Source organism: Periplaneta americana, chromosome 16, assembly GCF_040183065.1.
Source record: "Periplaneta americana isolate PAMFEO1 chromosome 16, P.americana_PAMFEO1_priV1, whole genome shotgun sequence".
Taxonomy (NCBI): domain Eukaryota; kingdom Metazoa; phylum Arthropoda; class Insecta; order Blattodea; family Blattidae; genus Periplaneta; species Periplaneta americana.
The window spans coordinates 188955518-189027606 of record NC_091132.1 but is presented as its reverse complement, the minus strand read 5'-3'; the positions used below and the strand labels follow the sequence as shown (position 1 = coordinate 189027606).

Here is a 72089-nt window from a genome sequence, read left to right as displayed (position 1 = left end):
ATAGAGATTAAGGGTGTTTGAGAATAAGTTTCTTAGGAAAATATTTGGGGCTAAGAGGGATGAAGTTACAAGAGAATGGAGAAAGTTACACAACACAGAAGTGCACGCATTGTATTCTTCACCTGACATAATTAGGAACATTAAATCCAGACGTTTGAGATGGGCAGGGCATGTAGCACGTATGGGCGAATCCAGAAATGCATATAGAGTGTTAGTTGGGAGACCAGAGGGAAAAAGACCTTTAGGGAGGCCGAGACGTAGATGGGAAGATAATATTAAAATGGATTTGAGGGAGGTGGGGTATGATGATAGAGACTGGATTAATCTTGCACAGGATAGGGACCGCTGGCGGGCTTGTGTGAGGGCGGCAATGAGCCTTCGGGTTCCTTAAAAGCCATTTGTAAGTAATTAAGTATCAAAGAAACTATCTAAATAGACGGGTCATTATTTAAAAACGATTCTTGTTAAATAGTGTATGAACTAGATGTAACTAATGCTCTTAAAATAACTGTTAGCATTAGAATGAACAGGGATTTTAGTGTGGAAACGCACATGAATGGTGGACGTCTACCGAAAGAAGTTTTAATATGGACAGCCTCTAACTGTAGAAATTCTTTGCTCAGCTTCCGTCTTTAATAGATTTTTGTGATTGTTACGTTTCATCACATACCAATAACAAAAACACTCTTGTATCCCAAATTACTGCCTCGTTACAAAGTTTGAAATTGTTGTTGAAAACGATGGGAACTGTGATGAAAGCAGCTTAAAAAAGTTTGATCTTTTATGTAATAAGTTTGATCTTATACTTACGAAAAAATCTAAGTACGATGTAAATTGAATTATGTTTTATTTAACGACACTCGCAACTGCCGAGGTTATATCAGCGTCGCGATGTGCCGGAATTTTGTTCCGTAGGAGTTCTTTTACATGGCAGTAAATCTACTGACATGGGCCTGTCTTATTTAAGCACGCTTAAATGCCATCACCTGGGCCGGGATCGAACCCGCAACCTCGGGGACAGAAGGCCAGTACTATACCGATTGCACCACCCAGGGCGACAGTACGATCTATGCTCAATAGTTGTAAACTCTTTTTTAATTCATATCCAGAATGCCAAGTGTTACGATATGACTAGACTCAAGAACATCTTGTCATTACCGCACCCTCGATAGCCTATCTAAGAAAACTTTCCTCGTTTTTTCAATATCTGAGAATAGACAGCTCTTGAAACATGTTAGGCAGTAATCAGAGGGCGAAAAAATTGTGAAAATTCAAGTAGATGAAATTCAAGTAAAAGGAACTTAGACTACAAAAATGGACGATTGTTTGGGGTTGCTGCAAATGAAACAGAATATGATCTCGCGTAAAGTGTTGTATCGGTAACTTTTTTTAATCATAGCTGCATTTTGGTAATTTTAAAAAGGTGGTAAGACTTGTTGCGGTTAAACAACTTACAGGTCCAGGTGCAGCATAAGCATGTAATAGTAATATACGTTACAAGAGCGGTATGTTGACGTTTTCATGTTCGAGGAAAAGATTGAAAAAGCGAAACGTAGTTGAGCTTTTTTAATTTCCGAGAACATGAAAACAAACATACCGCTCGTGTATCGTACATTATTTTGTGCGAAGATCGTTTATTACATACCTGAAAGACGAATTCCTAATTAGTTGCAATGAAATCTCCATGTTGGTTTCTGTTTAATGACGGCAACTTCGGAAAACCAAAATATCTGTCTTCAACATTGTTGCTGTAAAATGTTTTCTGTGTTTACTATACTCCAGCATGCCGTGATATACGTCTGTCTTTTTTTCCCCCAGTCTATAAATGCGAACTTAAAACAAACGGTAAGGTTATGTAATGATTTATTTTTCATTTTAATATTTTAACAATATTATTTATATAACATATTGCAGTAATAACATCGGCATCTGGAATCTTGTTGATTCTTTCACGGCTTCCTTAATGTTACTTGTATCAGGAATGCAATAAGTTTCGTGGAGTAGTAGACTTTACTTGATTTTTGCAAATATTTAAAAACAATAATTAACATTGCAATTTAGGTGAAATTGCAGTGGTAAGTTTCCAATTTATAATTATTACTATGTTAAACGTCTCTAAAAATAATATGTTAAAAGCCTAAAGCAGTAAAATGAATGTCGCGCTTAAGCGGTAAGAAGAGGGAAATTGTTATGTGTGTTACGTTGGGAATACTGAATGTGGTATTTCACACTTACCGCGTATTGGTTCTGTGCGGAAAACAAGCAAATACGCACGATCTCGCACAAAGATATCTTACAACAAATCCAAGTGTGTGGATTGCAAAACATTGTGTATCATAACTGACAATAATAGGGTGAAACACATAATGTTTAGTGAACTCCTTTGAAATAGAAGGACGATGTAGCTTGTGCTTTTCTCGCATTTAACAGCTATGCAGCAGGATAGGAAGGCATCTAACGTGCCATCCGACGTTGCCACGTAGTGTGGGCCGGGCCATGAGTACAGAGAGCTATGCTAGTACAGTATTATTCGTAGAATACAGTGCAACTTGAGATACACCAGAGTACTGCTAGTTGCATATGCAATAGGCGATATCTATAAATGAAATTTATTAATTGATTTATAAGCTTCAATATTATCATTCTAGCGTCCAAGTGAAATGAAGTTGATATTAATTAATTCATTGATAGTTTTCTGTTCAAAGGCAGGTCTTTCACTGCAAACCCAGTATTGTCCAATCTTTCATATTTTCCGCCTTCCTCTTAGTCTCCTCATATATAATCCATGTATGTACTTATTTTTTTAATAAATCACTAATATGAAGGGTTCAGAGACAGAGTGGGCCAAGCGCCATATACTAAAAACGGAGAAATCAAAGTTTAAATGAACTGAGTACCATAATTCAATCAAAATTAGCAAGTAGGCCCTAATACGAAGAATGTGCATTGAAACTAAATGATATGTAAATCTTCATTAAACTATGGTATTCACTTAAATTAACTCTTGGTTTCTCCGTTTTAATAAATGGCGCTTGGCCCACCAACCCTTCATATTAGGTAGACAATGTACTGTATTGGTACGTTATGTGCCCATTGTGATCTTATTTTCTACTAGTATAATTCATCTCTTTCTTTTGCATTTGCGCTTTTTGTATTTGTATCTGTAATTTTACTTCCATCTCTTATTTGCTTCTTCTCCCTGCATTTGCTTCTTGTATGTCTGTTTGTATTCTGGTGGTGTAGTAGGAGGCTTGATGCCTTAATTGCGTCAGATTAAATAAATAAACAAACAAACAAACGAGTAAGTGAGTAAATATATATATATATATACACCATTAAATAAATAAATAAATAAACTAACTCGCTAGAACATGAACTCCTTAAACAAGACGGAAATCCCCTAGCATGTATCATTGTATAAAGTAAAGAAAGAGTAGCAACTCACTTTAGGCTACCAACTTCACGATATCAGTGTTACGGGATTGATGTTTGGAGCAAGAGGAACGATACCTAACTTCTCTTGTCAATTCTATAAGACCCTAGGACTGCACAAATCATTTCTGAATGAACTGGCCCTCCTCATAATTAGAGAGTCAGTCAAACTTTTACGAAACCACCTATATGGACTCTAATTCAGTGTACTGAAAAAATTAACGTAACATTATCTTTTTTCTTTCTCTTATTAGCTTTCATTGCTTCTTTATTTGTAACTTTTTTTTATTCTGTAAATTGCCATTGTTTGTTTCTTTGTGTATTTGTTTACTTTTTTCCTTACTCTGTAATCTTTCATCATCTGTTTGTTCTTGTTTTGTTTTGTATGCTTTGTCTAATGGCAGCCTCTAATTTAAGGAAGATCAATAAAATAAAATAAAATAAAAAATAGGCAGATTGAATTCTAATATATATTATTCAATTTCTATGTGTTTGTATACTAGTCTAGATATAAAATAGCACGTCTAATCACCATTTCTAAATATAAATGTAGGGAATAATAATATCTCGAAGACAGAAGATGTGAAAACGATCGCATCTTTTATTGTATCGGTATTTCAACGTATGAGCACGCTTGGGTATTGTCGTGTCGACGTCATCAACAATGGCCGACAGACACGACAAGAAGGATCGTTGCCTTGGAAACACTATGGTTTGTGAATTTCTTGACATGAAGAAGGGAATGTATCAAACTGCGAATAATTTAGTGCTCCGAGGCTCTGCCCTTCTGGCAGGGGCCAGGGGCTGCAACCCTGCGTTGGCCGCAGGACCTCGGCTAGGACGTGGGTTCCTGGCAGGCGCTGGGGGCCGAGGCCCAGCGCATCCTGCAGGACCCAGGAAGGGAGGACCTGCGGTTGTGGAAGGCGCATCGCGGTTTTCGTTGGGGAGGCCAGATTTGGTGCGAATTGTGGGGTTCGTTGGGGCAGTGGGGTTGGGGGGCTACTACCTGTGGAGTAGCAGTAGTCCAGCGGAGAGAAATGATGCCTCCACGCCCCCTGAACCTGTCGCTCCGCCTTCATCACCTACTCAGTCATCCACATCTCACTCCCAGTATTGCACAAGATTTAAATACTTTTACGCGCCCCCCTCCACAGCAATACGCCCACAACCAGTGACACGACAGTCACCCCCCTCACAGCCACCGCCATCTTCATCCATACCGCCACCACCCCCGCCTCCCCCCCGTAGTATTCTCAAAAAGGGTACACGGAAAGAACAGGGGGCCGACCGTCCGCGCCCGAGGGTGACGTTTGACCTTCCTCCTGAGGACCCTCAGGGGGAAGCGAAGGCGTCACCTTCTACAGCGGGCGGCCAAGGCACAGACACTGCCCCCCCACAGAGTACAGACGATAGTCCTCCCCAGTCGAGTCGGCGTCGGCAGCGGAAGTCCAGGACGGACAGACTCGACAGCCAGCAGGGTGCGGGTGCGGGGAGGGCTCCCTCGGAGGGCGCCTCGCAGCCTGCTGGACGGTCCAGTACGGACAGAGACGACTCTGACTTAGGCCTGACGCCGGAGCAACAGCGACTGTTTGATCTGTACAAAATTTGGGAATCCGACAAGACATGGACAAATTACAATAGGTACATGAGGCAAGCTAGAAAACTGGGGGTGTTGCCTGGACAAGGGGGCGGTCGGAAGTAGGGGAACACCTTCCACGGCTGCGGTCCTCGTAGAGTTTGTCGCCAAAATGTAGAAGGTAAGACTGAAATCTGCTTCATTATTATTTTATTATGTATTATATTACTAGTTTATTTTCATTTTTACTCATAGTTAAATTCTTAGTTATAACAAAATTTTTAGTGACAGCTTTTCTCCACCTTATAAAATCTTTAGTAATCAACCTATATGCCAGTGATGTCAAAGCAAGCGCATTTTTCTGACCTTGACGTCGTGCGCGGGCAGCAAGCGCAAAGCATGGAAAGAGGAAGGGTTGTGTATATGAATAAGCAGCCTGTTGGATTAAGAAAACAGTGGTGCAAAAACTTCAAACGGAACGTGAAATTTTATGTCGTTATTTTTATATGGCTGCTGGCCATCCCTGAATATAGCTCGACCAAGCGGCATATACTACCTCTTTCGTCTGTCTCTTTCCTTTCCGCTGTAAAGCGCTCAGGCTCCCCGAGCTCTAAAGCGCGCGCTTGCTCCTATGGGCATCAATTGACATGCCTGCTATATGGTAACAGTTACTATGAAACGAGCGGTCCCGGGTCCAAACCCTCATTGGGACAAGTTACCTGGACCTTGTTGATGTGATTTTGATAAACCTATTAAACATTATATAGACTACTAAATAATATATAGACTCTAAAGTTTTCCTGATATCTATATGAATGTATTAATTTAAACGACATATTATAGGTAGCTACGTGTCTGTAAACAAAGAACAATACTCAATACTTGCGTTCAGGAATCGTGATACGGTAAGGTCAGGCAGTTTCATAACACGAGGAAATGAATGAAATAAAATAATTTCCCAGTAAATCGATAACAAGAAAGTCACAGCTATCGAAGTCAGTCTTGTGACTTTTCTTCAGTTACTATGAGGTGTACAAATTCAGAATAGCATGAAAACTAGCAATCAAATATGGAGAAACATAAATAACGTTAGTGTATAGATACATGCTATCACTGACTAGTAGGAGATAACTAGTCATTTACAGCGTTGCCAAGCTTCCTCGCAAATAGAAAAATCAAGTTTGATAGGTCGATTTACTGACTGAAAAATGCAATATGAAAAAAAAAAAAAAGGCCAAATAACGCCACAGGTTCTAATATCGCCTATCTCAGCCTTATATCGCAAATACTGACATGAGCAACTTCCCCCAGTGGAAGTATCGTACCACAAGGTTCCTAGCTCAAACAGAAACAAAACACAGACAAGGATCAAGAGTACAAGCAGGGAAATGATTGACCGGGGTTCGTTACACAATCTACGACTCCATACGCCTACTCAAATATCTGGTGTAATCCAGTGTACTGAGTCCAGAGATGATGAATACAGTTACTAGCTACGCATACCTTACACTGAGGTCGTTAATACACTTAATGAAACTAGATAAAGATGATAACATCGATAGTCATAATTGTGGAGTAAAATACCATCTCACTGATTAAATGTAATGGTTAAAAAAGCCGAAGTGGCGTTGATAAAAGGTGGCCCTTAATATTCATGTTAAATGGTGAAATGAACACTTTGACAATGAAATACATCTACAAAAAGTTACAATAAAATTAAACAGAGCAGTTGCTGACAAAAAATGTTAACAAAAATTTGTTTATACTACGTATGTTATAGTATGTGGGTAGGAAGGAAATGAATCTAAAACAATTTGCAATTAAAGAAAGTGGTGGCTGACACATTTATCAGAAAATATGACCATATATCATGTTGTTAAAATAGACACAAATAGAATGCTGTACAGGCCTCAACTTCAACTTCGCTTTCATGCACAGATAAGTAAGAACGATATGCAAGTTGATGACAATAAAACAAATTAGAATAGAATGATTAGACGCATTGAGGGTGGAGGTGATGATAATGAATATGACTATTATTATTATCATTGTAACATTGTTTAGTTCATATAACAGAACGACTTCCATCTGTTGGGCCAACACGCTAATGTGCCGGGTTCAACCTAGGCTTACTGCGCCCACACACAGAATATTTGCGGAAGGAGAAATGAAAAGGGTGATGTAAACAAAGCCCGCGCGGAAACATATTTCCCATGCCTGTCCTTCCACTTTTGGACTAACGTGATAGTACAAATATCTTACGTAAAGAAGCTACGTAGTTATAGAGAAACATCATCGTCGCAATACCAGAAAGGACAACGAACTGATTAAATCAGAGATGGGCATCGTGCCTCACTTGAGAATTAGTGTCTCACTGAACTTCACAGAGCTTGTCGCTCTGAGTGACATCATCTTCACAGCCCCCGTTCCTCCCTCACGTAGCTCCTAGGCGTGGGCAGGTTCTATATCAGTTTCATAAGCAATATCAGTGGTGGCATAATGGCATTATTAAAGCAGTGTGTACGCGTTAGAAAATGATTATTTCATGAGAAATGGAAGAGTTTTTTCGCTGTTTAGAAGGGGAGAACATACAATGTATGTTATGCTCGAAAATCCTATTAGGCATTAATACATTTAATAGGCTATACAACGACATTACTCCTTATGTCATAAAGAACATGCTGAATTACAAGGTAAGACAAATTAAATGTTATTTTTCGTACTAACTTATTTCGAAGAAAATTTATGATCTTAACATTTGCATAGTATACTAAATACGACATTATACCTTAAACACGCTGCACTAAAATGTAGTAGGAATTAAATGTTTGTACGTATTATTTTCAAAAAATATATATATAAATATAAAAATATCAAAATGTGCGTAGAAAACGAAATATGATGTTCTGAAATTATTTTAGGTCGAGAACGTGCAAATCTATTAAGTAATCTTGATAAACGCCAGAATATTCAAGAAAATAAACGTAGACAACATGATGGAATATTATTGGCTAGTTACGCAATTTCTCGCCTGCGATTTAAATCAAATCAATGATGGAGAAATAGTAAAGAGGCTTATGATTAAAGCTGCCGAATTAATTTGCCAAATTGAATAAAAGTTTTCGAGTCTCTCACGTTAACCAAGCGCTTTCCTAATAATTCGTCACTGACCGCCTTAGCGATTACGATAAGGTGACGCAGGTCACAGCAGTTTATATTTCCCATCCTACTCTGCAGTCTCCTATCCTAGTAAACAAATTATTTCAAATCGAGTACCTCACATAACCTAAAATTGTGCCCATGTATGGGTTAAATTATTGACACGGAAAGAAGAGAAACACATGCCTTCGACGTCAACAGTTCCAAGCAATCAAGAATCAGTCGCAAATTTGATCAGTTAGTGCAGAGATGTAGATAAGAAAATAAAGCCTAACGTACTATAAAATAACTAATAAAAGAGATCTAGTTGTACATTATGTACTGTAAACGCACTGAGATTACAATTATACAATTTTCAGAAACGTGACCAGCAAGTCAACAAACAACAAACGCACATGTGTTTACTGTAGTGACTAGAAAAATATTTCCTGTTGTGTTTTCTTAGTAGTAATTTCAGCGTAAGCACTCTGGCTCACCGAGACCAAGAATTGAAAGTTGTAGTAAAATTCCTTCATCTAAAGAGCAAAGGAAACCCAATAATAAGTAAGAGGGTGTGTAGTGCAGCAATTTAATAATAATAATAATAATAATAATAATAATAATAATAATAATAATAATAATAATAATAATAATACTAATAATAATAATAATAGCTTTATTTTCCCTGCCTGAGTTAAGGCCATTGGCCTTCTCTTGCACTCATCGAGGATCAAAGCACATTCAGAAAAACCGATATACTAGTACTAACTTAAAAAAAAAAATAAAAAAAAAATAATAATAATAAATAAGTCATATTACAGGTTCTTCTGCATGGTTGTGAAACTTGGATTCTCACTTTAAAAGAGGAACAGATATTAAGGCTGTTTGAGAATTAGGTTCTTTGGAAATTATTTTTGGGTTAAGAGGGATGAAGTTACAGGAGAATGGAGAAAGTTACACAACACAGAACTGCACGCATTGTATTCATCTGACGTAATTAGGAACATTAAATCCAGGCGTTTGAGATGGGCAGGGCATGTAGCACGTATGGGCGAATAGAGAAATGCATATAGAGTGTTAATTGGGAGACTGGAGAGGAAAAGACCTTTGGGAAGGCCGAGACGTAGATGGGAGGATAATATTGAAATGGATTCGAGGGAGGTGGGATATGATGATAGAGACTGGATTAATCTTGCTCAAGATAGGGACCGTTGGCGGGCTTATGTGAGGGCGGCAATGAACCTCCGTGTTCCTTAAAAGCCATTTATAGCCCCAAGTAAATAAAAAATAAGTGAAATAAAAAAGAGAGACTGAATAGATATAAATATAATCACAAACAGGAAAATACATTCTGGTAGACAAGTATTAACTTAAAAGAAAAGAATTACTACGTATGAATATAATAACACAACTAAAAGAATAGTACAGTTTAAAGGGTAAGCTTAACGCATTACTTGAAAAAAGGCGACAAAAACAGACCTTAGAGGAGTGGAGTGATAAACCAAGCCTTGCACATTATTATAAAGCAAACATGTAAAAACCGTGTATTTTCACAAAATGACAATTTCTTCACCTTAGCCTCCCTTTAAGGAATTATAAAAGCTTGTCTCAGTTACTAATTGAGACATAGCTAAGCTTATATTTTATTAGCATTTCTGAACTTATATAATGTAAATGCTACTTTTAAACTTGTTTAAAGGAAATGTCACTCTTTGCTACTGTTATGTTTGTAAAAATATATCGCAAGTGTTAAAATTCATATAAGAACTGAACTGAATAATACTTCATTCCATTTCTCCTTCCACAGATTTGTCATAATCTCTGCCCTTGCACAGGGTCAGGCAATGCGTCTGACACAACATTCAGTAATGGTTCATACTCCTCACAAAAGTGAGGGAAGGGAGACAGATATAAGAAGTTCAAAACCTCGACTAACACTGTGACTACGAAGACCATTAATAATGGTTTCTTGAGTTCTTGTTATTCCCAAAACACGATCAAATAAATATGGCTTAAATGTTACACTTTCAACGCCACTTCACAAGATCATGTAAATAAAGAATACAGAGGGCGATATTAAGAACCGTCTAGTCAATGACCATTATAAATAGAATACTTGAGTGGAGACTTTACTGTTTTGCAAGCCTAGTAAAATTAATATCACATACAAACGACGACAATGAATTTTAAATATTTAATGTGAAGTTAATAAAAGGAAAAACAAGGAACGAAAATCAATTTAAAACATATTAAATAGAAACAAACTGAAATATAAAAATATATATAGAAAAATGCGATTAACACTATGGCTTAATTCTGTGACAATGTGCGGGTGTATGTATGTTTTTGGATGAAATGTAATTGGTTGCACGTGAAATGGCCATGGTGAAGGAGATCTTGTCAGATTCCTGTCACTTAGTAAACACTTGGATTCACAAATAGCTCCACTTAACGTCGAACATGCATGTACTGGCTACACGAGTGTACAAGAAAGGGCATAGCTGCTGAATGCCAACACTGTGCTTTGTGTTAAGACACAGGCAACCCTACGTCCTCGCCTTAGAAGGCGCTGGTACAGCACCATACAGCCCGCACATGTCAAAGGCTCCCTCAAGTTAACAACTTATGGTCATATTGGCGTTATTTGGCGACTCGTGTTATGGGACTTATTTTTTATGAAGTACAGTTACTTAATTAGTTGGCTGCAGGCAATATACTGACCATACCGTTTCTTTCTTTTCATGGTGGTGGTGCACCGCACCAGGTGCACCACCGCGGCGGGAGGAACATCTGCCGCACTTCCCGAACTACTGGATCGGCGTCGCCGCAGAAGATGGAGGTGCAACTCCTTGCACAGGAGTGGCAAAAAAAAAAACCGGACCGACCCTTGTAGCTGACTTCAGAGCCTTGGTCACTCCAGAGCACGATAGACTGGTAACTAAGACTTTCGTGGTTCGAATCCTGCCTGGGAAGGCAACTTTTTTTGTGCCTTATTCAAATTTATTCCCAATACTTTTCGATTGCAGAGATATTTTACTACTTAATTAACTTATTATTCCCAGAATATGAATTTTACCAGCTTATTTTCTAATGGTTTTCGAAATGGGCTACGTCAGCAGTCTAAACTACAACAATTTCAGTAGATTACTCGCTATCTTGTGAATGCGGGCGTGGCATGCGCAGTGGCTCATTTCGGGGACTTTGATTATTCCGTCGGTCCGGTTGTTTGCCACTACTGTACATATTAAGGGGACTGGGGTGGGATTGTGGGGTCCGGGGGGTGGGATGGGGACAGGAGTGGGTGGGGTGGGGATGGGGTATGGAATGGGAGGTTGAGTGGGGAATCGGGTTTGGGGTGGAGACTAGGGTGTTTGGTGGGGATTATTATCGACGCTGTATCAACTACCAAGATATTTAGCGTCGATTGAATTGATGATAGTGCGATGGATTTTGGTGAAATAAGACGGAGGATTCGTCATAGATCAGCGGTCATCAGCACAGTGCACCCTCGGGCTAGCGTCTATTACCCGCGGATAAGAGTCTACATTATGCTGCATCCGTGTCTGCTGGCGGGTTTGCTCTCTCCCTCTTCCTGCTGTACGACGGGGCATATTACGAGGCAATGCTTACCCATTACCCACTTCAGCGAGTGCTGACGACCACTATTACAGATTATCTCAAATTCGTCATATGGTTGGGGAAAACCTCGGAAAAAACCCATCCAATTAACCAGCCCAAGCGGGAATCGAACCCATGCCCGACCGCAACTTCTGGTCAGCAGGAAAACAAGCTACCACCTGAGCTACGCCAGTGGCACTGCCGGTGGTGTGGAGACTGGGGGTGAGTAGCGGTGTGCCTGAAGTAGGGAAAGTTGGTCGTTGTGGTCGGGATTTGTTTAGCAGAAAAAATCTAAATTTTAATTCTCTTCGCATTGCCGGGGTTCGGTTTAGTTGCTTCTTAAAACTTCGTAAATTCAGAGCTGTACAGTACATAGAAACGGTATGGTTTATGTACAGTTAATAAAACTTCGAATTGATCGAAGGCAATTCAGGATTATTACTGGAAGCATAGAGCCCCGGCAACAACCAGAATGAAACAGGATTTCTGTCTTAGTTACCGGAAGACATTTAACTAAAAATCTTGCACCCCACGATAGAGGAAGAGGTTACGAAATTAAATTGTAACGAGATACATTTAAATATGTTATAATTCGTAATTAAATCTACAGAAAATTAAATCAAGCAATAAACTTCAAAAAGGAAATGTGACAATCACATCACATCCGTTTATTTCCAAAGTCAACGCAGTCATATTAAGTACAGTTGTAGCTACTATCTTCAATATAATCCGTTATGGAAACTGAAGTAAATTGAACTATTAAGAACAGCTCAAACCTGACTAATATCAGTTGGTAGGGCAACTGACTGGAAGGTGGGTTGAGATCAGTTCCCTCCGAGATGAGGAGAGGAATTAACTTTCCCACAAAAAGAAGAACGGCTGTGGGTCGTTCAGCCATGTTTCAATGGTTGCCGGGTGTTTCTACCCGAGAAGTGGATAAATGGAGCGAGATAATAAATTATGGCTGAATCTCGCTCCAGAGAGTACAGAAAGCATAGATCCCTACATCTATGCTTTGTGTAAACATTATTTTTGGTGGTACATACGCACCAAAGTAAGTAAGAATACATCGGTGTCAAAATTCCAAAATAACAGTGATTGCAAAGGCAAAGACAATCACATATTACATCTTTGTCAATAATTTCATCGATTTATTTTACTATATGAACAAAAATCAGCATACAAAATACAATGCAGTGTAAACTGCGCACAACAAAACCATTACTAACAGATCACACCTGGTTGATGCCAGTTGGTAGGGCAACTGACTGAAAGGCGGCTGAGTTCATTTCCCTCCGAGATAAGGAGAGAAATTAACCCTGCTACAAAATACAGACAGTCTCTATGCCTCTGACTCGTCTGAATGCCACCAGGTGTCTCTACCCGAGGACTGGACATGCGCAACGAGATGATAAAGCATGGTTCAGTCTCTCTTGGAACAATACAGAAAGCATGGAGCCCTACCTCTGTGCTTTCTGTAAAAACTGCTGTTGGTGGTACATAGGCTCCAGAAGCAAGGAAACCGAAATGCTGTATTACAAATTGTAATGCAAGCAATGTATTATAAAATAACATATAGAAATAATTCAGAAATTTAAAAAGAAATTTCAACCAACACATGAAAAGAAAATTCAGCTTCCAAAAAAAAAAAAAAAAAAAAAAAAAACACACACATCGCCACCATATGAAAAAAAAATTCATCTCCATAAAAAATCACATCACCACCATGTGAAAAAAAATTCATCTCCATAAAAAATCATATCGCCACCATGTGAAAAAAATTCATCTCCATAAAAAATCACATCACCACCATGTGAAAAAAAAATCATATCCACAATAAAATCGTAACACCACCACATGAAAAAAAAATCATCTCCATAAGAAAATCACATCACCACTACGAAAAAAAGAACACATCTCTGAATTATAAAATGTCTTTACATTTCTCTTGAATAAAAATATCCTGGTCTCAACTCCAATACTTCATTTGAAGTAACATTTTTATACAAGAAAACTTTATTCATCTGCAAAATAACAACGAACTTCTCAAATCGCCACACTTCTTCCAATGAAAAGAAATCCAAACCTCTTAAAAGATGACCATACCTTCTACAATTACTAATCGCTAAAACCAAGGAAACAAATCACATCTTCTTCTCTCATGAGAAACGAACACACTTTATCACTAACTACTCCTACTTCAAGCAATCCTCCTCCTCCATCAATCAAGAACAAATCAGCTTGTAATGATCATCTATTCCGCATAGAAGAATATTATGTGAAGATAGCATCGAATGAAGAATGAGGTTATTCATAAAATGTCAAAACTTCTGCAAAGAATCTTCCAAGATCAACAAATGTTCATTCTAATAAGAAAATGATTACATCATTTTAACACACAAAAATAGACACAAAATGTTAAACATAATTTCAGTGAAGAAATTATAAACTTTTACAATTACAACCTAGAAGAATATGAACACAAAATACCAGCAGTAATGTCGTCTGAAATGAAGATTGGAGCTGTACTACATCACAAGACAGCGAGTTGCTGGATGACATCTCAAGAACTACTGCATCACATCGCAGAGATTTGTGGGTGACACCACACAGAGTTGCTGGGTGACATCTTGAGAAATACTGCATCACTACAGGGGCGTATATTGCGGATGTTCAAGGTGTGCGCTGGACAACCTCTAAATTCGGTAATCTCATTTTTTATTTTAAGTTGTTTTATATAATGCAACAATAATTTTAATTTATTACAATTTAAATGTGTGGTAATCTCATTGGAAGTTAACGTATATAGTTCAAGACTAATTTTAATTCATTACCATTTAAATATTTTAAATGTCTGCTGGTTGAATGTGCACACCATCCCCAGAACGGCTTTTGTTTTATAACGTACGCTCTGCCTGACGAAGTGGGATGAGGTCTGGACTGGTTGTCCTGTCCGTACAAAAGAACATCCCCTGCTGAAAGTTACAGCTATAATTCTCTGCGTGCAAGGTGGCGTGGTGGGGATACTCGCTTCTCTCAAGCTCGCAGGTCGTCCTGTATACAGGCAGCTCAACTTGTCAATTGTAGCGTTACAAAATATTGTGTTTGACGTGTGTGTTTACTGTTTGTGTGAGTGAATTTACTGTGTTTAGGTTTTACTAGGGTTCATAGTTGTGTGCCAACGCAGGTGAACAATTTAAATTACTTATTTAGTGATAATAGCACCTGGAAATGTACACTGTAAAAGATCTTTTGCAAAAGCCATTCTCTTCTCGCCCACTAGGAGAGAAATTACTTAAAGTGAATAAGGGAAGACCTACCCCGCCACTTCCGAATTTAGTGCAACAATATAAAACAAAAAGCGAACAATACACTACACATTTTTCTATTTCACAATATGAAAATGTAGAATAGTTAGCGGGTTGTGGAACTTCAAACAGGTTATGCTGGCCATGGTTATTGTTTGATCATAAATAATGCAATTTTGAATAACGTTATTTGTAGTTGCCTCCTTTCTCCGGCATTTGCAGGGCAGTCATTGAAACAATGTGATTAATTTTTAACAAGTTGTGGTGCGAGTACTTTGTCATTTTTCCTTTAGTTTAAGGGCGTTTTAATGATCATTTTAAGTAGATTTTTAGGTCATCAACATAGTTATTAAATATAAACAATACTAAATTATATATTAAGAATGGCAGTTAATGTTGACCCGATATTTCACTTAGGCCTACAATAATTGTGCGAGATAGACCAACTATATATTTTTAACAGAACACCCAAACTCTAGGTTCAGCAAACGCCACTGCATCACAACACAGCAAGTTGCTGGGTGACATCTCGAGAACTACTGCATCACATCGCAGCGAGTTTCTGGTGACCTCACACCGGGTTGCTGGGTGACATCTCGAGAACTACTACATCACATCGCAGTGAGTTTCTGGTGACCTCACACCGGGATGCTGGGTGACACCTCGAGAACTACTACATCACATCATATCACAGCGAGAATGAAATATTTTGTTGTTAGAGATGTCTAATGAAATATAAATAAATGTCAGTCCTGCAGAAATTATCCATGAATTTGTTTGTATATTCTTACACAAATTTTTATTGTCCATTTTGTGTGGAATATCACTAAACAATGAGTGTTATGTAATAGAATCTTATTTTTTAGAATATATATCGATGTGAATCTGGTCACCATACTCCCGTTTCCCCTACCGGTGTTCCGCCATTCTTCTATTAACCGCCATCATCATGCTGTGCTGTGTAGTTCATCTCCCATGATGCATCGAGAGCAACGCATACAGTGACAAAAATAACTACAACTTGGACACATCGCTCGCTTGTCATTGGGTTAAAATATTTTTAGTACACTCTCTCTCAACAATGATTGTTTTGGAGATTAATAAGAGTCCGCGAAAAGGTACTTCAGAGGACTGAATCCTTCATGAAATCTCCATAGCAACACTTTAGCAAACTGTTAAACAAAACACGTCATCATATAACTACAAATATAAGAACACTTGACTTTGTTAAATAGAATTACTTTAACACGTGGAAAATTCATTTCATTTACCTTACTCCATTCTTTAATAGTAATATGCGTTACAAGAACGGTATGTTGAAGTTTTCATGTTCGAGGAAAAGTTTGAAAAAGCGAAACGGAGTTGAGCTTTTTCAATTTCCGAGAATGGAAAGAAAACATACCGCTCGTGTGTCGTACATTATTTTGTGCGAAGATCGTTTATTACATACGTGAAAGAGGAATTTCTAATCAGTTGCAATGAAATCTCCATCTTGGTTTCTGTTCAATGACGGCAAATTTGCAAAACAAAAATATCTTTCTTCAACATTGTTGCTTTAAAATGTTTTCTGTGTTTACTATACTCCAGCATGCCGTGATATACGTCTGTCTTTTTTTTCCCCCAGTCTATAAATGCGAACTTAAAACAAACGGCTTCCTTAATGTTACATGCATCACGAATGCAGTAACTTTAGTGGAGTTGTAAGAGTTTACTTAATTTTTGAAAATATTTAAAAACAATAATTAACAGTGCAATTTAGGTGAAATTGCAGTGGTAAGTTTCCAATTTATAATTATTACTATATTGAACGTCTCTAAAAATAATATGTTAAAAGCCTAAAGCAGTAAAATCAATATGTCACTTAAGCGGTAAGAAGAGGGAAATTGTTATGTGTGTTAGGTTGGGAATACTGAATGTGGAATTTTAGACTTTCCGCGGATTGGTTTTGTGCGGAAACAAGCAAATACGCACGATCTCGCACAAATCTAATATACAGTACCTACTCCTCATATTGATCCCGTGATTTTGTTGGGAGCAACTGAGCTTTAATTATCCCAGTCCTCGCCAAAATTTGTTCCGGAATGTAGTCCATTTTAACTAATTTTATAACCATTTTCTATAAACAACCTCGTTGTCATGTGACGTAACTCTGGAAGCAGGATTACTGCGTGACCGCATAGCAACGAAAATATCTTAATTTTGTTACAATTCTTAACAATTATTATTAATTATAATTATACATTTCTCTTATAATTTAGATTTCTTTTACAAAAAATATTGTATGCAACAGGTACCGGTACGCAAAAAATTTGGCGAACTCCTCTGATATTACGCAATCGACTATGTTTGGTCCGTCAACATTTAGATTCCTGCGCTAATCCTTTGCGTATCCTACTTGTTTTTTTTTCTTGTACGGAGGAGAGAACAGAAGGCTTAACACTGCAGCCTGAGGCTTATTGTGCTTATCACTTCTATTCATGTACAAGGACATCATTTTATTTTTACTAACATTTTTAATATTAACCTGGCTATACCTTTAGAGAACCGGAAACACCGTTCGCTACCCCCTTCCACAACCGGAGTTCGATGATACTGGCGTAAAACACAAACAAATCACTTTACTAGGTATAGGAGGGAAGAAAAGTACTTCATCCATTTACGTAAACTAGGAAATATCGCGATTTTGAGTTCTATAATTTTCATTAGGTTTTTATTGAATCAAAATTCAGTACTGTATTAAGAATAAGTGTTTTTACTCACGAACTGAGTTATCCATGCGAACGTTTTCATTATGCAGTGTATATTATACTGTCTACAGCACATTAGCGTACAATATAGAGAATGAAGTTAAATTGAAAAATAATCATAATATGGATATTTAAACACATTTTTGAAAATGGTAGCCGTTCATTCCGATAGCCTACAGACTTCAGTTCTTTTGTGCATATTACCGCACTATAGACTATTGCATCTAATTACAATTACCAGTTTCGTCCTTCGTACTAGTAACTCATGTTGAAATAATTCTGTACCTACTCTACAAAAGAGTATCTTATGTACTGTAAATTCAATCTTCACTTCTGCCCTACCCGCACAGATAAAATTACTCAGACATGCTATCTACTGTCCGTCCAAGTAGTTATGCCGCAGGATCGTAGAAAGGAGGGAAATCACGTGACAGTTAATTACTTAACGAGGCCCTTTTATTTAAGTTATTTTAAACAGTTGTATAATATTACGTAAACGTCCAATTCCTAACAGAAATTAATGTTTTCTGAAAAGAGCTAAGACAGCCCTGCTTTTACAGAGAGGCGTGCAGAAATAGGTGGGGGAAATCGGGATGCGACGTAGGCAAACGGACAGTACCTGTGCGAAAATATGATTCAATATTGAAAGTTCTTTCGTCACTGGAAAACGCGAAGATATTTCTGGAAAGTACTATACTCAGTAACTCAGTGCTATTTACTATAAGCGGCCTTGATTCTGTCTGGAGAACAGTTGAAACTTCATTAGTAGAAGGGGTGGGAGTGAAGTACATTCAAAAACTGAGGTACAATAAAAATTGAAGTAAAAATAAAATGATGTCCCTGTACAAGTACAGCACGTTGCATCGTGAATTTAACTCGGGCTATTGTCTGGATGATGATAATGATTATGATGATGATGATGATGATGATGATTATGATATATGAATTAATGATGGCGAACTGAGTCCGAGGTCCAACGTCGAAAATTACCCAGCAATTCTGCTTCAATTGGCTGAGGAAACCCCCGGAAAAAAACCCCAACCAGGATTTGAAGCCGGGCCCGCTCGTTTCATAGCCAGATGTGCTGACCATTACTCCACAGGAGTGGACTACTCTATTTGTTACATAAATAACTGTTTTTATTATATAAAATTAATTATAATTACTTAACGAACGTGTTTAAGAACCACTAAGTAACTAAAATTAATCTAAATTATTAGCATTGTAAGTTTACTCGTCATTAAGGCCCGTAACACACTTGAAGAGTTTTCGCTAGCGAGAAATGCGTTGCGAGAAAGAGGCGAAGAGCCTTCCTCCACATACTTGGCGAGTTCTCGCTATCACAGATCACACCTCGCTATGATCATCTATGCACTGCCTTCATGCAGAAAACATTTTTCTGATCGTAAATGACTCGTTGGAGGAAATATTATAGATTATGTACTGTATTTACGTACAGTATATTGTCGTAATTAAATACTGGATGTTCATTTCAAAGTGTGTCATGACGTCACTGTTGTTGGGTCACCGATTTGAAGCGAGTTTCAGCTTATATGTTAGACAAGTTGCCTATTATTTAAGGCGTTCTTCAATCTGAACTTGAGAACGTGTACGGTATAACTTGAACGTCGTAGCAACAGATGTCGGTCTGTACGGTCTGTGTGCTACCATAACCTCTTTCGAACTGTGTTTTGCGCCGGCAAGTCGTACGCAGGGTATTTGTTATCATCGGTTGCGTACGGCAACATTCCACAACACAAATCAAATGCTCCGTGTCCATGTTGACCGTGAAGTTAATGTCAACAAACACGTAAGTAATCGTCTTAACCCTCTCCCCATATCCCTACAGTATGTATTTCCAAACAGTTCACATTCCTGCCACTACCGGCGTTACCGTACGTATCGGTACGTACTCTTCAGAATGAACGCCGTACTTGCTAGGCAACTTCTCTGCCTCATAGGTTATACGCCTCTGCGGAAGTGTAGGAAGATTGAATTCTCTAGGCTCATCGGCTAGCCACCTGACGGCATACAGCGAGCCATGACACACTTTGAACTGAACACCCAGTATATAACCTGTAAGTATATTGTCATACTTTACAAATTACGTACGAACGCTATGTTGAATCTGAGTATTTAGGTGATGAAAGAAAAAGTAGGCCTAAAATTAAAGCCAGAAATATCTGAAAATCACATTGTATCTTACGAAAATAAGGGCGAGTTTTGGACACTGGTTTCGATTTGAATGATGATACGATTAGGCGTTATTTCAGGTTCAATGGACCACAGTTTTTTTTTTTTTTTTTTTTTTTTTTTTTTGCCATTCATGATATGATACAGAATTCTTTGCTATATTCTGATTAAAATTACGTAAACTGTTAAGACTTAGATACATTATTTGAGATGTTTAATCAATACTATTAAATCTCATCAAAATATTTATTTTCAGATAATCTGATATTTGTCTCCAGATTTCTTCTTTAAGTTTCGTGTTTTTATAGTTTTCATCCCGTGTATCATATAAATAGACCTACGGGTGACATCGTACAAGTTCGATAAGTTTCTGACTGCAATTATCAGCCATCTTTCCTCATTTTCAAATAAAAACAATACAATTCATCGCCACCTGTGATAGCTTTTTCTACATTCAATCGTCATAAAGAGTATAAATGTCAAATATCTTTCATAAATGTGTTAAGAAAATTCACTGAGCTACCGATTCCAGTGAGAAACTCGCGCGAGGTTTTTGCCTCGAGCGAGAATCTTTTCCAGTGTGTGGACGTCCATTTGAATACATGTTATCTATTTTTTAATTTTCTCGCAACACATTTCTCGCTGGCGAAAACTCTGCAAGTGTGTTACGGGCCTAAGAACGACCAAGTCGACAAAACTTTTCCATGGCAGCTACAGTATAGAAGATGACGAAGAATTGTCGATTCTTTCACGAAAGTCAACAAAGAATAGAACTACGACAGACAAAAGCGATAGCATTGCGATTGTAACTGTAATGGCTTCAAAAACACAAATAAGTACAGAGTTATGTTCTGGCTCTAGTCTTGTATCATTTAAACAGCTGAAGAAAGAATTGTTATGTTAACTACTGAAGTACAGGTTATCTTATTCCTTTAGAAAAACTGAATTTTGCTAGAATTAAACTACGCTTCTCAGAACCAAGATATTACGAATCTTCATCAATCGTTCTCAGATATTGGTAGCCCTGCAACATTAAAAAAAGATAAGACGAGCGCAAGGCCACGCGACACTTGAATGACGAGTACACATAGAACAGCTGCTCCACGAAAACATGGACCCGGCAGGCGTACCGAGCCTGACCTTCAACAATGGCTACAAAATGCCGATCATAGGACTCGGCACATGGAAGGTGAGTCATTAAGCTTACACTGACGTCACGGTACTACTGTTTGCCTGTAATTGAGTACTTAAATCCCACATGTAGATGCAGACGTTTATTAAATTTTACACCAGATCTTGTGGAATAGCTCTGTTATGTGAAGATGACTGTACAACGTTCACTTTTGTTTGTAAGATACTTAGTACTGTTAGATTAATTATATTTTATTCATTGGTGCTGTCAACAGCTGCCGTTTTTCAGATGAACATTGAGTTTGAAAGTAGGAAACACTTAAAAAAGAAATAGAATGATTGAGGCATTGGTACAAACGCACGTGCTATAGTTATAGTACATACAGTGTAATTATACGCTGTAGCATGGCAGTTAAGGTGTTGTGCTGCAAACCGGGAGTTGCGGGTTCGATTACCGACGGACACATAGATTTCCTCTATTGTTCTAATGCTTCACTCAAGCTCTAACAAGGGAAACTTTTCTTTACACTCCTCCAGAATTTGAACAAATGAAGCTTATTTTATTGCTCTGGGAGACCTGAATCAGAATATAAAATCAAAACATTCCAAAGTTTGATTAAAAGGGCTTAACTTTACAAGAATGATGGAACAGTTGTATGTAAACATATATTGACATGGAGAAAGTTTGAAAAGACATTGAGTTAGCTCAACGAATAACGTGTTCAAATCGAATATACATCGTGTCATTTTTTTTTCTTATAATGTTTTGTTTTCTTGTGTAATCCTTCTTGTTAGTTTCTTTTTGTTCTTTCATTATCTGGATTCTGATGACAAAAAACCGGCGTTATTACCCCAAATCAATACAATGAAAGTGTTCCTTACTCATTTTCTTGCGAACAAAACAACTTAATTCTGCAATGAATGACAGTGAAAGGTTTCATTACTGAACAAATCACACTTGAAACATTTGTACTATTATTATTAAGTGTAATATGTCCTTATACAACTACCCGGCAATAGTGTTGTCTGTCGGGGAACAAAAACACTTCAAAATTTCCAAAATTATTATGCACTAGTTCGCGAAAGCCACGAGCATTCATCTAGCCACCAAACTCGCCTCCAATTCAAGGTCTAATGCACCGTGCGTATAAACAAACTGAAAGATCAAGTAGATGCACAGCTAGAACTTTCTTGCCCGTTCAGCTAGAACCAACTGAGGAGGGATCTGTATATTTCAGTCGGTATTCAGAAGTCCTGCCCTGGCTACGTTTATATTTTTTAAAGAACAAAAAGTAAGAAATAGCCGGGAATCGAACCCTGAACTTATACTCTAAAAGCGCGTCACTAACCGGTTTAGCTAAGCAAACGATTGTACAGGGACATCATTTTATTTTTTATGCTCGACCATGCCGAAATGTACCCTAGTAATTATACACCTGGTAGCAGTCCTTCAATGCATGTCATTAAAGTACACCTACTCATTAAAGTACAGGTGTTCAGCCAATGACAAGTCAGCTTTGTACCGTTATAAAACCTCAGCCAATGACAAGTCAGCTTTGTACCGTTATAAAACCGCAAGTATCGATTATTCTCGGATATGCAATCGAAAGAGAATTAGCGAAAAGTCACGGAGGCTGGAAATCCAATACTGTCGCAGAAGGTTATGTTCTGTTACTATAATAATTAGCGTTAATTGTAAATACTATTCAAATAAATTCAATTTGTCATCTCGTTTTTCAATGTCTAATTTAATTTCAATGTTATATCAAAGTTAATATTTAGTTTACTCTGTAGGTTCTTATGGGCTATCAAGGTCAATGTGGACATTTGTTCCTCGGAAAAAATCAATACTTTCGCGTCTGCGCACTTCTCACAATTTACGAGGTATTGCTCAAGGTCAGTTAGATACAAATAAAATGAATAATTTCAAGTTAGAAATATGGTCGAGCATAAAAAGTCGTATGAAACTCGCCTATAATGGTAATTAAGAAGCTCGTATGAAAATTACGAAACTCGCTTGCGCTCGTTTCATAAACATCCATACTCGCTTCTTAATTACTATCATTATAGGCTCGTTGCATAATGTACTATACAAAAACATATAATATTAACCTGGCTATACCTTTGGATTAAAGATTGAGAACCGGAAACGACGTTTGCTACCCCCTTCCACGACTGGAGTTCGATGTTACTGGCGTAAAATACAAACAAATCACTTGACTAGGTATAGGTGGGAAGAAAAGTAGTTCATCCATTTACGCAAACTAGAAAATATCGGGATTTTCAGTTTGATAATTTTATTACGTTTTCGTTTAATCAAAATACAGTACTGTATTAACAATAAGTGTTTTTACTCACAAATTGAGCTATCCATTCCGACGTATTCATTATGCAGTGTATATTATACTGTCTACAGCACATTAGCGTACTATATAGAGAATGAAGTTAAAATAAAAAATAATCATAATATGGATATTTAAACACATTTTTGAAAATGGTAGCCGTTTATTTCGATACAGGCTTCAATTCTTTTGTGCATATTATCGCACTACAGACTATCGTACCTAATTTCAATTACCAGTTTCGTCCTTCACATTAGTAACTCAAGTTGAAATAATTCTGTACCTACTCTATAAAAGAGTACCTTACGTACTGTAAATTCAATCTTCACTTCTGCCCAATCCGAAAAGATAAAATTACTCAGACATTCTATCTACTGTCCTTCCAAGTGGTTATGTAGCAGGGTCGTAGAAAGGGGGAACTCACGTGACAGTTAATTACTTAACGAGGCACTTTTATTTAAGCTATTTTAAACAGTTGTATAATATTACGTAGACGTCCAATTCCTAACAGAAATTAATGTTCTCAGAAAAGAGCTAAGACTAGACTTTACAGAGGGGTGAACAGAAGCAGGTGGGGGAAACCGGGATGCAACGTAGGCAAACGGAGGACAGTACCTGTGCGAAAATATGATTCAATATTGAAAGCTCTTTCGCCACTGGAAAACGCGAACATACTTCTGGAACGTACTATACTCACTAACTTAGTACTGCTTACTATATGTGGCCTTGGATCTGTGTGGAGGACGGTTGAGCTTCATTAGTAGAAGGGGTGGGAGTGAAGTAAATTCAGAAACTCAGGTACAATAAAAATTGAAGTAAAAATAAAATGATGTCCCTGTACAAGTACCCGGCAATAGTGTTGTCTCTCGGGAAACTCGAACACTTCAAAATTTCCGAAATTGTTATGCACTAGTTTGCAAAAGCCACGAGCTGTATTTAACGGATTCATCTAGCCACCAAACTCGTCTCCAAGTAGATGCACAGCAAGAACTTTCTTGCCCGTTCAGCTAGAACCAACTGAGGAGGGATCTGTAGTCCTGTCCTCGCCACGTTTTTGTTTTTAAAAGAACAAAAAGTGGAAAAATATCCGGAAATCGAACCCTGAACTTCTACTCGAAAGGCGCATCATTAACCGGTTGAGCTACGCAAACGTTGGTATAATGATGAAGTATTGTAGTACGTCTATTGATATGTAGTGACTCTTAACTAGGATTTATGCCCTTTAGAAGCAACTTGGGCATATTTTCAAGGTTGTTTCTTATTCTCGTTTTCATGAGCTTCGAAATAAGCTATATTTCATTAAAATGTGAAAGGGGTGTAATGAGAAAGTTATTTTGCAAGAGAATAACAGTGGTAGGCCTATATCTTAATATCCCTACTGCTACTCATAGTCGAAAGTCTCGTGAGGAGACAATCTTCAATCTTGTCATCCTAAGTGCCTTTCGGGATTCTAATGGGATGCAATTTTCTTTGTCTATATTATTTATTATTTATTTTCTTCCGTGATGCCACATCCCAAGAAGACCCAAGATCTTCAACCGACTGGTGTCTCAGCGTAGCACAGCTAGCATATCAGAGTTGTAACATATTTTAGCCTACGCCTAAAATGGCCACTAGTCGTTGCGGGCTCCGAACTCAAGGTCATGCTCGCATCATAGTAGTATACCCGATCGAACGAGATCACATTTATTTCAATCGTGTATTAGTCATGAAGTTATAGTGTTGGAATGGCTCACCCTGTAAATGTTACATCGCCTTTCCGTCCTGGTACAGTACTCGTGTGTCGATCTGATTTTAAAGATTAAGACCCGGTTTCTTCAACCATTGTTAAATTATAACAGTGTGTTATTCCATTTTAACTGTAAACTTAACAGTTGAAGCATTTCTTCAGCTACTGTTAGTACTAACAGGTTGTTAAAACCTATGTTAATTTAACTGCCCAATTTCATGCAGTTAAATCATTTAACTCTCTGTTAGCATAGAAGTATTCAATATGGCTGGTGCGTTAGATGCTCAACTTATATATCTGGATTATTTATAAAATAATATCCATGAATACATAAACAGAGCGGATGATTTCTGTGATTTGACAGACCAGAAGTTCATGCAAAGGTATCGGCTATTTTCTGCCAAGCCTCACTTTTTGCTTTCAACGTAGATCCGTTTGTTTGTTTATTCACATTAATTGGTTTATACTGCGAAATAATTTCCAGCAGAAGGTTTCTTTCCAACCCAAGAGAAATTAGTCTCACGATTTCTTTTTGTTCCAGTGTTTTCCATTTCATAAAAACAATACCAATACGCCGCTCCACGCTATTGTGATACAGACGAGGAAAGAAGCAGAAATCAAACCTGAGAGAATAGAAAGACTTCTATCCTCTCTGAATCAAACAACGGAAACAAGCGAGAATCGCAATTGTCAGAGTTCAGAAAACAGAAGTGAACCTATACTTGGTTATAGGTTATGGTTAAACTCTAGAATCTCTGGTCCTAACAGAGAGTTAACAAACAGAATGTTAAAATGTGAACTGTAAAGTTAAAGAAATACAATATTTTTAACAGCAATTCATACTTTTAACTTACAGTTAATTAACGCTGTGTTAGGTGCATTTTAACAAAGGTTGAAGAAACTGGGCCTTAATCACGTCAATACGGACAAATTTCTGTGTCCTGGGTAAAATTCGAACCGGCAACCACAGTTTGCACGCGAAGTTAAAACTACGGCCCTAAACTTTCCATATGCCTTGTTCGAAATTATATATTTTTTGTAGTGTCTATATTATAATTAACATTATTATAAACTGGAAATGAGACGTTTCGTCTTGTGTGTAGTGGCCAGGGATAGCTATCATTTGTTTCCTTGACTATCACAGGAATGCACTTGGACTTTGCTTGACACGATAACAAGGAATGCATCGACCCTTGTGACAGACAACTGTCGACATTTGGTGTCGAATGTTAATCCTTGTACAGGGACATCATTTTATTTTTACTAACATTTCTAATATTAACCTGGCTATACCTTTGGATCAACGATTAAGAACCGGAAACACAGATTGATACCCCCTTCCACGACTGGAGTTCGATGGTACTGGCGTAAAATACAAACAAATCGCTTTACTAGGTATAGGAGGGAAGAAAAGTAGTTCATCCATTTACGTAAACTAGGAAATATCGCGATTTTGAGTTTGATCATTTCCATTAGGTTTTTGTTTAATCAAAATACAGTACTGTATTAACAATGAATGTTTTTACTCACGAACTAAGCTTTCCATGCGGACGTATTCATTATGCAGTGTATATTATACTGTCTACAGCACATTAGCGTACAATATAGAGAATGAAGTTAAATTGAAAAATAATCTTAATATGGATATTTAAACACATTTTTGAAAATGATGGCCGTTCATTTCGATATAGGCTTCAGTTCTAATGTGCATAGACTATTATCGAACTATAGACTATTGTACGTAATTCCAATTACCATGTTCGTACTTCGTATCAGTAACTCACGTTGAAATAATTCTGTGCCTACTCTATAAAAGAGACCTTATGTACTGTAAATTCAATCTTCACTTGTGCCCGATCCGAAAAGATAAAATTACTCAGACAAGCTATCTACTGTCCGTTCAAGTGGTTACGTCGCAGTGTCGTAGAAAGGGAGGAAATCACGTGACAGTTAATTACTTAACGAGGCCCTTTTAAGTTATTTTAAACAATTGTATGGGTATAATATTACATAGATATCCAATTCCTAACAGAAATTAATGTTCTCAGAAAAGAGCTAAGACAGCTCGGCCACTAGCATTTACAGAGAGGCGAATAGAAGCAGGTGGAGGAAACCAGGATGCGACGTAGGCAAATGGAAAATGATGCAATATTGAAAGCTCTTTCGCGACTGGAAAACGCGAACATATTTTTGGAACGTACTGTTTACTATGACCGTAAGGCTACTATGACTGTATATGCGGTCTTGGATCTGTGTGCAGGACGGTTGAACTTCATTAGTAGAAGGGGTGGGAGTGAAGTACAGTCAAAAACTCAGGTACAATAAAAATTGAAGTAAAAATAAAATGATGTCCCTGTAGTATATAACTGGAAAAAACTGAGGGGAGGGTGTATTAACAAAATAGCAGACAATAGCAGAACAAGAAAACAGTGAGCAAGATTGTAAGAAAATGGGGGACTAAAAGTAAAAAAGGAAACAAACTACAGAAATTTTACGAAAACGTCCATTTTTCGCTCGGTTTAATTTACCGAAAAATCTGTGAGTTTATTCCACCTAGTGATGTCATTAGGATTCCGATTTAAACAGTTAAATCTTGAAATTCTTAAGTCGTCACGGAGAGGAGAGAGAATTACCGCGTGGAAATATGAATAAATGGGCTATTCAAAATTTAGTGGCAACACCTTTAAGATCAAAATAGTAATATGCGTTACAAGAGCGGTATGTTGACGTTTTCATGTTCGAGGAAAAGATTGAAAAAGCGAAACGTAGTTGAGCTTTTTTAATTTCCGAGAACATGAAAACAAACATACCGCTCGTGTATCGTACATTATTTTGTGCGAAGATCGTTTATTACATACCTGAAAGACGAATTTCTAATTAGTTGCAATGAAATCTCCATCTTGGTTTCTGTTCAATGACGGCAACTTTGGAAAACAAATATATCTATCTTCGACATTGTTCCTATAAAATGTTTTCTGTGTTCACTATACTCCAGCAGGCCGTGATATACGTCTGTCTTTTTTTTTTCCCGCAGTCTATAAATGCGAACTTAAAACAAACGGTAAGGTTATGTAATGATTTATTCTTCATTTTAATATTTTAACAATATTATTTATATAACATATTGCAGTAATAACATCGGCATCTGGAATCTTGTTGATTTTTTCACGGCTTCCTTAATGTTACTTGCATTACAAATGCAGTAACTTTTGTGGTGTTGTAGAGTTTACTTAATTTTTGCAAATATTTAAAAACAATAATTAACAGTGCAATTTAGGTGAAATTGCAGTGGTAAGTTTCTAATTTATAATTATTACTATGTTAAATGTCTCTAAAAATAATATGTTAAAAGCCTAAAGCAGTAAAATGAATGTCGCGCTTAAGCGGTAAGAAGAGGGAAATTGTTATGTGTGTTACGTTGGGAATACTGAATGTGGTATTTCACACTTACCGCGTATTGGTTTTGTGCGGAAAGCAAGCAAACACGCACGATCTCGCACAAACTTATTTATTTACAATTAATATATCTCTTCCAGTATCATTCACCCGTCGTGACACCTGTGGAAGACAACGAATGCCACGACAGCGTCATTTTGCTCTGAGCTTCTAATTGACTGCTCTGCAGCTGTTATAATGACCTGTATATTTATAAAGCGCACCTCTGTTAGTGGTTTTTTCATCTTGGGGAAAAGTCGTAGTTGCAGGAACTCATATCCGGAGAATACAGAGGATTCTCTAGAATTTCCCAGTTCCACCTGTTAAGTAAATTAACTACCTGGGCAGCCACATAACAACGAGCACCATCATGAAGCACAATGGGATGGGTATTCAAGAGATTTCAGCGCTTCCGGCGCATCTGGTCGTAAATGGCATTCAAAAAAGTGCCTGTAATTTACAGCATCCGCGAGCATTCCAATTGGAACAGAGTGAGCGCACCCTTATAATCGTAAACAACAATCATAACTTTGAGTGTGTCCTGCTTGTCTTCTTTTTTCGGACTTAGTACATTGCAGATAAGTCTTATTATTAAAATCACTGCACTTAGAGTATACTCGTAAAAGATAATAATAAATTACCTTATAAATTACAGATAACACATCAGACACCATTCCATCTCATACTACCAGCTTACATTACTCACCGCTAGGGAATCTGAATGCTAACATTGTAGCCACTATGTAATTTTCTAATGACTTACGTATTTTTTAAATTTAACAAGTTTCGCCCGAAAGAATACCGGTTAATTTATTTAGATTAAAGGTACTGCTAGGTTCACAAGAGAAGAACTGGTTGAGATAATGCAATTAGTTTTGTTTCGTTTTAAGCTTGATCATGCGCACTGCCTCCTTCCTGGGACTTACGAAGTATCGGTGCGACATAACTTTTTTCTAAGCCTGTACGTACCTGATGCACGGCGCAGCAGTAAACGAACCTAATCCTACCTCGTCCATCACGTGACGGACTAGATCGGGGCTAAACCTTCGAGCTCCAGTAAATTAAAAGCGACTCCACGTGAATTACAGTGTTTTGCTGCAACATTACTATTTCGTAACTTTTACATCATGGGAACAAGAAGAATGTATCAGAATAAATAATAGGAAAGTGAGGATGCGCTTAGCTTGGTGGAGACTAGGAATATGGAAATTGAAAAACAGGAGGGGTACCATAGAGAAGGACATCTGCACCCTTTGCGGCATGGGAGAAGACGCATTCCATATATTATTATTAGAATGTCAAGAAACAGACAATACAAGGAAAAAATGGATAAATAATACATTTTTAATATGAATAGATATATAGCATATAAGAAAATACGTAGCCTAAGTTAATATAAATAATATAAGAGAGTTAAATAAATTGGGCAAATTTTTAATGAAAGTGAAAATGAAATGGGAAGAGAAAGTTAAAAGTAAAAAGGTAAAGGTAAATGTATCCCCGTAACATGCCATGAAGGCACTTGGGGGGCATGGAGGTAGAGCCCCATGCTTTCCATGACCTCGGCACTAGAATGAGGTGGTGTGGTCGGCACCACGCTCTGACCGCCTTTTACCCCCGGGAAAGACCCGGTACAGAAAGTTAAAAGTAATGGTATATTAAAGTGATCTTGTAGTGTGTATGTTTTTTTTTAAGTTTTGAGACTTGGCATAGGTGATTAAAATTGTAAAGTAAGGCAGATCTGGGTTAATAGGCCTATAGAATTGTAACAGGTCTGTCTTACAGATATATGATAGATGAATAAATATATCATGTCATATCATATCATGTCGTATCATATCATATCATGTCATATCATATCATATATCATATCATATATATCATATCATATATATCATGTCATATCATATCATATATATCATATCATATCATATATATCATATCATATCATGTCATATCATATATATCATATCATATCATATATATCATGTCATATCATATCATATATCATATCATATCATATATATCATATCATATCATATATATCATATCATATCATATATATCATGTCATATCATATATATATATATATATCATATCATATATATCATGTCATATCATATCATATCATGTCATATCATATCATATATATCATATCATATCATGTCATATCATATATATCATATCATATCATATCATATCATATATATCATGTCATATCATATCATATATCATATCATATCATATATATCATGTCATATCATATATATATCATATCATATATATCATATCATATATCATATCATATTATATATATCATATCATATATATCATATCATATATATCATATATCATATATATCATGTCATATCATATCATGTCATATCATATCATGTCATATCATATCATATATATCATATCATATATATCATGTCATATCATATCATATCATGTCATATCATATCATATATATCATATCATATATCATATCATATTATATATATCATATCATATCATATATATCATATCATATCATATATATCATGTCATATCATATCATATATATCATATCATATATATCATGTCATATCATATCATATCATGTCATATCATATCATGTCATATATCACATATATCATATCATATCATATATCATATCATATGTATCATATCATATCATATAGCCTATCATATCATATCATATCATATCATCATATCATATATATCATATAATGTCATATATCATATCATGTCATATCATATCATATATCATATCATATCATACCATATCATATATATCATATCATGTCATATCATATCATATATCATATCATCATATCATATCATATCATATCATACCATATCATATCATCATATCATATCATATCGTACCATATCATATATATCATATCATGTCATATCATGTCATATCATGTCATATATCATATCATATATCATATCATGTCATGTCATGTCATGTCATGTCATGTCATGTCATGTCATATCATGTCATATCATATCATATCATATCATATCATATCATATCATTTCTTAACTTTTCATTCGAACACTGAACAAACAATCGCAGAGAACAACTTCTAGTGTTTATGATTACATAAAGGAACACTCAGTGTTACTTGAGAAACCAATCGTTGAAAATGCTAGGGCTGTGGGTACATCCAAGAAAAATGTGGGTGAAATTGTGCACAGGGGTCCTATAACTCCTAAAAAGTGTGGTAACAGAATGTCCAAGTTACAAAAATCGATAATTTCATATGGGATTTAGTTCGGAGAGAAGTGTTTAAATTTTATAAACGTGGAATTTCGCATACAGTGAGCGAAGTACTGCTAAATCTTCAAGAGAGTCTATTTGCCTTATGAATAAAACACACTCTGCGAACTATTGTTGCAATTTGAGATTCGTTTCTGTTCTGTAGATAAAATGCGGTCAATTATGGAGACTGTTAAAATCATGCAGATATACAATTTTTGTGGTGTTGTGTACCTCAAGGCTGTAAATGTCAAAATGGCTATTTTCCACCCAATGCATTGTCGACAATGATATAAAACAGAGTGACATATTGTATTGTTGCTAATAGATCAGCATTACAGGCATGTTCAATTTGCTTCCTCAGGTCTTGCAATGTCTGTGGTCTTGCGAGTACCTTGCGTTCTTTTTCAGTTCTCCAAAAATAGAAGTCCAGGGGGTTAAGTCCGGAGATCGAGGTGGATACTCCGCAACACTTTCTCTTCGTCTTATCCAACTCTTAGGGAATTTGCAATTGAGAAAATTCTTCGCATTAAATTAGAAGTGAATTAGCACGCCATCCTTTTCAAAGTAATACCCATCGTCATTGTTTTAATTGGTTATTTTACGACGCTTTATCAACTGCTATGATTATCTAGCGTCGGAATGATATGAAGGTGATTATGGCAGCGAAATGAGTCCAGAGTCCAGCGCCGAAAGTTACCTAACATTTGCTCTTAATGGGTTGAGGGAAAACCCCGGAAAAAACCTCAACCTGGTAACTTGTCCCAACCAGGATTTGAACGCGGGTTCGCTCGTTTCACAGTCAGACATGCTAACCGTTATTACACAGCGGTGGACTCATAATTGTTAAAGAGATCATTAAGACAAGGAATGATGGTTTACAACATGCGATGTAAGAGACGGTTGTGACAGGCCCTTCGAAAAGTACGGCCTGATCATCCCTCTGGAAGAAGAACCACATCATATTGATAGTTCCAGGATATTAATCTGCTTGTTTTCAATGATGTGTGGGTTTTTTAGTCGGTTATTTAACGACGTTGTATCAACTACTAGGTTATTTAGCGTCGATGAGATTGGTGATAGCGAGATGGTATTTGGCGAGATGAGGCCGAGGATTCGCCATAGATTACCTGGTATTCACATTACAGTTGGGGAAAATCTCGGAAAAATTCCAACCAGGTAATCAGCCCAAGCGGGAATCGAACCCGCGCCCGCACGCAACTTCAGACCGGCAGACAAGCGCCTTAACCGACTGAGTCACGCCGGTGGGTTGTGTGAGTTGTGGTTAACCCAATACATACAGTTATGTCGCTAATGTTTCATGGAGTTTAAATGTGGATTCATCTCACCAAACAAATCTTGTAAACATTCCCTTGCTCCACGCACGTTAATGAATCATTCACAAAATTGAAGTCGCTAATCTGGATTGACCTCATATGCACGAAGAAGTCTCGGAATGTGAGATTTTCACTTCTGAGTCCGCAAATTCTTTGAACACTGACTTTATTGATACCAGTCTGTCGAGAACATTGTCTCACAGACGTCTTTGAGAATCGTGTGGAAGTTTACATCTCTGCAGCAACACTTTCGTTGTCCATCGAAGTATCATTCTTCCGCCCTGTTCCTTCACACCTTGCACCGTTGCACGACTTCAAACTTGTCATGGATTCTTGTAATTGTTATCCCAGTTGGTGATGTTCCAAAATCAATTCTCCAATGTCGTTGAACCTCAATCACATTCTCTGTTCTCCAGTAACATTTCAGTACTCACTAACGTTGATCGAACGATAACCACACCTCCGCCATTTTGATTACAGTGCCTGCAACAAATGGAAGGGTTGCTAAGTTTCTCACTGCCATATTAATTATTTACCACGAAAGTTGTATATCTTCTGTTTTAATTAATTTATATATATATATATATATATATATATATATATATATATATATATATTGTTTCGAAGAGTACCTGCATAAATTTGAGACATCGTGTAGTTGTTTCTTTGTCTTGCAGTCGAAGCCCGGGGAGGTGACCCAGGCCGTAATGGAAGCAATCGACGCTGGCTACCGCCACTTCGACTGCGCCTACATCTACGGCAATGAGACGGAAGTAGGAGAGGGCCTCCGCATCAAGATGGACGCAGGCGTGGTGAAGAGAGAAGATCTGTTTGTGACCAGCAAGGTGAGTTCGAGCCACGAGTCAGAACTTGTTCTTGATCAGCATGGCGAGTTTGAGAATGCACTGATGAATCTGTAACAATGTAGGATTTGTTTGTGATTGTCAAAATGTTCGTTCATCATCGCACGTCTGGCTTTTGCAGCTCTGGAACACTTTCCACCGCCCCGACCTGGTGGAGCCCGCCCTGAAAGAGTCGTTACAGAAGCTGGGGCTAACATACCTAGACCTCTACCTGATACATTGGCCCTTCGCATTCCAGGTAACCACAAGACTGAGTTTAATTCCCTGATCACCTTTCAGACTTGTATACATGAATTTGATGTTAAAAGGTTTTGACGGTATCTACGCTGCTTTATGGTGCTAGAATTTGAATGGGAAGCAAAACATATTGTATACATCTATTAATTTATGGCTCGAATTTCTGTGATCTAAAAACTCTGGAAATATGCATGCATTTATGCCCTCCCCCCAAAAAAGTAATATAAAACTTAAAAATATGACGCAAAACAAATTAAATGTTGTCAAAAAATTACTTGGAAAACTTCTTTATTCACCATTCTATGCATTTGGTTTTGTGAATATTAACTCGTATTGGTGAGAGCGGACTATTCACCCCATAAAATTGAAGGGGGAAAAGAGGGGTAAAAATGTTCAACATCTGTCCTTTACGTAGCTATTTCTTTTACAGCTATGTTAACAAGGTTACTCACTGTTAATGAATTACTACTTGGCAACAGCGGAGTTGCAATATCTGAGGGATGAATGGGTGAAGGCAAGATCGACCAGCCATATCCCTAACATTCTTTTGTCCTTTGTGTTCTGACAACTTACTGCTGGCGCATCCAGTTACTTTCAAACTTCATTTAACAATAAAATATTTCTAAGGAAAGCAAATTCCAAATATCCAAACAAGATCCTTTGCCATTATTGGCACAAAACGTGTGAATAACACTTGGGTAACTGTAAAGACGATAAATTATGAAATGACCAAAAATATGCTTTTATACCATTTTTGTCAAATATGATTTAATACTAAAATACGCATTTATATGGCCAATAAAATCCGTGTCATTGTGTTCATAAAGTAAGAAGTGTGTTTAATTTAACTTGAGTTTGTAAAAAAGAAACGAGGATAAAAAATATGACGTCATAGAGCCCTAATTATTATTATACGCCACTTCCGCATAGAACCACATCAATTTTGATTGGCTGTAGAATAAATTAGAGGCCTTGTGCCAATTTCGTGTGAGAGTTATTAGGTGGAAAAACTGTCCGAGTTTCTGTCGGAAGCTGATAATTACTCCCTAATGTTCAGGGGATTGTACTGTACTATCATTGTTCAAGTTAAAAATGACAACACAGCAAGAATTTTCACAAAATGTTGCATGATTTTCTAAGTTAAGATCAGTGTTATTAGTACAACGAAATTTCAAACATCTGTACGGGAAGAATTCGCCTGATAAAAACATCTCTAAATCATGTTACAACAAATTTATTGCCGCCAGAAGCGTCAAAGGGAGCATTCATGTGAAAAAAACATAGAGTATCTCATGAGCGAGTTGAGGAAGTTCGGCAAACATTTTCTCAAAGTCCAGGAAAATCCATCAAGAGAAACTACGAATTCACAAAGTGCTACACAAGCGTCTCCATTTATATGCATATAAAATTCAGTTACTTCAAGGCATCAAGCCTGATCACAAAATCAAGCGGAAGTTGTTTGCTATGGATATGCTACATACAGTCGAAGAAAATCTAAATTTTATAGTTTCTTTGCTTTGTCAGACGAAACTAATCTGCATTTATCAGTACATTTAACCGTCACAATGCTCACATTTGAGCTACTGAATATCTCCATGCCTTTATTGAGCATATTGGAGGTGGCTTCCATTTTCACCGGATGTGATTCTCTGAACTTATTTTTATGAGGACACAAATCTTTCTGAGTTTTTGTATCAAATAAACCAAACAGCAATATTCTATAATCATTAATGCCTTTAGAGTGTCAGATCACAATAGGTGAGATTCTACATGGATACGGTGTATACCAGGACCAATTTCACGGCTTGTACGTCCCCAGACAACATTCGCCGGGAAATTGTCGTAGCGGCGAACTAAAATTCTCATCTTAAAGCAGAGACTGGAAATTTCGGTTTTCTTCTCTACACATTCTTTCAAGCATGTGGTCGTGTATAGCGATAGGGTTTGAGATTAATAGACGTGTAGCATTTCGCACAAAACAGGCAGACACACCTCTCTGTTGAACACTAATTTCTTTGACGACTTTCGCGACGAGCGTTAGTTTTGCACCAGTTTCGTCTAATTTACTCCTATTTTTGTAATAGTATGAATGTTACAATACTTCTTGCATAAAATGTTTAATAAAACCAGATGTATTTCAGTGGTCAGTATCTCGAAAACAGATTTTTAGCAGTTGGTTTCTTATTGCTTAACTCCGTCCAATTGTAAATCTGGTCGTACCTTGAGAATGGGTGTGTTAAAAGGATTTGCAAATAGAGAGAAATCATTTTCCATTTGTTTAAAATCACGAAACCTTCTATCTCTAAATTCTGAAAGTAGTCTAATGTTTCCAGGATGTCGCAGTATTTATCTATTTTTGAATCAGAAACATTTGAAAGTGACTTCAGACAAGAAAAATGATGAAGCTCATTTTCTTTCAATTGCACTTTCCAAATATTAATCATCATAGAAAAATATTTCATCGCATCATACATTTTTTTTTTATTTATTTATTTATTTATTTATTTATTTAATAATAACATATACATAAAAACGTTACATTAAAATACCCCGAAAGAGCAAAGCTCGTGTTCGGGGACAGTTCCGTTACATAGATACACATACTTTGTAGACAAAATACTTAAGAAAAAAGCTCACATAAAGATTGTAATAAAATTAGTAAATAATAATACTAATAATAACTGAGTGAAAAAAGAGACGATGTTTAGATTGATGGATTAATATTAAATTATTATTAGTAGTATAATTAGTGCAGGTCATGTTGACATAGTAACCAAGATAAAATAGAAAAATACACTTAGGATAGAAATAAACTTGTTTTACAATACATGGTACATAATATATATACAGGGAAGTCTGTCATATAAATTTTTTAATTCTGGATCTGAAAATTTCATTGCTTAAAGTAGTCAATTCTGGATGAAATTTTATTATCGAATTATATAGCCGTGGACCATAATTTGTACTGTGTAGTAAAGCAGCAGATGTGAAATATTTAGGTTCAACTAATTTAAGAATTTCATTTCGTCTCGTATTATGAGCATGTGGCTGAGCTACAAATTTCGTTCTATTTTTATGATAGAATTTCATTAAAGAGTATTCATAAATTTGGTCAATTCTAAAAACATTCAATTCAGAATGGATCAAATTTGTTGGATAATCCAGTCGCCTTTTCAAACAAATTTTGATTATACGTTTTTGCAACATAATTAGAGGAAAAAGAGCAGTTTTTGTAATGCCTCCCCATCCAATTATACCATATTGGATAACAGATTCAACTAGAGCCAAATAAACCAAACGTAATACGTGAGTAGGCAAGTAATGGCGAAGGTTTACAAATTTGTAAATTGTTTTACGTATTCTGTTACATAAAAAGGTGATTTGTCTATCCCATTTCAAGTGCTGATCAACAATAATTCCCAGGTATTTCACATCTACAGATTCTTTCAGGCAAAGGCATTTACAGGTTGTAGAGAGTTTACAAAATGAGTTGTGGATTATTAATTTTAAATGAGAAAGTGATTTCAATTTGTTCAATCCAGAGACTGTTAAAGAAAATGGCACCAAAGTAGTTTTAGTTATATTTAGAGATAGCAAATTTGCATCAAGCCAGTTTTTGATAAAATTTATACCTACATTGGCATGTTTATAAGTGTCCTCCCAAGTTAAACCACTGAAAATCACCACCGTATCATCAGCGTAAGAATAACAGGAGCCATTATGCACTTTCAAATCAATGTTTAATAAATCATTAATATATATTAAAAATAGAATAGGACCTAAAATTGTTCCCTGAGGGACACCTATATCAATATTTACTATGTTCTGATCACGTCCTTCAAGTCGGCAGTTCAGTTTGTTCAGCTGTTCAGAAATATCTGTTATGAACGTCAAATCACTATTCAGACAGTACTGGATAACAGAATGAGCCATTGCTGACAGTACAGACAACGATAGAGGAAGGAGTCAGCGCAGAGAGGCGTGTTGTCAAATGGAACTTACGTTAGAGTTCAGGCGCTCTTTCACGAAACACAATTTTGCGATGCCTGGTGCAGACTTAAGTCCGGTTCAGACGGTGCTTGTTTCCGTAAGCTTTTCACAGTTCAAATTGGAAAATCATCTGCTGTTTCATCTGTTGCCAACACTCATGGTCAAAAAGAAACTAAACCGTGAGTGAAAAACAACTAAAATCCTACATTAACAGTAGTAAATGTCGTAATAAGGTACTTAAGCCATAAGTGCAAAACAGCTGAAGTCCGATATTTAATTGCTGTTTCTTAGAAACTAAAGAATATAGAAAAAAGAGGTTTAGTTGGAAAACAACGAACATGGCGACATGGTTTCAGTGGTGATACTATATCATCATCTTTGGTTCCAGCCTGCAAACCATCACGAAAAATAGCAAGGAACCTACCCTCGAAATCCAGCAAGCTAGCCATCCAAGGAGCCACCAGAGCGCATTACTTCCAGCTAGTGAGCACGCAGGGCAGCCATCAGCGCAGCCACGTTCGCAAGGGTAGTAGAGGACCTGCCAACTTAGGCGGTATAATAGCAGGTTGTGCACTTCCTTTCCAGGAGGGCGGCGATTTGCTGCCCCCAGGGCCTGACGGGGCCATCATGCTGAGTGACGTGGACTACCTGGATACTTGGAGCGTCCTGGAGCGATGCGTGGACCGGGGCCTGGTGCGCAGTCTGGGGCTGGCCAACTTCAACAGTCAGCAGGTGGATCGCGTGCTGCGGGTGGCCCGCGTCAAGCCGGCGAACCTGCAAATAGAGTGCAACCCCTACCTGCTGCAGAAGGAGCTGGTGCAGTTCTGCAAGGACAGAGGCATCGTGGTGACGGGCTACAGCCCCCTGGGGTCGCCGGACAGCCCCTACTTCGTGTCCGGCACGCCGCGCGTTCTGGACGATCCGGTGCTCAAGCAGATCGCCGCGCGGCACGGCAAGTCGGTGGCGCAGGTGGCGCTGCGCTGGTTGGTGCAGCGGGGCGTGGCGGTCATCCCCAAGTCGGCGAGTGCGGTCCGCATCCGGCAGAACATGGCCGTGTTCGACTTCCAGCTGAGCGAAGAGGAGATGAGCAGCGTGGACGGGCTCGACAAGCACCTGCGCATCTGCCACCGCGACCAGTGAGTATTCTGCGAACTACTGCGAGCTTTTGGCGTTGTTGTAATTTGTTCCAGGAACGAGTTCTCTCCAAGAAGTAATCCTTCAAGGATTATTTCTGAAAGGATAATATACAGGGACATCATTTTATTTTTACTTCAAATTTTATTGTACCTGAGTTTTTGAATGTACTTCACTCCCACCTCTTCTACTAATGAAGTTCAATCGTCCTCCACACAGATCCAAGAACGCATATATAGTCATAGTAGCCTTACTGTCACAGTAAACAGTAGGCCTACGTTCCAAAAATATGTTCGCGTTTTCCAGTGACGAAAGAGCTTTCAATATTGAATCACTTTTGCACAGGTACTGTCGTCCATTTGCCTTCGTCGTTTCCCGGTTTCCCCCACCAGCTTTTATTCGCCAGCTAGTGGCTGGACTGTCTTAGCTCTTTTGTGAGAACATTAATTTCTGTTAGGAATTGGACGTCTACATAATATAATACAACTGTTTAAAATAACTTAAATAAAAGGACTCCTTCCTTTCTACGAGCCTGCAACGGAACTGTTTGGATGGAAAGTAGATAGCATATCTAAGTAATTTTATCTTTCCGGATCGGACAAAAGTGAAGATTGAATTTACAGTACGTCAGGTAAACTTTTATAGATCAAGTACATAATTATTTCCACATGAGTTACTAGTACGAAGGACAAAACTGGTAATTGGAATTAGGTGAAATAGTCTATAGTGCGATAATATGCACAAAAGAACTGAAGCCTGTATCGAAATGAACGGCCACCATTTTAAAAAATGTGTTTAAATATCCATATTATGATTATTTTTCAATTTAACTTCATTCTCTATAGTGTACGCTAATGTGCTGTAGACAGTATAATATACACTGCATAATGAATACGTCCGAATGGATAGCTCAATTCGTGAGTAAAAACACTCATTGTTAATACTGTACTGTATTTTGATTAAACAAAAACCTAATGAAAATGATCAAACTCAAAAGCGCGATATTTCCTAGTTTACGTAAATGGATGAACTACTTTTATTCCCTCCTATACCTAGTAAAGTCATTTGTTTGTATTTTACGCCAGTATCATCGAACTCCAGTAGTGGAAGGGGATAGCAAACGGCGTTGATCCAGAGGTATAGGCAAGTTAATATTAAAAATGTCAGTAAAAATAAAATGATGTCCCTGTATAATATGATATAAGTCTCATCCGTTTGGGTATGAATAATATTAATTCATTATTATAGAGCTATTATCTTAGTAGGAAAAATTTCTTGCTGGTTATACAGGGTGTTTCCGGACTAGTGTTACAAACTTTAGGGATGATGAGGAATGGCACATGTATCAATTTGAGATAAGGAACCCTGGTCCGGAAATAGCTCAGTCGAAAGTTATAAGCAAAAATAGTTGTGTGGAAATGGAATTGTAATTTGGCACCACCTTAACCTTTGGAGTTCACACCAGTGGAGTAACGGTTAGCGCGTCTAGCCGCGAAACCAGGTGGCACGGGTTCGATTCCCGGTCGGGGCAAGTTACCTGGTTGAGGTTTTTACCGGGGTTTTCCCTCAACCCAATATGAGCAAATGCTGGGTATCTTTCGGTGTTGGACCTTGGACTCACTTCACCGATGGTATCACCTTCATCTCATTCAGACGCTAAATAGCCTCAGATGTTGTTAAAGCGTCGTAAAATAACCTACTAAAAATTAACCTTTGGAACAGTCGTGGAAAGATGGTATGAACCGGATGGCTCCTACGTGGGTACTTGCACGATACAATCTGTGATCTTGTCTACTGTTCTCATTGGCTCTTGGGTATTCGAAAGTCAGGTCTGCTTATTCCGCTCTCGTGTACTCCTCCATTTCACTAGAACTGATCGACTGCACACTGCAATTTGTACACATACACTGCTGTCTACAGACGTGCATATCAGGACCGACCATGTCCGTTACACATTACGCTATCTGCATTGCTTTAGTGTAGTTTCCTGTCCCCACCCCTCAGACAGCGCACTGAATGGAATACTGTAAGTAGACAACGTAAACAACGTCAGATGAATACAGTATGTGTAAGATGTACAGGTAAATACACATAAATAAGGTGTAGGCTACAGAGGAAAAAATTATTTCATTTCCACACAACTATGTTTGCTTATAACTTCCGATTTGGTCATTTCCGGACCAGGGTTCCTTATCTCAAATTGATACATGTGCTCTTCCCGCATCATCCCTGAAAGTTTGTAACACTAGCCCGAAAACACCCTGTATTATTAAAAGATGGGAGTTTCCGTATATGGCAATAAACAATGCATAACTGAAAGGACGAATGAAAATCGTAGATGATTAAAATGGCTATTACAAATCAACAGCGGGCACAATGTGTTCTTTGGTATGCTAAATTTGAGAGTGTTAAAAGAGTTCAAAGGAAATTTAGACGTATGGTAATGTACCTAAATACGATTCTATAATGTTTTGGTATCGAACATTTGTAGAACAGCTTCTGTGTTAAAAAAACATGCAGGAGGTCGCAGACGAAACCCAGTACAAAAAGCAGCTATCTCTTCGCTTGGCCCCCAGACTCCCCAGATCTAACCCCTCCTGACTTCTTCGTGTGGGGTTTTGTTAAAGACATTGTTATTCACAGAAACCAAGAAACATAGGTGATTTGCGAGTAAAAATTACTCAAGCTTTTCAACAAATCACCCCTCTTATGTTACAACGGACATGGGCTGAATCGCATCACCGTTATGAGTTGTGCAGGGTGCGCAATGGGGGTCATGTTGAGCTCTGAGGAATCTACCGTCTTTCAGTGTTGTATGCACAAAGTTTCAAGAAATAAAGTTCACTAGTAAATTTTTTACGGTGTTTTTATTTTATCCATACCCAAACGGATCACCCTGTATAATGGTCATTGTAAAAGTGAAATGTTATGTTATATTGTCTGCAACTTGAAAATTTTCATTGCAGCTATAACTATTGAACGTTTTGCGGACAATAATGAGAGTCTGGGGTTGCCAGAAGTGCGGGTTTTTTAAGGAACATTATGGTATTTTTCGTTTTTGTTCCGCGTACGGTATAAAATAAGTATTATACGGCAAATGTTCCTTTATTTTACTATTTTAGTTAATAATGAGGATCGCTTTAAATATTTAAATTGAAAATTAGAAAATAAGTGATCTTCGCATTTTCCACAATAAATTATAATTATGTTATGTTATTATTATGTTTATTATTATGTATTGTGGGTCCCTATCACCACGGCATGGCGCGTCCTCAGGTTACGGATCGAGGGGACGGCCTCCAGATATGGAGGGTAGCTGTGAATATATTGAATAAGCGGTCGTGGACAGCCGATAAGGGGTGGTCCTCCAGCTTGGGGGTTGGGCGAAGGGATAACAACCCATCACCGTAAAAAAGAACAGCTTGTTACGAATCCATACAATAAAAACGCAGAATAAATATGCGAAATCCCTGTTATTATTCGGTTGAGAAGCTTTTATCATCCAGTCTGCTGTCAAAAAAACCTGAAAGTTAGAATTTATAAAACAGTTATATTACCGGTTGTTCTTTATGGTTGTGAAACTTAGACTCTCACTCTGAGAGAGGAACAGAGATTAAGGGTGTTTGAAAATAAGGTTCTTAGGAAAATATTTGGGGCTAAGAGGGATGAAGTTACAGGAGAATGGAGAAAGTTACACAACGCAGAACTGCACGCATTGTATTCTTCACCTGACATAATAAATAATAATACTTGACGCTAAAGCCCGTGAAATATCTAGACCGAACAATCGGCTGCTGGCCTCACGCTCACATGCCGAAGCAGATGTGCACGATCATCCAACCAGAATGGCGGTGTCGTGTGGTTAGCACGATGTTCCTCCCAGCCGTTATAACTGGCTTTCGCAACCGGATTTCGCTATCTATCGTAGCTCCCCAAGTGCACCACAATGCTGGGTGGACACCGGTCCCATACACTGGCCGAAATTCCATGAGAAAGTTTCTTCCCCCATGAGGAGTCGAATCAGCGCGCATTCCGTAACGCGAGTCCTAGGCAGGATGCCTTAGACCACGATGCCATGGCGCTGGACACTTGACATGATTAGGAACATTAACGCGAGTCCTAGGCAGGATGCCTTAGACCACGATGCCATGGCGCTGGACACTTGACATGATTAGGAACATTAAATCCAGACGTTTGAGATGGGCAGGACATGTAGCACGTATGGGCGAATCCAGAAATGCATATAGAGTGTTACTTGGGATACTGGAGGGAAAAAGACCTTTGGGGAGACCGAGACGTAGATGGGAGGATAATATTAAAATGGATTTGAGGGAGGTGGGATATGATGATAGAGAGTGGATTAATCTTGCGCAGGATAGGGATCAATGGCGGGCTTATGTGAGGGCGGCAATGAACCTTCGGTTTCCTTTAAAGCCATTTGTAAGTAAGTACGTTTATGTTGGTAGGTTGAGGTTTTCTAACAGTTTAATTTGCATCGTAATCGTAAAGTTGTTGGTGTTGTTTTCCTTGAAGCGACATAAGTGCTTGCATCTACTCATGTTACTGAAAACGAGTTGGCAATACCGCTTAGCAAATGCTCGTCATTATGCGCGGTTTTTCACTGCTTGTGTACTTAACATCGTGATCACCCACCAAAAGTGACTAGACACCAATTTCGCTACGTGGCCTGATGTCTTCCTTTCTGGCTAGTAGAATTCTATGCTGTGAGTCAGCGAGTCAAAGTTCAAGGTTCATACTGTACTCCAACCACGAGAAAGTCTTTGGGGACTGAGACGAAGCGGGGTGATGCTTTGAACGAATTAATAAGATGTCATAAGGTCACACACGTGGGTACTCGTATCTCTATTGGCTAGCTCTCACAGCACAAACAATAACATTGATACACACATATTTATACTATCCTATTTACAAAATTAGATCACTGTTAATCTCCTGGTCTTTTAATCTATCCATACAGGAAATAACATATGCAGGAGAGCGCATGGTTTTTAAACTGACGTTATAACGATAATATTATCTATCTACTTCGCTCCATAGATGACGCAATAGTAAGCACATTCCTTTCACGGTTGATCTCTTGGTTGGAAAACAGTAGATTATACAGGGACATCACTTTATTTTTACCAACATTTTTAACATTAACCTGGCTATATTCGGAAACACTGTTGCCCCCTTCCATTACAGGAGTTTGGTGTTACTAGTGCAATGTGTAAACAAATCATTTTACTAGGTATAGGAGGAGAGAAAAGTAGTGTATCCATTTATGTTGTAGGGAAATAAGATATTACGATTTTCAGTTTGATCATCACTTTTACGGAATTTATCAAAATACAGTAGAGTAGTAACATTTTTTTTCAAAAACTCAACTTTTCAGGCGGCTATGTTCGTTATATAATGTCTACTTTTTTTAGCATATTAATTGTTGGTGTTAACATACAATATAGAGAGTGCATTTAAATTGAGGGGGGGCATAAGTAAAGGGCTGTAAGTGCACTTAAGTTACTTTTGAGAAAATGGGGTCTACATATTTAAGCTTTCGTAAAATCGGTGAAATTTTTATTTAAATTTTAATGTGTGATGCGATTAAAATATCCCTTTTCCACTAAAATTGTAGATACTTTTGCTTACACTGGATGCACTTAACTCATGTTATTACAAATCTCACTAGCATTCCTTTGCTTCTAGCCACCTCAATTCAAATAAGCTAATCTGAATTTTTAAACAAGTTGCTGAAAATGGTTGCCGTTCATTACAGTGCAGGCTTCAATTCAGTACGCATATTATTAAAAACATTTTGAAGCATATTCTCTGAAATTGAATTTATCGTTTCTTGAATATAATTCTTTAGTACGATATTATTAATATAGGTTCTTTCTTCTATAGAAAACGCAACCATATTTATGAAACACACTATACACTGCAGTGTTTACTTCACTGCTTGAAGACTTCGAATGCAACAGCGGCCGTAAGTTTGTGTGTCTGACGGGAGCAAGGACATTAGTGAAGGGGTGAGAGTGAAGTACATTCAGAAATGCAGGTACAATAAAAATGCAAGTAAAAATAAAATGATATCCCTGTACATGGGGACATTACCGACGTCCGATAACATTTCAATAGCTTGCAGCATAAACAGAGATATAAATCCGACCTACTTGCTGCACTACTCATTCCTCTGCGGAACGAGGGGCACTTCTTGTGGGCCCCAAACTGCTTTCCGTTGACCATCTTTATATTGAGTGTGTTTCCATCCAGTACATTCACTTAAAGAATATTTTGTACAGGGAAGTTCAAATGAAGGAATGACAGAGAAAGGAGTTAAATGAATTTAAAAAAATTATTTGTATAAAGATTATTAATTTTTTGGTCCTACAGAATCATCTGTTATGGTAATTTTTGTTTAATAACATAGAAAAATTGCTCCGGCACCGGTAATTGAACCCAGGACTCCCAGTTCTATGCACTGGATGCTCTACCACTGAGCTACGCCGAGGCTCAATTCACAAGGGCCACAAAAGTGGGGGGAAAAAAAGGATAAGATTCGATCCGGTGCTGTGGGTTGAGTCTCGTCGTAGCTCAGTGGTAGTACATTCAGTGCGTACAACTGGGGATCCTGGGTTCGGTCCCGGCGTCGGAGCGAATTTTTATCCATTATTAACTAATTAAAAACGTGAAATGTCGACTTCTTTAAATTACAACAAATCATGCAGGAAATGTTATTATAGTATTAGTTTTCATTAACAATTTCAATTCATTGCAAGCTGTGATTAGCGCATTTCCATATCTAATTGACAAAAACAATATCTTAAAAGTTTCAGTAATACAAGTTTTGTTCATGTCATAAATTTTAGTGTGGCTTTATTTAAATTAAATATACATTTTCCCAAAGGGTTCCACTATTTTTAGTCACCTTCTCTAGTCTCTACTTCATGGTGGTCATAAGCAAAGCTCGGAACTTGGGGACTTGTGTCTTTGCACGTGGCTATACGACCGGACTTCAATGTCAACAAATTCCCGCTTCCCGCACGGAGGTACTGTCAGGTCTGCTAGAAAAGTGGTCACTGGCTGGAACAACATATTGATAGTATTGTGGTAGTTCGAAACACGTACTTTTATAGCATGTATGATAAAAATAAACATCAGCAATATATCAAATTTACTGTTCTGCTCTGTATATTTTATTACAGTGTAAGACTACGAACATTCGAAGATTTTCGAACCCATAACTTCTTCGCCTGTTAGTTAAACATGATTTGAAACGAGAAAAACTTATTTCCACGTCACATGAAATGATGGGAGCAAACTTAAAATAAATGTCTTAACTGTCACTGTTTTGTTCGATTTTCAGCAGTTGCTAGCTGATCTCATATCTGAGAAAGATAGGCTAAGTATATCCTACATTTTTCTCGAAAATAGTTTTCAATTTGTGTGTCACTACTAGGGTAGGTCCCTCTACGACTTGTTCCATGGCTATGGACAAATTTTCCACCAATTTAAGGGACTGCAATGTCTTTCAATGAATGCCGTTTCCAACCTTTAGTTTGTGTGTGACACAACTTACAAGATATAAGCTCTCCATTCGAAGAAAATAATGTATCTCCTCCGAATTCCTCCACGAAATTCTGTACCTAAAATTAAAAAAATGTATTTTCAAACTTCTATAATACCCATTCGAATAACACGTATTTTCTAATTCCTCTAACAGACCATTTATTTGTAATTCTCTGATTGTCATTGGCTTCAACATGACACAGTTTCCTCGTCCGTAGATGTGACCACTTTCTTAGTACTTAGACTGTCCTTGAGCGCTTACAGGGCGAGCTTTGTGTACGTTGTACCTGTAACCTTACCATGCACACGGCACACAAGTCCCCAAGTTCCCAGCTTTGGTCATAAGTTTGTTCCTTATTTTCAATTTGAGAATCTGGAAACTGTAAGTGTTACATTATACCAATGGCAAAACTATTGATGAGTACTACAGTTATTGTACGTCTGGCAAGGCTACAGAAAGCACGATCTGAATCATAGATCATCTTTTTACAAAATTACCAACTGTGTCTATTAGTGGAATCAGTGGCGTACTCAGAATTTTGTCAAGGGGTTCATTATTAATAATGTTTACAGTTTATATTATCGGAATTTTAAACTTTGTGTAGGCCTATTATTATTATTATTATTATTATTATTATTATTATTATTATTATTACTTACAACTTACTTACTTACTGGCTTTTAAGGAACCTGGAGGTTCGTTACCGCCATTGATCCCTATCCTGAGCAAGATTAATCCAGTCTCTACCATCACATTCCACCTCCCTCAAAACCATTTTAATATTATCCTCCAATCTACGTCTCCGCCTCCCCAAAGGTCTTTTTTACTCTCCGGCCTTCCAACTAACACTCTATATGCATTTCTGCATTTGCCCATACGTGCTACATGCCCTGCCCATCTCAAACGTCTGGATTTAATGTTCCTAATTATGTCAGGTGAAGAATACAATGCGTGCAGTTCTGCGTTGTGCTACTTTTTCAATTCTTCTGTAACTTCATCCCTCTTAGCCCCAAATATTTTCCTAAACACATTATTATTATTATTATTATTATTATTATTATTATTATTAATCTTGCTCAGGATAGGGACCGATGCCGGGCTTATTTGAGGGCGGCAATGAACCTCCGGGTTCCTTAAAAGCAAGTAAGTATTATTATTATTATTATTATTATTATTACTATTATTATTATTATTATTACTTAAAAGTACTTACAAATGGCTTTTAAGGAACCCGCAGGTTCATTGCCGCCCTCACATAAGCCCGCCATCGATCCCTATCGTGAGCAAGATTAATCCATTCTCTACCATCATATCCCACCTCCCTCAAATCCATTTTTATATTATCTTCCCATCTATGTCTCCGCCTCCCCAAAGGTCTTTTTCCCTCCGGCCTCCCAACTAACACTCTATATGCATTTCTGGATTCGCCCACACGTGCTACATGCCCTGCCCATCTCAAACGTCTGGATTTAATGTTCCTAATTATGTCAGGTGAAGAATACAATGCGTGTAGTTCTGTGTTGTGTAACTTTATCCATTCTCCTGTAACTTCATCCCTCTTAGTCCCAAATATTTTTCTAAGCATATTATTATTATTATTATTATTATTATTATTATTATTATTATTATTATTATTAATATTACTACTACTACTACTTACTTACTTACTTACTTACTTACTTACTTACTTACTTACTTACTTACTGGCTTTTAAGGAACCCGGACGTTCATTGCCGCCCACACATAAGCCCGCTATTGGTCCCTATCCTGAGCAAGATTAATCCAGTCTCTACCATCATATCCCACCTCCCTCAAATCCATTTTTATATTATCTTCCCATCTACGTCTCCAAAAGTCTTTTTCAAAAGTCATTTTCCCTCCGGCCTACCAACTAACACTCTATATGCATTTCTGCATTTGCCCATATGTGCTACATGCCCTGCCCATCTCAAACGTCTGGATTTAATGTTCCTAATCATGTCAGGTGAAGAATACAATGGGTGCAGTTCTGCGTTGTGCTACTTTTTCAATTCTTCTGTAACTTCATCCCTCTTAGCCCCAAATATTTTTCTAAGCATATTATTATTATTGTTATTATTATTATTATTATTATTATTATTATAATTAGCTGATTTTTCACAGAGGGATGTCAAATTACTTCCGGAGAATGTTCGCCACAACATCGTTACCCTGCGGCTGCGAAGAAACATCTGCCAATGTAAAATTTTCACTAAGCGACTTTTTGCTAAAAAAAATTGTAAATTGAGCATTGCGGTCGCTTAGACATATGAAAGAATCCGGAATGATAATGTGAAGTTTATATTAAAATATGAACTGTCAAATGCACAAGGGGTTAGGTACAGCTTACAGCAGTAAAATTTTGGAAATATTCAAAATTTTCTCACTCCATTACTGTATCTTGTGCAATAATTAAACTTATTATGTAGAATACACTGTACTTCTGCTATATGAAAAAAAAAAGTATATATTTTTTCGATTAAAAAAAATTTCATTTTTTTTTTTTTTTTCAAAATTCAAAATAGTGGCAGTTCACTGTGCAGTGATGAAACATTTCCCTCATAACTCAAAAACTATCCAACATTCTGTGATGAATTTTTTTGTGTGCTTTTATATATGTCATATATACAATATGATGCAAAATCACTTCTCTACCTTTGATAGATCGTCTGGTAAAAATACATTTACTTACTTACTTACAAATGGTTTTCAGGGAACCCGGAGGTTCATTGCCGCCCTCACATAGCCCGCCATCGGTCCCTATCTTGTTCAAGATTAATCCAGTCTCTATCATCATATCCTATATACAAATACATTTATTAAAAAAAATGGTCAAATATCAGTATTTTCTTTAACACAAAATAAAAAAAAATATTTATTAAAAAATATATAGTTGAAAGAGCATGATATTGTAAACATGAGTTTCAGCAATAAAATAAAAGAGATAGAACATGAAAAAGTTAACAAGTTTATGAGTTATGAGGGAAAAAAAATACATCAGGACTGTCGCTGAACACACGTTTCAGCGTCACATTGTTGACAAGTAACTCCATCTGTTAGCACGATCATAAAGCATCTAATAGATGCTGTAGAGTTACCAACAACGAAAAAAAAAAAAAAAAAAAAAAAACATGATGAAAACGCTTCTTTACTGCTCAGGGAATTTTGAAAAAAAAAAAAAAGAAATATAAATGACAGAAGGACAGTGTTTTACACAGAGACCTACCAATTTTCATTATTGTACAAGATACAGTAATGGGAAAAAATGTTGAATATTTCCAAAACTTTTTTTGGTGTAAGCTGTACCTAACCAATTAAACGAACGTTTCACAATAAAGTCAGAACTCAAACTAACGAACGGGTAAATACCGCTCTTAAAATGAGTTTGAAATCGACAATGCACAATATTTAACATCTGCATTGCAGAACTGTCAAAACAACTTTTTCAATTTGTTTCATAACAAGTTAAATTTCATATTGTATCAGCTTCATTTTATTACAAGGCCGGTACAAGGCGGTAGATCTCTCTATAATAAAGATAGTATTGTTATAATTCGAACGTGCTGCAGCACCAAGCACAGGGATTATAATTGAAGGAGGGGTAGGAGGACTATGCCTTATGTCGATGTAGATTTTGTTACTCTGACAGTGAAAAATTAGAGAAGTGAAAACGATTATGGATAAAAAAATACTCAAATATAGGTATGTACTTTTTTTTTTTTTAAAGTTCAATCCCCTCTTGCGTATGTCCCTGGGTGAAACTAATAGCCTTAGTGGTAAAATCCAAAAATAACTCTTTAAGCTTATCTTTGACATGACAAACCTAGAAAAGTTATCGTTTGTAATCTCTGTGTAATAAATTAATGTACTCTTTCTGCGATAGTGCGTAAAGCTGTATTTTACCCTCTGTTATCAATACGTGAAGTGAACCTTTAAAACACTAATGCGTTAAGAAAGTAAGTAATCACTTTATACAATGCTTTCATTTTACGCATTGCCAAAGAAAATGGAATATTCGATGTACAAACTTCATTCCGTAAGAAATTAATGTATTACCTCGATTTTTTGTGGCGTAAATATTACACGTAAGACAAATAAGTAACACATTTAAAATTCATATTTACATTTTAGTCCGTATTATTCTGAAGCTACATAGTGGGCCTAGCCATTGCAAACAAGATGTACCATTCAACTTTTCCTAACCGCTTTTTTGGTTATGGCCTGTTTAGACGGCCATGAAATCGTGATCATAAATAAAGCAGGCTGTAATTATATGGAAACTTATTTCTTAATGACTCTGAATGTAGACGATCATGAAATTGTGATCATGAATAAAACAGGCTGTAATTCCATGGATACCAATCTCTTAATGACTCTGAGTTTAGACGGCCATGAAATTGTGATCGTGAATAAAACAGGCTGTAATTCCATGGATACCAATCTCTTAATGACTCTGAATTTAGACGGCCATGAAATAGTGATCATGAATAAAACAGGCTGTAATTCCATGGATACCAATCTCTTAATGACTCTGAATTTAGACAGCCATGAAATTGTGATCGTGAATAAAACAGGCTGTAATTCCATGGATACCAATCTCTTAATGACTCTGAATTTAGACGGCCATGAAATAGTGATCATGAATAAAACAGGCTGTAATTCCATGGATACCAATCTCTTAATGACTCTGAATTTAGACGGCCATGAAATAGTGATCATGAATAAAACAGGCTGTAATTCCATGGATACCAATCTCTTAATGACTCTGAGTTTAGACAGCCACGAAATCGTGATCATGAATAAAACGGGCTGTAATTCCATGGGTACCAATCTCTTACTGACTCTGAGTTTAGACGGTCATGAAATCGTGATCATGAATAAAACGGGTTGTAATTCCATCGATACTTATTTCTTAATGACTCTGAGTTTAGACGGCTATGACACAGTGATCTTATAAGTTCTCTGACTTAAAATATTTACTTAATGTAAATTTCTGCTATCGTAGAAAAACATTGAATGAAATACATTCGTAAACCTATCTTTTTGACCCCCGTGTCTTTGTGAAATTCGCTTCGTTTCAAAAATTATACACTCATGCTAACAGGAGAACCTTTACGAGCTTGTATCATAAATAACTATTATGTACACGGTGTATGGTTATACCTGCGACACTTAAACTTTGGTTGATATGTATACCCTGATTTCAAACCCTTTGTTACAGCGCCCGGAACCACCGGCACTACCCTTTCTGAGAACGACTGAAGCTACAGAAGCAACCTGTATTTCTCCTGGAAATGTTCGTGGGATTTTTACCATCCACCCCTGGCATCTACTACAAAGTGGCGCAGATTGCCTCTTCGGAGAGAATTTTCATAATGTTGAAGTTAGAAACATCTCTGCCTTCCTCCTGAATCTCTCTGTGTTTTTACTTCTTCACTTTATAACAGTGGTTCCCAACCATTTGAATGTCACTGACTCTTTGAAGCTCATATTTCATTTGAGTGGGCCCCAAGAATGTTTTGTACAGGCCTAATTTAGCTTAGTCATTACGTTCTATTCAAACATTTGCATAATCTAGTGAATAAATAAATTCACAGCGATATTATATTTTAGTTTAGTTTCTTAATATAATCTGAAAATACATCAGGCCAGCGTATTCCGAATCTCAGCGCTGAGCAATCTGATGGCATCACGGTGTTCCGAATTCCACCGATGACGTCACTGATGCTCCACCGGTGTCGCACCGGTGCCATAAGCTTGCAGAGGTGGTGGCAGTCTCCATCAGCCGCCATCAGTGAATCTGATTGGTTCTTGTATAGGGCGGGAATTAGCATACGAATGACATCGTGCACTGTTGTGTCATGGCGGTGTGTTCTGCTTTAGTTCTGCTGTATTGTTTGTAATGAGCACAACGTAAAAACAATATGTTAATGGCTTATGAGCGAACATGTCAACGGACCCGTTATTACTACCGGTTCAAGAAATAAGTTGTTTATGATCTCTTTTCTTTGAACGAGATGGCAGTACGGAAATTTCGCAAAATTTTGCTAGCGTAGCACAGACAACAACTTACACAGTCGCCATGACAGCCATCGATCCTTCCAGCAGTTTTGTTCCTATTTCGCTGCAGCGTGACGTCATTGTTGTCCACCGGTCCGGTGAGATTCGGAATACGCTGTACGTTAGTCACGAAGCTTGAGTTGATGAGCGTACCAGACTGTGCAGGTACTATTTCGCATTGTCTGTGATGAGGCGATAGTAGCGATCCTAGTAGTTAGCAACTATCTATGGATGCATATTTCCTACGTATTGAGCTTCGTGACTGTATATACTAGACTGTGGTACTATCATGTCTTTGCTGTGAAAAATGAAACAAGTTTTTTTGGACTTAACTTATCATAACGTTATCAATGGGATGATTTGCTTAGCATTGTAGTCGCAAGTGTACTTCAACATTAAGTTTACTGGTTGTTCTATATGTATTTGTTCTTGTCTCTGCATTTGTATTTTATATATGTCTAGTGGTGTGGTAGAGAAGGCCTGATGACCGTAACTCCTCCAAATTAAATAAATAAATAATTAAATAAACAAACAAATAAGTAAATAAATAAATAAGAAAATAAATCAATAAAACCAGAACAGAAAATGTACTCACAAGTATGCTGTTGCAAATGGCAACAAGTGTTGTACTGCAATTCAATAAACATCGCCAGGAGCAGGTATTTATGGAGATTAATTTTATCATTTGTGTTTTTTTAATATTGGTGTCGACGGAGATTGTTGGAGATTGATTTGTACTCTTGGCGGAGATTAATGGAAATTTTGGAAAATACAATTATTTTGGAATTGGAGTATTAACTCAGTATGAATATTACTTTCCAAAGAATTAACATTAAAGGTTCGTTGTATTTTGGTAAAGGTGCGGTATGGCCAATAGACAATATTTATACATCTTGATTACACAACTTTTAACACTGTATCACCTCGGAATATGTATGGTAAGACTTTCCTGTGTTAGACTATAATTATATGTGTATACTTCGCACGAAAACATGACGACCTTCCCTCATACCCTTCACCAGTTAACTGCAGGCACGCGCAAGGGATAAACCCTTAGCCGATTTGCCAATTCTTGAAGTCATTGTGATTTGCGAACGTTTTTCAAACTGTGTTCCGTGAAACCGCGATTTTCAGCGAGACTGTATTATCTTTGTAAATATACCTTAATTTATAATTACTAAAACAAAATTGGTATAAAAATGAACAAACTTATTTTTAAAACACTTTATATTTATATTTTCACCAACATGTTTTGCCTAAATAAACAAGGAAATACAGAATTATACAATAAGTGTTAAATTCTCATGTTATTGAAGTTCCAGAATTTTATACTTAATTAAGGATGTTGCGCTGGTAAAATTTTCGAAAACTGTGATCATTGAATAGCTATTTATAGTACAAGAGAGTAAAATTAGATTTTGGGTGATAATTTCCACGAGCGCATAAAATCTGTTTACTCTAGTATGCTATACAATATTTTATTCATTACTGGTATGTAAATTTAATTTTAAACTGTAGGTATTTTCTTTGTAATGTGTTGTTGGAAAAGCAGTTCATATATATTCATTTTATTATTGCTAATATGTTGGTTGTCATGTAGAGAGTGATTTAAAAACATTTAATTCACTGCTGTAAGTTAGAAAACTTTTAAGCACTGCTGTGAATAACGTCATTATTTAGGTTGCTAAGGACGGTGAAATAAAGACCAGTTTGGATACCAGTCATGGATTTAAATTTTTTTAAATTTATGTTTTATTTAACGACGCTCGCAACTGCAGAGGTTATATCAGCGTCGCCGGATGTGCCGGAATTTTGTCCCGCAGGAGTTCTTTTACATGCCAGTAAATCTACTGACATGAGCCTGTCGCATTTAAGCACACTTAAATGCCATCGACCTGGTCCGGGATCGAACCCGCAACCTTGGGCATTGGAGACCAGCGCTATACCAACTTGCCAACCAGGTCGACTACCAGTCATGGATAAATGTATTCCTTTTACATCATTATTTCATAACACGAAAATCATATTAAAGCACAAAAGAATATATTTGTTTCTCTGCCAGTTTAGTTGCCGATTCGATGCAAATTTTCTGTAGGCCTAAGGAACGTTACAAGATACGAAATATGATTGAATTAATTAAGGGGCATGTACACTTTTTATACCTTAAAATTCTGTTATGTAATATATAGGCCTAATATAAAATTTCAATTTCTACACCAACTATTGAAGTTCATTCAGGTAAAACAACCTGTATTAGTTTCTTTTTTAGATATTTAACGACACTGTATCAGTTACTAGGTTATTTAATATCGATGGGATTGGTGATAGCAAAATGGTATTTGACGAGTTGAGGCTGAGGATTCGCTATAGAGTACCTGACATTCGCCTTACTGTTGAGAAAAACCTCGGAAAAAACCCAAATAGATAAATCAGCCAAAGCGGGAACTGAACCCACGCCCGAGTGTAACTTCGGATCGGCAGTCAACTCAGCCAACTGAGCTACGCCAGTGGCTTTGTATTAGTTCTGAAATTATGATTTTTAATGTAAAGTGCGGCATTGGCTATAATAGCTGTTACGTGGAATATGGCATAAGCTTTTTTTTCTTCTTCGCAAACTATATTCCTTAAAAATCCTTTTCCTGGTAATTCCGAAAGTGCTGGATAGAATCGAATGAAATTTTTTGTGCATTCTTAAACATAATGTACAAATCAGGCCAGAATATTTCCGCAAGTTTATTTGCTGTTGGCGATATCTCTTTCGCGTACTGTTCACATACTGTTCGACGAAGTAAATCACGCATAAAATCATCTTACCGAATTATGTTTTAATTTATTTTCTCTTCAGTTGGTGAACCGTAATTCTTAATTTCTATGCCCCATATGTATATATATATATATTTTTTACCAACTCCGCCGGTTGCGTCCGATATTAAGTGATTAAGATTTGTACTTATCAAACTGCTTCAACTTTCTATTACTCTATGGGTAGAATTTCTAACGTTAGACATAATTTTAACACTTCGTTTTCTTAGCTACGCTCCTCTGCAAATAACATATTCTGTTTTCTTCGACGGTGTTATTTGTTCTTGTCATGATCTTCAGGTGAATCAGGAGGCCTGACTGTTCCAACACTCTTTAATGATGGCCAGAATGAATTAGACATATTGAAACGCACAACGGTATAAAACAACACGTCGACAAATGTCTAAAAAGACATTGAAAACGGGTGAAACCCAACAGGTAGAGGCAATGACTGCTATATTTGGCAATGCTGGGATCTATTGTATTTTTGCCATGCGGCTAGGGGTTGAGTAGAGGATGGGGGTTTATGAGGGATTACCAATTCCAAGAAGAGAGGCCGTCATGTTTCCGAGCCAAGTATACAAAACCGCCTTTGCTTATCATAAAATAAATAAATTTTCATTAACGTTTTCGATACATGTATATCATCTTCAGATGTGAAATGTTAGATTAATATGATGAAAACCTTGCCTATTAGATGGAACTTAATGTGGTAATTTTCGGGTCATATTAGTGTGATTGCTTGGACTTAACTTAGGTTGATCTATGATATACATGCTATGTTAGGTTAAATCACTGCGCGTCATGTGATATGATCTAAAATATAAAATAAAAACTGTTTAAGAATTGTAACTACTATTAGCGTAGTTATTGAAATGTGAACACTTTGTATAAACACTTTAAAAGTTTTAATCACTTTGAACATGTGTTGGCTGTATTTGCCGATTTAAATCACTGCAAGTCACGTGATATGATCTAAAATATATAAAAATTAAAACTGTTGAAGAATTGTAACCACTATTAGCGTAGCCATTGAAATGTGAACACTTTGTAAAATCACTTTGAAAAATTATGATCACGTTGAACATATGTTGGCTGTATTTGCCGATTTAAAGTTCGTTGAATAGGGCAGTTTCTGTTGATCTTGATGTTTGACGTTGAACTAAAGCGCAGTGTCGTTTTGTCACTAACATGTTTATATTTTGTTAAAATGCGTGTTGTTAAGACGTTTCATCCAATTGTAGTTGATGAAATAGATGTAAATCATAGATATATTACTGATACAATATGGAGGTTGTCAGGTCCATAAATTTAGTACAGCCTGGCGTGTCTGTAACAATGTGAATAAATATCAATAAATTGATTTGAAAATTTAGCTGGTATTTTATTAATTTTGGTTAAAACTGCTTGGGGTGGTGGCTATTACGAAAGAAAAATTAACCTACGGTTTGACATGTGTTGGTCTGCTCGTGCTTGATGCTGGGCTGGTACTAAAGTGATGGACTTGCTCACAGTATTTTAAGTTACGTTATTTAGTACCGGAAGTGGAGGGGGGGATTGGTGGGACCTGTGTGTGCGTTTGTTTAGGCGGGAATAATTTGAATACATTGAAGAGTGGATTGTTTGTGTTAAATTTCAACGTATCTCGTTTACATGTTTCGACCTATTTATGGGTCATCTTCAGAAGTGGTCGTTGTTGGTCTTGGCGCCACTTGATCTGTTTCCTGTGAGGGTGTGTTCCTGTGGTATAGTGTAGAGTCAAAGAGTGTGTGTGTTTTGAAGTTGAGCTGTGTATTGAGAATTTCGTTGGGGTGTGTTTTTGTGTGTCTGCATATTTCATATTGTTCTAGTGTGTTTAGTTTCTGGCTTTTTGGTTGGATGTGTAGTATTTCCATGTCTGTGTTGATGTCTCTGTGGGTGTGGTTAGCATTTGTGATGTGTTCTGCATATGTGGAGGTGTTTTGTAATTTTGTTATGGCTGTGATGTGTTCTTTGTAACGTGTTTGAAACGATCTGCCTGTCTGTCCTATGTAGAAGTTGTTGCAGGTGTTACATTTGAGTTTGTATACGCCTGTGTGGTTGTATTTGTTTGTTTGTGTTGTTTGTGTGTTGAGATGTTTTTGTATAGTGTTATTTGTTCTGTATGCGATGTTGTAATTTAATTTCTTGAATGAAGTTGCAATTTTGTGTGTGTTTTTGTTTTCATATGTTAGTGTGATGTATTTTTTGTGTTCTTGTGTTTGTGTTGTATTCTTATGTTTTTTTTTTGTGATTATGTTTTGTCTTACGTATTATGTTGTCTATTATGTTAGGGTTGTATCCGTTTTCTTGTGCTATGTATTTTATTGTGTTTAGCTCTTCATTGTAATCTTGTTGGTTCAGTGGTATGTTGACAATATTTGTTGGATTGAGACTGCATTTAACAAGCATTCATTAAAAAGGAAAAAAAGACTTGCAGCCTTCAAATTAACACTTTCAAATTATTAGTGAAATGTTGAATTCTCCGTCGTTTGAGTAGTAATGTAATAATGTAATCAGAACACCTGGAATACTATGTAATGTAGCCTACTTGGATATGTAACAAATTCAAGTGAAAAAAATTCAGAATATGAAATTCACTATAAAACGACTCAATACTAATGTGTTCATATTTCGCTATTAGACCTGTCGCGATTGTTTTATCCACATATTATTAATCAGAATCACTTAATTCGTAAAGATTTTTACTAATCTATTGTATATCTATTATGTCGTGATTTTCGCGATCTCCGTAAATACCGGGCCCTGAACATCGGGATACATAGGTGGTGTCTACAACCAAGATTGCAACAAGGACGTTGTAGGAAACGCGATTTGTAAGTTTGAATCAGAAGATAATAATAATTCCAACAGCTCTGTTCTATTATTTGTCACCAAGAAAGAAAGTAAAAATAATTGATTAAATGGCGATCTTACTCGTGTTAATTATGTAAGCATGTGCGGCTTACAGCTGTTTCGGTGCTACTTGACACCATCCTCAGAGCCTTCTGTGTCTTGGCGTCATCTCAACTTCGCTGCCTGTTGTGTGGGTGCGTTCGTGTGATGAAGAGTTGAGTCAAATAGTGTGTGTGTTCTGAAATTGATCTGTGTGTTGAGTATTTGATTAGGGTGTGTTTTAGTGTGTCTGTATATTTCATATTGTTCTTCATCACACGAACGCACCCACACAACAGGCAGCGAAGTTGAGATGGCGCCGAGACACAGAAGGCTGTGAGGATGGTGTCAAGTAGCACCGAAACAGCTGTAAGCCGCACATGCTTACATAATTAACACGAGTAAGATCGCCATTTAATCAATTATTTATATTCAAGTGTTAAAAGTAGTGTACGAAAGATTCAGCATGGATTATCAAGAAAGAAAGATTTTTCATACACTTTCTTTCTGTCCATGTCAAACAATGAAAATGTTTTTTAATACTTCCAAAGATATCGGACCAAAGTTCATCATGTGTTACTAAACTCACAGAGAGTGGGAAATAAATCGAATTTTCGATTAATAATTCAGCGAGACCACAATTTTAATTTTTTTTTGTAGTTGCTTCAGCCATATCCTGAACGGTTAACACAGTTGAATCCTGAAATTGCAGAAACCTCACATGTCCATTTGATAAATTTTTCAGGATGCACAAAAAACTGCTTATCTTCAAAAGCGTTTATTTTGAAGTGACTTTTTTTTTATTACACCACAATAATAAGTTCCAGTGTTTTATATTACAGTGTGGAAGAGGAATAACTGCAGATTTTCAGAGTGAATAGTTCATGTTGTATGTAACAAAATAGTGTAATACCACAGTGATGGAAAGTCCATAGTTTTCTCAGAAAAAAATTTAACACCCTCTTATTCCGTAAGTATTGCGAATGGGAACGTGATTTTTGTCCATATCGATAAGAAATTTAATAAAAATTATTTATGCGTCTGGCGTATTTCAATACCGTTAACTGTTTTCCTGTAAATTTAATTTAAAAACCACTAATTTCAAGCCACTGAACGATGCGAGCAGATTGCAACGTCTTGACGAGAGAGAGAGAGAGGCTTGCGTACAGAGAGAGACTTAAGTTAGTGGACCTCTTACATCGTTATTACGAGAAGAAAGAGGACTGTATTAGCGGCGATGTTGCCAGACTGCTGGAACTTCCAACTTAATTTCCTAATTAACCTTGCATTTAATCACAAAACATAATATAGTTTTCTATTCATTTAAGTGTACCCTATCGTCTTTCATTCTGCAAGGTTATTTAACTTCCACCCTGTATATGAATTAAAATTTTTTCCTTAAGTATTTTCTACAAAAAATTTTAATTGCCTGAACTTGTGGGGTTTCTACAATTCACAGCTAGTAATAATCATTTTATTTCCTTCAAACAACTTTTAGGAGAAGAAGATGACGAAGAACAATTTGTTTTATCTTATAAAGAACTTTAAATGTATATTTACTTGCTTACTTATTTACTTACTTATTTACCTACTTACTTATTTACCTACTTACTTATTTATTTATTTACTTATTTACTTACTTACTTACTTATTGTCTTTTAAGGAACCCGCAGGTTCATTGCCGCCCTCACATAAGCCCGCCATCGGTCCCTATCCTGAGCAACATTAATCCGGTCTCTATCATCATATCCCACCTCCCTCAAATCCATTTTAATATTATCCTCCCATCTACGTCTCGGCCTTCCCAAAGGTCTTTTTTCCCTCCGGCCTCCCAACTAACACTCTATATGCATTTTTGGATTCGCCCATAAGTGCTACATGCCCTGCCCATCTCAAACGTCTGGATTTAATGTTCCTAATTATGTCAGGTGAAGAATACAATGCGTGCAGTTCTGCGTTGTGTAACTTTCTCCATTCTCCTGTAACTTCATCCCTCTTAGCCCCAGATAGTTTTCTAAGCACCTTATTCTCAAACACCCTTAATCTATGTTCCTCTCTCAAAGTGAGAGTCCAAGTTTCACAACCATAAGGAACAACCGGTAATATAATTGTTTTATAAATTCTAACTTTCAGATTTTTCGACAGCAGACTGGATGATAAAAGATTCTCAACCGAATAATAAAACGCATTTCCCTTACTTATTCTGTGTTTAATTTCCTCCCGAGTATCATTTATATTTGTTACTGTTGCTCCAAGATATTTGAACTTCTCCACCTCTTCAAAAGATAAATTTCCAATGTTTATATTTCCATTTCGTACAATATTCTCGTCACGAGACATAATCATATACTTAGTCTTTTCGGGATTTACTTCCAGACTTATCTCTTTACTTCCTTCAAGTAAAATTCCCGTGTTTTCCCTAATCGTTTGTGGATTTTCTCCTAACATATTCACGTCATCCGCATAGACAAGCAGCTGATGTAACCCGTTCAATTCCAAACCCTCTCTGTTATCATGGACTTTCCTAATGACATACTCTAGACTTCATTCCTCTTAGCCCAAAATATTTTTCTAAGCACCTTATTCTCAAACACCCTTAACCTTAAATGTATATTTAAGAAAAGCAATTGAAAAGGGTAAACAAATATACAAAAATGCAAAATTATGTGAATAGCATATTTTTAATTCTTCAAATGCCTTCAGTCTTACAAAAACAATGAAAAACGAATTGAAAATTGTTTAGTTTCTAAAAACAAATTCATATGTTCCATATTTGTGGTTCCTACAATTCGCCGTAAAGTATTTCCACTGTGAAATGTACATTGAGTATTGGACGTGTGGGATTTCAGCAGCATTTGAAACTTCTAGTAGTAGGTTATTTTAAGACGCTTTATCAACAACTTAGGTTATTTAGCGTCTGAATGAAGTGAAGGTGATAATGCCGGTGAAATGAATCCGGGGTTCCAGCATTTGCTCATATTGGGTTGAGGGAAAACCCCGGAAAAAACCTCAACCAGGTAACTTACCCCGACCGGGAATCGTATCCGGGCCACCTGGTTTCACAGCCAGACGCGCTAACCGTTACTCCACAGGTGTGAACTTGAAAGGTCTATGTGTGAATATAATGACCATATGAAAAACTGAATTTGTGAAAAACTGTGACTTGTAAGATTTCTGCAATTCAGGATTCAGGTAAAGTTGGATTCCGAAAATTAAAATTAAAAAAATTAAAATTATCTGATAAGTACGCAAGGTCTGCAAGTCAGTTGACAGAGAAGTTCCTCAGGCGAAGTCATTTCTGTTAAACTTCGTGTCTCAAAAGTCTACGAGAAACAAAAGATATTCCAGCAAGCTGATAAAAATCAGAGAATGTGATGAAGTTAAGCTTGGTTAAAATTCAGTTCGAAGCAGAGGTCTGCATCGGACGTTTTCGCTCGAGCGCCAAGTATTTCATAGCATAATCCGATAGGTAGCGCACATGCATGATGGGTAAAATTGTAAAATTGTACTGTAAATCCTCGAACGGTATAAGCCGAGCGTTAGACATTCGTTCTTGTTACAGTGATGAACTGTGTAGTAACATCATAGATGTTTATGATTTCAAAACTTTGCAGTGTTTAACTAACCTCTCCATAGTACAACTACAAAACTTGCTTTAAAATGTAATATAAATGTTGTAGGTAAATGCTTTTTTTTTTCCATACAGGAGTGATTTTGTTTTTATCACATCTGATAGATGTTATTGGATTTAAATGTAATTATTATAAACGGAGAACACAATCACGATAATGCAAGAACTGTATCAAGTTTTCTAGTAATAATAATAATCTCTAATAATTAGTGTATCAATCTTTGCGTCTGTAACAGTTGTGCACCATGATTATTCGTTTTATTATATTTTCTGTGACGTTATCTCTGTACTAATATTGTTATTAATCTACTGCTATATCAATAATATTTTGTAAAACGTTTCTACATTGTCGCAGTATATAGGCGGAACACTATGTATGGACCTATCATATTATATATGTGGTAAATCAAATACTGAATAATTATTAATTAGCAATAATAACTGCATATCGAAGTTTTTCATACTATTTTATTTATAACTTCATGTTCCTGTTTTGGTACGTTACATTAGACGTTTGTCATAAACGCAGATAATAAAGCCTTATTTTTACCGTGTGAGCAAAACATATGTGTATCTTATCTGTCGCCTTCCATACAAAATAAGACATGTCGGTGAGATAACCTTGTACTGTGCTTCTATTTATTACGAGCGTATCACGACCGATCTTATCTCATTCGAGGGTGCGACACTCGACCGATTTCAAGCAAGCGATTTAACTCCAATGCAGCACTCTGCTTTGAAGACACTCTTTTTTCCGGTGAGCCCTTCAGATCACTTTCTGAGCCGAGGGATTTGCGAACCACAGGTTGGTAACCGCTGCTATAAGCTAAACATGTCTGTTCCATCGTTACGTAAAGTATAACCTAAATAATAACCAGTGCAAGAGATTTGGCTACTATAAAGTAATGGTACAATATTTTATATACGGTATAGCGAAAGTTGTTGTGAACTTGAACCGAGCTGCTGCACTGATTAAGAGAAGTACAGTTCAGGCAATGAAAATTACAGCAACCTGTTGCGAAATTATTTCAGAACCGGCACAGTACTTGCTCCGCCAGAGTATAATCAACTAAACAGTGCAGTTGTGTTCAAGTGTGTCAGTCAGTCAGCAATTCGTGCACATTTCTTACAGAGATATGCCGAAAAATAGAACAAGTACAGTGTATACGAAATAAGAACACGTATTTCAGAATTTGATGACGTGTGTATTATTTAAAACAATAAACTATTCTGCAAATTTTGTAAACGTTATGTGCCAGGTCCTAGGAATTTAACGTAAAGTGCCATATAAGTACTATTAAACACAAACGTGCTTATGAGACTCGAGCTACACTGCCTCGGCTGCTGCGCGACCCGCCAATTCGTGCCTTAAATTCCCGCGTATCGTTGGATGACGTCACCCGCTCCAACTCAAGGTTATGGTGGATACATTGATTCTTCATTTGAATTTGTCGTGTAAAATAGATATAAAATTATAGGCGCGACAAAACTCGTCTGAAAATGTGTCGGTCGACATTCTGGGATCGCATCCTAGTACTGGACCGAACTTAGAGACATATTCACGTCCAAACAGTGGATATAGCACACTTAGTGAAGTTTCAAATGTGTTATCGAGCACATATCCTAATGACGTCATGGAAGATGTACAGTTTCCCTGGAAAAGGATGAGACGATTGAATATTCCTAAGTCTCAGATGTAAGACACTGCGCATGATCGGAGACCAGAGCACTGATACACAAGGTAACGAATATTGAGTTACTTAAATTCAGGCTATTTGGTTTGTTACTAGCATCGTTCCGAAATTCACTTCAAAAACTGCAAAAAATATGATAATATTACGTAAATAATAGATAAATATATACATAAATCGTGTAGTTAAATCGACAATGGACCTTCATGACTAGATCGACACTCCGCACAGAAAGGAAAGCTTTCATGTAGTTTCAATAGCTCAGACGGTAAGACTTCTGCGTGTCGTGTAAAAGAGTGCGAGTTCGATTCTTAGTCTACACAACGATTTTTTTTATTGTCTAAATAACGTTGAAATAGCTAAGTCACGTTGAAATATTGTTTTACGAAGTCCTGAGATTAAGTGTTAATGATCGCAAACAATACAAAATTACAAGTTATAATATTATAAACGTTAATCTAATGAATGCATTTATACACACACATATATACAATCACATATATACAATGTAAATGCATATATATTAAAAACTAACAATTAAAATGAAATTAAAAAATACATATAATAATAGACAAACTTTTACAAAAGTTTAGAGTCCTTAGGCTATGTCACTTCTTGAGTAATTATTACAATATTTTATTAATAGCTTTCCCATATGTGTAAGAAATGCACTCGCACAAAAAAATGTTTGTTAAAAGTAGGCCTATGGCTTTAGATTATTTCATTCTCACCCCTACAGTTAATTTTAACTATTTTATCTACGTGTTTGCAATAGTGTTTAATTTAATGTGCATTCAATTTTATTCATGTCATGATTGAATGAAAAAGCACTGTTGCAGTTATTGACTAATTACATATATGAATACTAATTATTAAATACATCTGTTAAGTAACCAATTCCAGTATCTTTTGCAAAATCTTGAATGTTAAGTTGTAATAATATTTCTGTACTATATACTGTAATACGTTAAAATAATTTGCAATAGATTTGGGATCCTCTACTTTATAATCATTGGTTTGAATGAAAAAATATTTTCTTTCTTAAGATATCTACAAGTTTAAATTTAATAATATTCCGAATAGGTTTAATTACATTATCTGAATTTTGTACTTTTCTATTCAAATATATTCTATTTCCCTCTTTCATAATTTTTGATAAATTACACTGTACTTCTTGCAGTATTTAAGAACATGAGAATCATTACATTGCAAATCTTTACATATAGATTCTTCTTTTTAATACATGAGATTTTGAAGTCCCTGCGTTATCTACATGTTTTTACTTTTGAATTTTTCACAACATTGAATGGAGAACATCCACTGAAGTGATTATGGAATTAAGTGAAAAATTCAATACATTTACTCTTAATATCAGTAGTACCAGTATCATATATGTTTTTCCAAGATTCATTTTGTAGACATAGATGTAAATAATCACTAGATACAGCATTTACGATCCTTTCTTAGTTTTTAAATTAATATTTTGAAATTGTTCAGTGACATTGGAAACACTTAGGATTTGTTTATCATGTTCTGACAAGCCATTGATTATAGGTTCTGTCGAATAGGAATTCAGTCTAATTCTGCGTACAAAACATTTATCAATGGCTGTGTTACTTCAGCTTGTATGCTGTGGAAAAATGACTCCACGACTAAGGTTTCCAGTTTCAAGTAGTGAATTTAATTTACTTTTACGGAAAAGTTCCGAGAGATAATCTATGTTTATGTCACTACAGATCACAAATTCCATATGAGATTTCTGAAGTCTTTTCTTAACAAATTCAATGTTGGCTATAAATATTAATAAATTATGAAAGAAATATGAATGATTGTAGTTATAAGTCTGATTTACATTATAAAAAGTAAGAAGTTACATTCCTCGGCAAGATTCGAACTTTCGATGTTTGATTTTGTCGTCCAACGCACAACCACGGACCTATTCAATGCTTATGTTAATAACCTACAATTTAGCTGTAGCAATGTGGTGTCATAACTTGGTGTTTGTATACTTAATGTAATTAGATTTAATTTGATTAGTTTCGCAACAATTGTATTTCCTGTTATATCCTGTTATTTATATATTTAATTTAGGGTTGATTTATTAACTCTTACTATGCAAGATGCCTCTTATTTCAATAATTACATATCACGTTAAATAGTCATTGTCTACACTAAAGTATTATCGTCATCCCTCATTTCTCATCGTAATGGCGAACCGACGTGACATGAGACAGCGAGTTATAGCTCTAGTTGAGGCTGGATATGGGGCTAGATCTGCTGGCCGTTTGGTCGGTGTTTCTGGAAGTACAGCCGCAAGGTGGGTTCATCGTTACTAAAATTTAGGGGAGGTCGAAAATCGTCCTATTCCTGGGCGTCCGCGGATTTCTTCATTGGAAGAGGATGCTCTCTTATTCGAGACAGTTCGACAGGACACCTTTCTGACTGCTAACGAAATAAGAGCAACATCTAACTTTCCCGGCTCTTCAAAGACTGTGATCAGCAGGTTGAGGAACCGCGGTATTAGGAGCCGGAGGGCTGCACAAGCACAAGCTGTCGACCGTCTTGCCTTCGCTACCAATCGAGTGGATTTCGATTGGAGAAATGTAATTTTCTCCGTCGAAACAACCATCTCGAGTGATTGCGAAGGTTCTGTTCGTGTCTATCGTGAGGATGGTCTCCGACATGATCAGCGCTATGTGCACCGACGAGAAAGATCGGGGCGCTTTAGCATATCGTGTTGGGGGGTGGATGTCTTACGATGGACATGGCGTTATACAACGCATCGATGGCCGGTTTAATGCGGGAACTTACGAGCACATTCTGGAAAATATATTCCTTCCCTCCGCCCGAGAACGTTTTCCCGAAGGAACATTGCTGTTCCAGCAGGATAACCATCCCGTGCACTATGCTGCAAGCATTCAAAGATGGTTTCAAAGGAGACCCGAGATCTAAATCATTAATTGGCCTCCGAAGTCACCTGATTTGAATGTCATCGAAAATTTATGGGCGGAATTAAAAAAGAGAAGGATAGCCACCTATGCCCACCGACGCCCTTGAAATCGAGACGAATTGTGGGATCAAGTTGTTGACACCTGGGAAGATCTCGCCGGGGATCAGAACTTATTCCACAATCTCGTGACATCCGGATCGACTTAGAGCTGTAATAGAAGCTGATGACATGTGGACAAGATTTTAAGTTAACAGGTCTCTTTTTGTTTCTTATGATTTTTGTTTGAGGAAGAATACTTTTAACTTCCAAGTAAGATTTATTTTTTTTGATCAGCCCACTTGTAAGACCCAGAAATTGGGCATAAATTATTCCATATTTTTCGACAAATTAGACAGTCGAGGAACTCTGAATAAATTAATTACACCTAAATAAAAAAAAGTTTTAACCGGGATCGAACATGAGACGTCTCGGTTATATAGTGGAACCGACACGCTACTATATGAGCTACCGAGACAAGACAGTGACGGCAGCAGTCCAGAATGTAGATCCCTTAGCAGGCATTTGCCATTCGGTACAGTGAAGCAATGATATTTTGTGACTCGAGCTATGTTGTGAAATCCTGGCCTTAAATGGAAGTGATACGTGTTCCTTATTCTGGTCCTTGTTCTTGTTGTGATCCTTGTAACAATTCTTGTACTATTTGTCACGGTATGTATCATTACGTCGATATCGAGTGAACCGCGCTGTAGAACTTTAACGTCCGACGACCAAGAATCGTCTCATTCTTTTTAAGGGTAACTGTACATTTAAGTGGCGTGGCTAATTTCAGATATGCTACAACTGTGTCAGCCAACTTGGAACGCAGTTTTTTCATGTGTATACCTAAGTTTTTTCCTTCCATGTAACAGGATGTCGTTTTCAATGATATTCCCTGTGTACTATAAAAAAATCACAAAAGGATTATAAGGTTTATATTTGTTAATATTTAATGTGCAATATTGTAACATTTGCAATGTCGAGAAAGTATAGGCCTATGTATCTCTGTTTTTTTTAAGGACATCGGTCAGTTGATGTAAAACTATGTTAAGAGGTTAAAAAAAATTGTATTCTTTCGATTGTTAATAATGACCCTGTGTGATGTTTTTAGAAGAGTTTTAATATATTAATGATTTATTTTTTAAGAATTCACTTAATTTTCACACGATGGAAATTAGTAAAAAACACAAATGGATTCAATTATTTAGCTTGAAATGAAATTGAGGAGCTAGGTATTTTATTGGGTTATTTACGACGTTGTATCAACATCTAAGTTATTTAGCGTCTGAATGAAATGAAGGTGATAATGCCGGTGAAATGAGTCCGGGGTCCAGCACCGAAAGTTACCCAGCATTTGGTCGTATTGGGTTGTGGGAAAACCCCGGAAAAAACCTCAACCAGGTAACTTTCCCGGACCGGGATTCGAACCCGGGCCACCTGGTTTCGCGGCCAGACGCGCTGACCGTTACTCCACAGGTGTGGACCGCTAGGTATCAAAGTTTGACAACTTCACTTTTGCTTTTTTTACAGGAGAGGCGAAATACTAGATCCTTGGAAACTAGTGCCACTGTTATACGTACATTTTTTTAAACATTCTCATCGGTCTTAGAAATATTTTTCAGTGTCGAAATGTGATTAAAATTAATATTCAGGTAAAAATTTATGTTTAAAAAGTAGAGTTGTCCATATCTGAAACAAAGTCATGAAGTTGTTTGTTTTTGAAACCAAATAAAGCCATATTTAAAGTGGAGTTGTCTGTTTTTGAAACAAAAAGAAGCCATATTTAGAGTGAAATTCTCTACTTTTGAATCTAAGTAACTTCTAACTCGGTTTCAAAGCAAACTTACGTAAAACAAACTGATTGTATAAACAATCAGCCATGTTGGATTCGCGATGCTTGTTGGGAAAATGTGGTACGAATGTGGGCTTCTCATTGGCTACTGAAGGAATTGTCCTAATTTGAAACCAAGGCACAGTGGGTCTACATTTTGATTAAAAAACACACAATTAAGTGCTATTTTCGCTTTTTTCTGTCCGTTTTTGAACCTAAACAGTTCCAGAATCGCATTCAGCGCACAAAAATCTATGAGAAACAATCAATATCTCGAAATCGCAAAAAATGGAGTTGTCTAACTTTGATATTATGCTCCTCAATTATATTATATACTAGCCGTACCCGTGCGCTCCGCTGCACCTGTTAGAAATAAATATAAATTAATTACGTAATTAAAGTAGGACGTTTGATCCAGGGAACAACTTTTACAACAGCGCAAGATAATCTGCTTCGCTCATTACCCAATTTTTTTGCATTGCATTGCATTTATTGCATATATATTTTATGTATTTTAACACGATTCAATTGAGCATAGTTAAAATTTGGATTATAAAATAATGGATTGCTAAGGTAACGTACTATTACTGCATACTAAATCAATACACTCTCGTTGTTCGTTAATTCTCTGAGATTAAAATGAGTGTACATAAATATTATTTTAAGAAATACAGAAAACGACTGTACAAAATAGCCTATCAAATTTTCTGTGCATAAGAAGCTATTTTAATCTTACCTGTCCTCGATTTACTCAGACGTTACTGTAATAACATTATAGCATTATGTCCATCTAGAGAAACTACACTTTCCAATGGTGAAATAATAATTAATTATACAAATCGGTTAATTTAGCTTCTGATATTACTTCACACAAACACAGAAACATTCGCTGTAGGCTATGTTTAATAGCTTTCGATTGTTCATGTCCAAGGCCCCTGTTTCGATTGTTGTTGTCCAAGGCCCCTTACAGACGAAGTCATTTGTTCTTAATTCATTTCACCGTCTTAGATGGCGTTATTTTAATTTTAAAACTTATTTATCTCATTAAATATGAGTCCTATCAAAATTTTGTAAAGAATAAAACTTATCGGAAATCATTTTTAAAGAAACTTTTGTTATTGTAACATGTTTCACAAAAATCAATAATAAGCGAGATATTTCGATTTATTTAATTTAGGCCCCCTTATAACCCCCCTTTTAAATAAAGTATATTGAATGCCATATAGCCTAAAATCTAAGTTACAACGAACTTAATTTATATTTCAATTTTCATGTAAATCGGTTCAGCCATTATCGCGTGAAAAGGTAACAAACATACAGACAGACATACAAACAAAAATTTCAAAAAAGCGATTTTCGGTTTTAGGGTGGATGATTATATATATTAGGACCAATTATTTTTGGAAAATCTAAAATTACCAGAAAAATTTCGGCTACAGATTTATTATTAGTATAGATGTAGACCAACGTATTTCTTTAAACTACCGGTAGCCATAATTATAATACATTCATTTGTTCTCAAATAATTTTGTAATAAGTTGCGTATAATTTTCGATGACTGGCCTGTACTCCTGCTTTGTCTATGCAGTAACTCGGTTCCAGTTCGCTAAACCTTGGGCTATATTCGTATATACTACGTTTCAGCATTATCTAACTAATAGTGCTCCAAACCCCTTGCTCTGATAATAACAATGCAAGATAGTGTCGACCTTGACTTTAGAATTCCATGTAAGTATAATGTAAAACAGAAATGTCTACATAGAATAATATGACGCGTAATTTGTAACGCCTCGTGTTTCAACTGACTGTCAAACTCAAATAAACCGATTTGTAAGAAATATTTAATCATTCTCATTATCGTAACAAGAAATATGAGAAAGATTACTTTGAAATCGCATTCAAACATGCCATCGAAAAAAAAATATATAGGCCTACACAGTGTTCTGCCCAAGAAGAGATCTTTCACTGCAAACCCAGCAATCTCCAATCTTTCCTATTTTCTGCCTTCCTCCTAGTCTCTGCAACGATCCATATATCTTAATGTTGTCTATCATCTGATATCTTCTTCTGGCCCGAACTCTTCTCCCGTTAACCATTCTTTCCACTACAACCTTCAGTATACGCAGTTTCTCCTCAGCCAGTGACCCAACCAATTCATTTTTCTCTTCTTAATCAGTTTCAGCATCATTCATTCTTCACCCACTCTTTCCAACACAGTTTCATTTCTTATTCTGTCTGCCCATTTCACACCCTCCATTCTTCCCCATATCAATATTTTAAATGCTTCTAGTCGCTTCTCTTAACTTCGTCGTAATGTCCATGATTCTGCCCCATACAGTGCCACACTCCACACAAAGCACTTCACTAGTCTCTTCCTTAATTCTTTTTCCAGAGGTTCGCAAAAGATGCTCCTTTTTCTATTAAAAGCTTCTTTGGTCATTGCTATCCTCCTTTTGACATCCTGCCAGCAGCTCATGTTGAAGTGTCCACTTGCTCTACTGCCTCATTTAGAATTCGCAAGTTCACCTTCTTTATTTTTTTCTATGACCATGATCTTCGTCTTATTTGCATTTATTTTCATTGCTAACTGCTCACAGCTGTCATTTAGCTTCAGTAGCATATCATTTAGTATCATCTCCTCTTCTGCTAACAACACCATATCATCAGCAAACATAAGCACTTTATTCTTCTTCCTCCTACTATCACTAAATCCTCCAAATACATATTGAACAGGGTAGATGATAAAGGGCAGCGTTGACGTACTGCCCTCCCTATTTCGGTTTCTTCTGGCATTTCTTCTCCTATCCTGACTTTTACTCGTTTCATATGAAGATTACTAAATAGCCTCCTCTCTTTCCAATTCACAGGATCCCGATCAGTTTGTTCTAATCCACACTGCCAAACGTCTTTTCTAGGATCACAAATACAGAGTGCGTCAGAAAGAACGGATGGATTTCACATGGCAAGAAAATTGTAAAGATTCATCAAATCAAAAATTTATTGTTATCAACATATTCACCAATACATGCAGTTTATTTATGTAAAACAACATTATCCATATGATGTCCTTGGCTTTCAATACAGGCATCGAGGCGTTTTCTGATGT

General features: G+C 36.8%; 1 protein-coding gene across 1 annotated transcript; it reads left to right on the top strand.

The window, feature by feature from the left end:
- Positions 1-21020: 21020 nt before the first annotated feature.
- On the top strand, positions 21021-52748 carry LOC138692263 (1,5-anhydro-D-fructose reductase-like). Its single transcript, XM_069815423.1, has 5 exons — positions 21021-21201; positions 33935-34102; positions 34242-34358; positions 38933-39483; positions 52291-52748. The coding sequence occupies exons 1-5, from the start codon at positions 21124-21126 to the stop codon at positions 52319-52321; spliced, it is 945 nt and encodes a 314-aa protein (XP_069671524.1). The 5' UTR covers positions 21021-21123; the 3' UTR covers positions 52322-52748.
- The last annotated feature ends 19341 nt before the right edge of the window (positions 52749-72089 follow it).

Excerpts from the sequence above, each read along its gene's own strand:
- LOC138692263 (XM_069815423.1), top strand. The coding sequence starts at position 21,124 with ATGGACCCGGCAGGCGTACCGAGCCTGACCTTCAACAATGGCTACAAA. Across the intron at positions 34,103-34,241 it reads ATCTGTTTGTGACCAGCAAG|CTCTGGAACACTTTCCACCG; the intron begins GTGAGTTCGAGC and ends TGGCTTTTGCAG. Across the intron at positions 39,484-52,290 it reads CGCATCTGCCACCGCGACCA|CGCCCGGAACCACCGGCACT; the intron begins GTGAGTATTCTG and ends CCTTTGTTACAG.